General features: G+C 39.6%; 1 protein-coding gene and 2 long non-coding RNA genes across 3 annotated transcripts; 1 reads left to right on the forward strand and 2 right to left on the reverse strand.

The window, feature by feature from the left end:
• Positions 1-19,601: 19,601 nt before the first annotated feature.
• Positions 19,602-21,269, reverse strand: LOC129136817 (uncharacterized). The gene is made up of 3 exons (XR_008538774.2): positions 20,692-21,269; positions 20,473-20,590; positions 19,602-20,337 (listed from the first exon to the last, which is right to left on the reverse strand). It is a non-coding gene; the product is annotated as an uncharacterized LOC129136817 (long non-coding RNA).
• Positions 21,270-29,085: 7,816 nt separating this feature from the next.
• On the forward strand, positions 29,086-52,851 carry SERTM1 (serine rich and transmembrane domain containing 1). The gene is made up of 2 exons (XM_003314129.5): positions 29,086-29,250; positions 49,936-52,851. Exon 2 carries the CDS (start codon positions 50,109-50,111, stop codon positions 50,430-50,432), a length of 324 nt encoding a protein of 107 aa, XP_003314177.1. The 5' UTR covers positions 29,086-29,250; positions 49,936-50,108; the 3' UTR covers positions 50,433-52,851.
• A 3,250-nt stretch (positions 52,852-56,101) lies between these two features.
• LOC134808121 (uncharacterized) lies at positions 56,102-59,258 on the reverse strand. The gene is made up of 2 exons (XR_010150436.1): positions 56,955-59,258; positions 56,102-56,616 (listed from the first exon to the last, which is right to left on the reverse strand). It is a non-coding gene; the product is annotated as an uncharacterized LOC134808121 (long non-coding RNA).
• Between the last annotated feature and the right edge of the window lie 12,831 nt (positions 59,259-72,089).

Genomic DNA, 72,089 nt, shown 5'->3' on the forward strand with positions numbered 1-72,089 from the left:
ATTTTCTCCATACTGAGTGTGGGTTGGGACTTTAGGTCATTTTATACAAATGGTGTGCTGTTGACAGTGTCTAGGACAAGTAAGCCCAGTTTCTAGTGGAGGTAGCAAACCTTTTCCTGGACTCAGGGTTTTTAAAGGTAATTATGAAATTGGAATGTCTAAAGAAAAATGTACATAATAAATAGGATGAAGGGGATTGGAAATTAACTCTTTAACTTCATTTCACATGGCTGGAAACTTATGTAAAGTATTAGCTTCCCAATTTAAGATTCAGAATTTTGAGATAGAAGGAAATAAAAAGACCATAGTCCAGTGCCTAAAATTACAGATGGAAACTGAGGCCTAGAAGGGACCTGGCCAAGGCCACAGAGTAGGAGGAATGAAAAGTAGAAGTCTGAATCCTGAACCCCTAAGAGAGTCTCTGCCACCCTTAGGCCACATGGCTCACAAGTGAGGCAGAGAACTTGGAGAGCATCAGAAAAGGCTGAGGGCTGGACAACAGGGTGTGGAGTGAAAGGTCAGAAGATTTGGGATTGTTTGACTTGGAAAAGAGAAGACTGAAGGGATCTTAATAATTTCCCAAGACAAAAGGGAAACTATGTCTCCTAATAAAACGGATAATAAAAGTTTCTCTACCCTCTTGCCTAGGTTGTTCTTTCCAGGCAAAAAGTTGCTTTCCTTTTCCCTCCACCTACCCAAATGTAATCCCCCTTCAGTGTCATTAGACACATCCCAGATCTTCCTAAACCTCCTCAGATGAGTCCCCCTTGAACATGGAACTTCATCTTCTCAGGTCTCTCCCTTTAGCACTTATGGCTGGAACCACAGAGGCAAACAACACATTGTCACAATGCCTCATCGTTTCACTGTGGTGTGTCTTTCTTCTTCAGAGAGATCTATCTCAACCCTTCATTTGTAGCGCCCCTGACTTCTGTTATGGCCTAGCATAGGATTGACGTAAATAGCAGACACGCAATAAATACTTGTAGAATTTATTTAAACCATGGCATAAAGATTTATGTTAAATACGAAACAAATTTTTCTAATGGTGAATATTATAGTTGTTAAGTAGCATGCAAAATCTCCTCTAAACTTATTTAAAAATGGATATATTACCTATCTAAAAAATTTAAGGTGTGATATTGTCTGAAGATGCAAGGAAACAGGGATGAACACTAATTTATTTTTGAGTCTGAGCCTCTTGATTCTGTCATAATCTACATTTAATTAGAAAGTATGTATATCTCAGATACACTGCATTAAGAGGTCACTGTGGAGGTTTCAGCTACATCTAATGTTGATTCAAGCCATTGCAGAGTCAAACTGGCTAGCTGATGAGATATTTGTAATGATCTTTCACTGCATCTAAATAAAATAAAGAACTGAATGGTTGCCTTGATAATCACATGACTGAAATCTCATAGTTCTATCCTTATAATGAGAAACACATGCTAAAAACCATCATATTACTTCAATGTCAAAAAATCTGATGGATTATAGATGCATTCATTCTTTATGAATGGTTAATTTATCACCTCTAGTATTTACAAGATGTAATTTTTTCACAAATTTTTCTGTATGCCTTTTTCTAATCTTCTTATTTCTATTCATGAATTTCCTAATTTACTGAAACAAGTGATACACTAGAGATAAGAGTATATCACTAAATAACTTTGGCAGATGAAAAGAAGAAAATCACTCAGCAGAAAGCTCACGACTTGCTGCGTATTTTAAAATACCATCCTTAAGGACCTTTACTACTGTTTTAATTAAAACCATTGTACTCTCAGACTCAACAGGAGTTTTTCTTTCACTATAAAACCTGTCTATGGACAGGGACTTGCTTTCTTATTAGCATGTAAGTTTCTAAATATAATAAATATGATATTGGGAATCATGAATTGCCTGCTACCCAGTAGAGCTCATTAAAATGTTGACTCTTGAATCACCTTCTTGAGAGGCAGGCCTCTTTTGAAAAACTAATGTGAGCCATGACTTGAGTTTGTGAAATTTGTAGCTTCTCCTTTTAGTAATGACTGTAACTTGCTTACAGATAAAGATGAGACTTGTGCCCTCTGGGATATTTCCATGTCTAATAATGTTTAAATATAATATAATTTTAGAATAAGAAGGGCTGTTAAATGTCATTTTATAAGTTTTATGAAAGGAAAGAATCAAAGTGTCTGTCACTTCAACAAACATCAGGCTTCTATTTAGCATGATTTAGGGTCACTTGAAAACAGTCATGCTGTCCGGCAGGCTTTGAGATGTGGCCTTGTCTAGAACAGAGAGTTCTCCCAAGGCAGGGATAGATTCACCGTGAAGGTAATGAAGGTGACTCTTCAGGGCCCCCCTCCCTTGCCCACTCACTATGAGTGCTCTAAGCATTGGGTCATAGAGCGTCCCAAGAGGAGAGATGCTGGGTTCTCACCTGAAGCATTTCTACGTACTCGTCTCCACTGAGTTGCCTAAAGAGATCATTGAATTTTCAAGGCTTGCATAATTTGTTGTGATTTATTTTCTCATTTTAACTAAGATCATTGTGTAATTTTCTATCTTTTTTCATATAGAGCAGGAGTCCCAATCTTTTTGGCACCAGGGACCTGTTTCTTGGAAGACAATTTTTCTGCAGACGGGGATGGGGTGGCGGTTGTTTGGGGGATGATTCAAGTGCATTGCATTTATTGTGCACTTTATTTCTATTATTATTACATTGTAATATATAATGAAACAATTATACAACTTGCTATAATGTGGAATCAGTGGGAGCCCTGAGCTTGTTTTCCTGCAACTAGACAGTCCCATTCTGGGGGATGGGAGACAGTGACAGATCATCAGGCATTAGATTCTCATAAGCAGCGAGCAACTTAGATCCCTCGCATGCGCATTTCACAATAAGGTTTGTGCTCCTAAGAGAATCTAATGCCACTGCTGATCTGACAGGAGGCAGAGCTCAGGCAGTCATGTGAGTGATGGGGAGCAGCTGTAAGTAGAGATGAAGCTTTGCTCGCTCACCTACTGCTGTGTGGCCCAGTTCCTGCTGTGTGGCCCAGTTCCTGGTCCATGGCCCAGGGGTTTGGGGCCCTTGATATCGAGGAATCTCAAAATCATATAAATTTCAGGCCCTACAAAACCTAGATCTGCCACTGCCCAACAGCAAGAAGGGTTCCTTTCCAAGGAAAATCTGTTTCAAAGAATCTTTTCAATTGAGAAGTTCTGAGTTTCATTAGCTTCACAAAAGCCCCTCGGTGTAATTTGTGTATTTGTGTATTTGTGGGCAAACGATCTGCATAAATCGTCATTTGGATATTAGGGGTTAATGAAGCGAACACTAAGCTTTAGAGGCAAATGAGGGCCAGAATTTAGACACAGCATCATGGACCCTCATAACAACAGGTGGATCATTGCAACAAAAATGGCCAAACAGATGTGAATTCCAGTTTAATTACTTGGCAGTCTCCTCCTACCAAGTCTGCATGAGGTTTTGAAGCATCAAGTAAAAGTCAGGGCAAAAGGCATGATCTACCCCCAAATCTCTCAGCAAAAGCTGTGTTCAGCATCTCTGAGAAAATTTGGCAGCCAGCGCACAGCATGATGAATAATATGGCACAAAGATTCAAACTAGTTTGAGAAAAAAAATCAAAGGATTGCAGGGACCTCTGAACATCAGGTCTCCTACTGACTCCATTCTGTCGAGTTAATGTTTCACAACTTTAACATAGACCTGGTTCTGATTCACTGAAACTTGTAAAACAAACAAACAAACAAAAACCTTGGAAGGGGGGGCAATTAGAACAAAAGCATTTCTTTCACTTTTAATTTCATGACTTATTAACATGCCCTGTACTGTAGAAAATTTACCAATTTTAATAACAAGGGCACAGCAGTACACCAATGTTGTTAAATTGGAGTATGTTGTTCTTAAAAATTATTTTAAAGTAAGTTCTATCATCTGCATGAATTATATTTAAATACTTTAAGTAAATCTTTTTATAAAGTTATCTACATAACTTAGTAAGTCAGGAGACAATCTCTTCTTGAAAAAGAAGGAAACCCAGCTACATGCTACAAGATAGATGAACCTGGAGGACATTATGACAAGTGAAATTAGCCAGTCCCAGGAGGACAAATACTACTCCATTATTCCACTTACATAAGGTTTCAAAAGTAGTCAAACTCATAGAAACAAAGAATAGAATCTTAGTTGCCAGGGACTGCAGGAAGGGAAATAGAGTTGCTCATAAGACGTATAAAATTTCAGTTACACAAGATGATTACATTCTAGAGACTAGCTGTCTCACATTGTACTTATAGGTAATGACACTGTAGGCTGGGCACAGTGGCTCATGCCTGTAATCCCAGCACTTTGGGAGGCCAAGGAGAGTGGATCACGAGGTCAGGAGATGGAGACCAGCCTGGCTAACACAGTGAAACCCCATCTCTACTAAAAATACAAAAAGTTAGCTGGGCGTGGTGGCACGCACCTGTAGTCCCAGCTACCCGGGAGGCTGAGGCAGGAGAATCGCTTGAATCTGGGAGGCAGAAGTTGCGGTGAGCTGAGATTGTGCCACTGCACACCAGCCTGGGCGACATAGAGAGACTCCATCTCAAAAAAAAAACCAAAAAGATAACGATACTGTAGTGTACATTTAAAATCTGCTGGCCGGGCGTGGTGGCTCACGCCTGTAATCCCAGCACTTTGGGAGGCCAAGGTGGGTGGATCACAAGGTCAGGAGATCGAGATCATCCTGGCTGACACAGTGAAACCCTGTCTCTACTAAAAATACAAAAAATTAGTCAGGTGTGGTGGCAGCCAACTGTAGTCCCAGCTACTCCCTAGGCTGAGGCAGGAGAATGTCATGAACCCAGGAGGCGGAGTTTGCAGTGAGCCAAGATGGCACCACTGCACTCTGGCCTGGGCAACAGAGTGAGACTCCATCTCAAAAAAAAAAAAAAAAAAAAAAAATTCTGCTAAGAGGGCAGATCTCATCCTAAATGTTCTTACCACAGTAAAGCAAAATAAAATAAAATAAAATAAAGTAAAATAAAATAAAATAAAATAAAGAAGGAGCAGAAGAGGAGGAGAAGGAGGAGGAGGAGGGGTAGGAGGAGTTGGCAATGGCAATCTCTTCCAAGAAAAAGAGTACAATTAATTGCTCAGCCTGATGAATAGAAGCATTGGTGGTTAGTGGAGGGCAGATAGAGGCTGGAGGGTGATGAAGACAAAGATCAGTGTTAAAGCTCGTGAGAGACTAATTGACTTTCTCAGGAGAAATTGGCTGTGAGCCAATACCTTAGGACAGTGGTGCTCCAAGTATGGGCCATGAATCTCTGCAGGTCCCTGAGACACTATCAGGTTATTCAAACTCAAAAGTATTTTCTTAATAATGCTAAGACATTATTTGCCTTTTTCATTGTGTTGACATTTGAATTGACAGTGCAAAAAAATGGTAGGGAAAACCCTTGGTGGTTCAGCACATTTCAAAGCAGAGGTCCCCAACTATACTAGTGACCAGCATCCTAGTACAATGAATATTGCACTTCACTGCCACTCACTTGCAGAGGGGGAAAAGCCAGGGAAGAGTTGCACTTTAGAATGTCCTTGATGAAGCAATATAAATGATTGATTTTGTAAACTATCAGCTCTTGCGTATACATCTTTTTAATATTTTGTTTGGCAAAATTGGAACTATGCAAAAAAGCACTTCTACCTCAAACTCAAGTATGGTGGTTATCTCAAGGAAAAGCGCTTGTAAGATTGAGTTGTGAGCTGAACCAGCCATTTTATTCAGAGAATAACACTTTTCCTTGAATCAATGAAGAACCATCTTTATTTAGACTAGGGGATTTGGCAGACATTTTTTCCACAATGAACCAAGTGAGACTGACTATCACTTCAAGGAAAACAACTGACAGTACTTGCTGCCAATGATAAAATTCAAGCCTTCAAGTGAAAATTCAAATTTTAGAAAAATTGTATCTGCCCCTGTAAGCTTGATAGCTATCCAATACTCAAAAATTTTCTGATGAAATTAGTAGTAGCATTATTATTAACAAATATAATATTTTGTATTATATAATGAAATATGCCAACATTTAGAACATCTACACAATTCAGTAACTCAATATTCCAAGTGACCAATACATGATGTTGTGAAATCAGACATGGGTGAAACATCCATTCAAAGTACAAGACAGGCTAACAAATTTTAACGTAAATGAATTTGAAAAGTTCATTGATACGGTTTCAGATTTCACAATGCAACTCACCTTTTAAAAACCACCATTTGGTATAGTTCCTAAAAAATACCCACACTTTTCTGAAAAGGCTATTAAGATACTCCCCTTTCCAATAGTGTGAGGCTGGTATTTCTTAATGTATGTCAATCAAAACAACATGTCACAGAAGATTGGTGGCTTTAAAATATGCCCACAGATTCTTTGATAGTCCTCAAAAGGTAGAACCCAATTTCTTGACTTTGAGTGCAGGCCAAAATTAATGACTCACGTCCAGTGAATAGAATGTGGTAGAAGTGACCATGTGTGACTTAAAAATAGGTCATAAAAGGCACTGTGACTTTCTTCTTGTGCTCCTTCTCTTGGAGAGCTCTGGAGAAAACCAGCTGCCATGTTACGGGAGAGAGTTGAGAACCATAGCCTAAAGAGAAAGGTCAAAGGAGCAGGCCAAATGTCTGGATTCTGACAATGTGAGGTAAAGCTTCCCTTTTAGGTACCATCAAGATTCAACTACTGTCCAACCAACATCAGGCTTCTCAGGGGTTGTGGATGATGTATTACATCAGGAGTTGGCTAAATCTGGCCCATCATCTGCTTTTGTAAATAAAGTTTTATTGGAACAAAACCAGGTCCATCTGCTTACATATTGTTTATGGCTGCTTTTGACTATAATAGCAGTGTTGAAGAATTGTCACAGAAATTATATGGCATATGACTTCCAAAGCCTGAAGTGTATACTATCTGGCCATTTACAGATGAAGTTTGCTTACCCCTGTATTACATCAATGGTCTTCAATTTGCACTGTTTCTATTCATTTTTCTCAATAAAATTCCAAGGGATGACTTTTTTGTAGGGAGAAGACACTTTCCTTTTACTCCCTCTTATTTTCCCCCAATCAACACCATGTATAGGTAATCAGTGCCAGAAAGGCAGCTGGATAATATTTCGAGATATTAATTTAAATGGTTTTCCTTCCATTTTACCTCTTTACTCTTCTCCTTCTAGCAGGCATAAGCTCACGGCCTCGAGAGAGAAGTAATAAGGAGTATTGCAGAGGTACTTACAGGATTCTGTGTGCTAAATGCCTACCTACTTAGAGAAGAAACTTTCATAACCACTTGGAGAGGGAGAGAGGGAAAGGGAGTCGTTATCCAATCCTACACCTCTGCCTAGAGTAGAGTAATTATCTCATAACCTGTAGAGAGAGCTCTGTGCACAGAGCTGAACATAGTATCATAGACAAAGAGCAAATGTGCCCCAAGCACAGAAATGAAATAGCCCAAGAACCAGACCTGAAGGTGAGCAAGCAGAGATAATGGACATGTGGTGGGCATCCTATTAGGTTAAGTCATGAAGACCAGATGGGCATTCTTAGCACTATGTAAGACGTAGAAATCGTGTACAATCTCCAAGAAGTGGTGAAGAAGAGGGAAGAGAATCCCTAGAAAGACTAAAGTCAATTGATTGAAAGAGGACTCAGAGTCAGAAACTAAGTAGAATTATAAAAAATAAGAAAATTATTTTCTGCTTATTCCAGTTTGCAGTCTGAGATGTTGTTCATTATACAAGCATCACTGGCCAGCTGAAGGCATTCATTCATTTCTTTATCCATTCAGTGAATAATTATTGAGCATCTACTACATGCCAGGCACTAGAGATATAGACATGCTCCCTGTTCTCATGAAGTTTATAGCTGATATAGATAAGACAGTTTAAACAAATACAATATGAAGAACCAATCATGGTAAGTACTATTCTAAAACATATCTGAATATGTGTGCACACACACACACACACGCACACACAACTAGAGAGCTAACCAAGTTCTGAAGCTAGAAATTGTCCCAGGAATAGTCCCTGACAGCTGCCAGTTTCACTCTATGCAGAGACAAAGCAGGCTTTGGGTCTGTTGGAAGTGAAGAATCACAACTGAAACTCTAGTCATAAAGCTACACACCCAGTGAAAGGGCAGATCAGTAAAATTCTACCTGTGGCAAAAGAGAGACTGCAAGGAAATGTGTCTGTTTCCACTATGTCTCTGGGTGGGGAAAAGAAGAATCCCCCTCCTGAAAACTCCTAATTACAAAATTGCCCTTGCAGGTTTGGGGTAGGGGCCTACACAATCAGTTATAGTGCAGGAAACAATAATCTAAAAAGTCAGTTTAGAGTGACCCTAATCTGGAAGAAATAAAATCAAGTCCTCTCTGGAGGAATGAACTCTCAACCAAATCCTTTAGATTTCCCTAAAAGGAAATAAGCCTCTATGAGTAAAATTCAGCATGAATGAGAAACAGTTAAATTAGACCCTCAAGTAATTTAAATATTGAAATTATCTCATAAATGTGGAAAATAAGTATGTTTACAATGCTTACAGATTGCTATATGATGCAGCAATTCCATTTCTTGGCATATATCCAAAAGACTTGAAAGCTGAGACTTGAACAGGTATTTGTACACCCATGTTCATAGCAGCATTACCCACAACAGTCAAAACATGGAAGCAAACTGAGAGTCTACCAACAGACGAATGGATAAGCAAAACGTGTTATACACACACAGTGGAATATTATTCACGCTCAAAAAGAAAGGAAATTCTCACACATGCCATAACATGATGAACCTTGAGAACATTGCGCTAAGTGAAAGTAAGCAGTCACAAAAAGACGAATATTGTGTGATTCCATTTATATGAGGTAGTTAGAGTAGTCAAAATTACTCAGAAAATAGAATCATTGTGGCCAAAAGCTAAGGATGAGGGGGGAATGGAGCATTATTGTTTAATGTTTTCTGTTTGTAAAATTTAAAAAGTGGTAGACAGATGGTGGTGAGGGTAGCACAACAATGTGAATATATTTATTTTTAAAATTATTTTATTTTTGACACAACATTGTACATATTTATGGGGTAAAATGTGATGTTTTGACACATGTATGCATCGTATAATGATCATATCAGGGTAATTAGCATATCCATCACCTCAAACATTTATCATTTCTTTGTAGTGTGAACATCCAATATTCTCTCTTCCAGCTATTTTGAGATATATAATACCTTACTGTTAACTATAGTTACCCTGCTGTGTAATTGAATACCAGAACTCATTCTTCCTTTCTAATTGTAACTTTGTACCCACAACAATGTGGAAGAACTTGAAGGACCTTATGTTAAGTGAAATAAGCCAGACACAGAAAGTACTGCAAGTTCTCACTCACATGTGGAATCAGAATGTATTTAATACCACTGAACTGTACATTTAAAAATGGTTTAGGTGGTAAATGTTATGTGTATTTTAACACAAAAATAAGTTTTTTTATTATTATACTTTAAGTTCTGGGGTACATGTGCACAATGTGCAGGTTTGTTACATAGGTATACATGTGCCGTGTTGGTTTGCTGCCTCCATCAACTCGTCATTTACATTAGGTTTTTCTCCTAATGCTATCCCTCCCCAAGTCCCCCACACCCCAACAGGCCCCGGTATGTGATGTTCCCCTCCCTGTGTCCATGTGTTCTTGTTGTTCAACTCCCACTTATGAGTGAGAACATGCAGTGTTTGGTTTTCTCTTCTTGTTTTACTTTGCTGAGAATGATGGTTTCCAGTTTCACCCATGTCCCTGCAAAGGACATGAACTCATCCTTTTTATGGCTGCATAGTATTCCATGGTGTATACATGCCACATTTTCTTTATCCAGTCTATCATTGATGGGCATTTGGGTTGGTTCAAACACTTTGCTATTGTGAACAGTGCTGTAATAAACATACGTGTGCAAGTGTCTTTATAGAATGATTTATAATCCTTTAGGTATATACCCAGTAATGGGATTGCTGGATCAAATGATATTTCTAGTTCTAGATCCTTGAGGAATCGCCACACTGTCTTCTACAATGATTGAACTTATTTACACTCCCACCAACCATGTAAAAGCATTCCTATTTCTCCACATCCTCTCCAGCATCTGTTGTTTCTTGACTTTTTAATGATCGCCATTCTAACTGGTGTGAGATGGTATCTCATTGTGGTTTTGATTTGCATTTCTCTAATGACCAGTGATGATGAGTATTTTTTCATAAGTTTGTTGGCTGCATAAATGTCTTCTTTTGAGAAGTGTCTGTTCATATCCTTTGCCCACTTTTTGATGGGGTTGTTTTTTTCTTGTAAATTTGTTTAAGTTCTTGTTTAATATCCAGCAGAGTCTGGATATTAGCCTTTTGTCAGATGGATAGATTGCAAAAATTTTCTCCCAATCTGTAGGTTGCCTGGTCACTCTGATGATAGTTTCTTTTGCTGTGCAGAAGCTCTTTAGTTTAATTAGATCCCATTTGTCAATTTTGGCTTTTGTTGCCATTGCTTTTGGTGTTTTTGTCATGAAGTCTTTGCTCATGCCAATGCCCTGAATGGTATTCCCTAGGTTTTCTTCTAGGGTTTCTATGGTTTTATGTCTTACATTTAAGTCTTTAATCCATCTTGAGTTAATTTTAGTATAAGGTGTAAGGAAGGGATCCAGTTTCAGCTTTCTGCATATGGTTAGCCAGTTTTCCCAGCACCATTTATTAAATAGGGAATCCTTTCCCCATTGCTTGTTTTTCTCAAGTTTGTCAAAGATCAGATGGTTGTAGATGTGTGGTGTTAGTTCTGAGGCCTCTGCCCTGTTCCTTTGGTCTATATATCTGTTTTGGTACCAGTACCATGCTGTTTTGGTAATAGTACCATGCTGTTTTGGTTACTGTAGCCTTGTAGTACAGTTTGAAGTCAGGCAGCATGATGCCTCCAGCTTTGTTCTTTTTGCTTAGGATTGTCTTAGCTATGCTGGCTCTTTTTTGGCTCCATATGAAATTTAAAGTAATTAAAAAATAAGTTTAAAAAATGTTTACAGATTGAAAAAGAGAACAGAAAATATTTGCAAGGAACTGAGATCATCAAAAATGACTAAGCAGATTTAAAGAAGAAAAAATAGAATTTCTGTAAATGAACAAAAGAATGTGTGAAAATAAAAACTCAGTGGACAAGTTAAACATAATATTAGATACAGCTCAAGAGAGAATATGAACTGAAAGACAAATCTGAAGACATAATCCAGAATTATTTCTGAATAAGAAAGACTCAGAAATGTGCAAAACACCAAAAAAATAAAATAAAATAAAGACATTGAAAACATCCAAAGAAGAAAAGCAAAGTCATCTAAATGGCAATTAGATTCACAATGGCATTCTCAATAACCTCAATTAAAGGTACCAAACAGAAGAATAACATCTGCAAAATGCTGACAAAAGTAAGTGTCAACCTAGGATTATATGCCTGGCTACATACACACACACACACACACACACACACACACACACACACCGGTGGAAAAAATAAAACATTTAGAAAACAGAAAATTAAAAGTCTACCACTAATTGATCCTCACCAAAGACACTTCTAAAAGTTGTGCTTTATTATATTAGTTTCCTAGGGCTGCAGTAACAAAGTACCACAAACCAAGGTGGCTTGAAACAACAGACATTTATTCTCTCACACTTCAGAGAATTTATGTCCAAAATCAAGGTGTTGGCAGGGCCATGCTGTCTCTGAAGTCTTTGGGGAGAGTCTGTTCCATGCCTCAGCTTCTGGTGTTGCCAGCAATCCTTGGCATTCCTTGCCTCACAGGTATATCACTCCAACCTCTGCCTTCACCGTTGCATGGCATTCCTCCTGTCTCTTTCTCTGTGTTTCTTCTTATAGGATACCAGTCATACTGGATTAAAGGCTCACCCTACTCCACATGACCTAGTCTTAACTAATTGAATCTGCAAGAACCCTTTTTCCACATAAGGTCACATTCTGAGGTACTAGGGTTTGAACCTTCAATACATCTTTTTGGCAGATGCAATTCAACCCATAAAATTCATAAATTTATTTAAAAATGACTCTAAAAGGAAAAAGTGAAATGGAAGAAAAATATTGTAAGCAAAGAAATAGGTAAACATGTGAGTAAAACTAAACAAATATTGACTATATAGAACTATGAAGTAATGCCTAAATTGAGTGTAAAAAAGTTAAATAGAACAATAAAATATAAGATAGGGTAGAAATCAAAGCTCAAATTATCTAATATATTATTCAGGAAAAGAGCAAAGATATTGAAGAATTTTAGACCTTTGGTCAAGTGCATAGTTTAAAAATTTAGGAGTAATCATTGAAATAACAGAAATTGAGAGTAATATCATATCTTTCAAATAGTATTAGAGAAAAAAAGTCATTTAAAAAACTCATTCCAAAAGAAGTCAAGAAAGGAGAAAAAACAAGTAACATTAAGCATACACACGATAAAATAATAGAAATTATTCCAAATATACCAATAATCATGTTAAATGTAAATACATCAAACTCCCCAATTCAAAGGCAAAGACTGTCAACTAGACAAGGGGTGTTACAAGAGAAATACCTAAAACATAAGGATGCAAAGTAAAAGAATGGAAATAATTGTATTAAGCAAACAATAGTATAGATAAGAAAATAGACTTTAAGACAAAATCATTATTAGAAATAAAAGAGTAACTATACAATGATTAAAAGTGAAAATTCACTAAGGTGATAGCCAATTCTAAATTTACATGTACCTAACAGCATGGTCACAAATATACAAAAGCTAAATTTCCCAGACTTACCACAAGAAATTGACAATATACAATTATCATAGAGGATGACTCCTTTCTCAAAAACTCAAAAACTGATCAAGACAGATATTAGGAAGGGTATAGAATATCTAATTTTAAAATACAATTAACAAGCTTGCTTAAACTCATGGACATCCTACCAATGAGAACACATATTCTTCTTATCTATGAAACATTTTCAAAAATTGGCCAGTTATTAAGCCACAAAGAAGCTTACAATACATTCAAAGAATCAGTATCAAAAAGGCCATTTCTTTCCCCATAGTTTGGAAATCAATAATAACATAACTTTTTAAAAACTATTTATTTGGAAATTAAAAAAAAGGTCCTTCTAAAAAATAAAAGTTATCATATTGAATATTTTAATAGTTGGAGCTACACAATAGTAAGAATTAAAAGAGGACAATGTGGTAGAACCTCTTGACTTCTGCTTCCAGGAGGATGGTGTAGATGTGCTTTTCCCTACTTCTCCTGCTAAGTACAGTTAAAATTCCTCACCAGGGGGCCATGGCTCATGCCTGTAATCCCAGCACTTTGGGAGGCCAAGGCAGGTGGATCACCTGAGGTCACGAGTTCGAGACCAGCCTGACCAACATGGAGAAACCCTGTCTCTACTAAAAATACGAAATTAGCTGGGCATGGTCGCACATGCCTATAATCCCAGCTGTTTGGGAGGATGAGGCAGGAGAATCACTTGAACCTGGGAGGCCAAGGTTGTAGTGAGCCAAGATGGCGCCATTGCACTCCAGCCTGGGCAACAAGAGTGAAACTCCAACTCAAAAAAAAAAAAAAATATCCTGGACGATATGTATAAAACAACAGACATATGAAAAGACTGGGAGATAGAAAAAGGCGGACCAACTAGGGCATCTCAGAACTCAAGGAACGACATGCTCATGCATTCCCTGGATTTTCTTTTGCTTCATAAATCTCAAACTGTGTGCTGGAGAAGCCAACCACATGGAAATGCTGAGGGGCACATAAACAAATAAATAATTAAGACCTATTTTCTCTAGCCACAGGACTAGGAAAAGGGGCAATCCAGCAAGACAGAAACTTTTAGACAATAACCACTCTACCCCAACCAAACACCACAAGAACAACCTCTCTGTGTGATTTTTCAACTGATCAATCTATAGTTACTTTAAGATGAAAAGTTTTTTTTAAACGAGTGATGCGATAGTAAGTAGCTGAGTGGCTAGTTTATTTTAGAGGTCAGAGAAGCACTCTCTGAGAAGGTGACATTTTGGTTGAGACCTGAATATCAAAAATTGAAGCAGAGGAAACATCTAGAGAAAAGTCCCTAAGGTGGAAGTGAGTTTGGTGTGTTCTAGAAAAAGAAAAAGAAAAGTGAGTTTGGTGTGTTCTAGGTTGAAAAGTACAGGAAGAGTGGGGATGTGATACAAGACAAGTAGAGGTGTGAGAAAGCCCAAGACATAGAGTGATTTTTATATACCTAATTAAAAGCCATTTAAACAACTGAATTATATATTCTGATTTTAGTTATTAAGTTTGTAATAACTTAATTATGCAAATAACTTTAATCATGCAAATAACTTTAGTATTTTTAATCTTTAATCATGCAAATTACTTTAATATTTTTAATCATGCAAATTTTTATTGGAAAAGAATTGTTGTCCAGCCAAGCTGCAAGCAGAGGAACTAAGGAGTCCCATGAGTTGGTGAGAGATGGTGATAGCTTAACATATGAGGTAACCATGGAAAAATTATGAATATGTTTTGAAGATACAATAGACAGATTTTTTTTAAATGTATTAGATGTAAGAAATTTAAAAAAAAGAGCAGACAGAAGGGAAACTTCTCAGTTATGGTTTAAGAACAGGGTAGATGGTCATGCATTAACTGAGACTGTGGATATAGGACAGAATACAGGCATGCGGTTGGGGGTGAGCAATAGAAATTCAGAGTTCTATGTTGACAAAGTTAGATTTAAGATTGGATATGTAAATGAAGGTGCTAGGTGGGCCCTTCTGGGAAGAAGTCCTATTTGATATATAGATTAGAGACTTATTAGCATAAAAATGGTATCTCAATCACAGGATAACACCTCCCAAAGCAGATGTCTGTTGATAGAAAAGAAAGAGGAATTAAGACTGAGCCAGGGAGAATTCCAAACTTAGAGGTCAAGATGAGCAGAAGAAAGGCGAAGGAGATTGAGAAAAAGTGGCTAGCAAAGTGGAATAAAAACCAGAATATTGTAGTGTCACCTCTTCTAGAAGGAAGAGGTGATCAATGGGTCTTAGACAAGAACAGAGAAGCGGTCACTGTATTTGGCAATATGGAAGCTATTATTGTCCTTTATGAAAGAAGTCTCCATGGAGTGGTACAAAGGAAGTCTATTTGGAGTGGACTGGGTCAACAATGTAAGGTAAAGAAATAGAACCATGACTATAGAAAACCCATTTTTGAAGTTGAGCTATGAAGGAAAGAGGAGAAATGGGGAGGGCAAGATATGGAAATGGGATGAAGAATTTTTTTGAGATAGAATATACAAAAGCAGTTTAATTAAGCTAATGAGAATGATACTATATAAAGAGATATTGACGACGATCCAGGTAAGAGAGGATTACTGCAAGGAAAATGTTCTTAAGAAGCTGAGAGAGAATGGGACCCAGAGCATAAAAGGAAGTGTTGGACTTCAACCATAGTAACAAGAAGGAAGGGAGACTACGGGTGCAAGTGGAGGCTGCTAAAGGAAAGATGAGACAGTTCTTATTTTATCTCAACCATTTTCTCAAGGAAGTATGAGGTAAGGTTGTAAGTTACAAGTTAAGATGTGGAAGAAGTGGCATAGGAGTTTTGAGGGGGAGAAAAGAAGGTGTGAAATAGTTGTTTAGAAGTGAGAACTTGAACATGCCAGAGAAGACCAGAGGATTGCTAGGCAGTGTGGTGTGCCCTTCCAAGAGCTGTGATCATGGACCCAATGTGAAACCAGCCAGCCTGGCCTCCTGTTCCTCTCTAGCAATACTGAGCTGCTTGAGTGCAGGCATGTTGTTGGCAGGTATTTGGGTTTAAGTAGAGCTGGACGGATGAGTTGGTTGCCAGATGAGAGATGAGTGTGATGACAGAAGAGAAGAACGAAGGACTCAAAGGTGTTTGGAAGAGAGTGACTGCAGTGTTGCGTGGTCTTCAAACTCTTTTGCTTGCATAGCCCCTAAAAATAGTTTTGAAAAACTATGTACCCACACATTTTAAGATAACATCTAAATTTTTCATTGTAAGTCTAAATGTGATATATTTTTGACATACAGTACACTTTTATATCTCACTTTTTAAAAAATGTAACCAATGAATTTAAATACCATATAATTTTGGTACCTACCATCATCCATTTAAAAATACATTTAGAAGTGCTTCTTAAATTGAAATTGTACATCTTTTCTTTCTATTTGAACCTGTACTTTCAGTCTACTCCCTTCACACCCACCCCCACAACTAAATTCTACAATATATTTTTGTACTCATAAGATTTTTATTTATCATTCTCACACATTCCTCTGCAACAAAAATATGTATATAAACTAAAGTTCAATGTAATTTTTATATTTTCCATGAGTATAAGCCTCTAAGTGTTGAAAATTGTCTTCTAGACTAACTTACTATTGTGATTATGATTGATATACAAGTGACTAAAATAATTTTTATATATTCAGACTTTTATCAAAACAGAAATATATTAACATTTTTGATGAGTAACTATTAAACATAAAATTAAACATTTTATTGTAAGTTCTTCTCTTAATACAAACTAGAACAGTTTAGATAAATGAGGATACCTTTTTCCAGTTAATTATTTCATCCATGGGAAAAAGTTACTTATTTCTAGATTAAGTCATAGAAAATATAGACCATCATTATATATTTTTATTGTTATATATATGTGCTGAGAAACTTTTTTCTCATACCTATGTAGATAAGAATAGAAAAACATTTTATAGCAATGTCACTCAACCTTTTGAATTCCTTTTGATCTGAAAGCCAAAAAATATCATATAAGGATCTATCATCCTTATGTTATATGGAATATGTTAATAACCTATCAGCTGATAACTCAATTTATTGGCAGTAAAGAATTAGAAATCTCCTAACTTGCAAATGGACTTGTTATCCAGTTATTGGAATCATTTATTTTTCTGAAGGAACACATGCCAAAAAAGCTTTACTAAGGTTTATCTGAATGTAAATTATAACTTGCTACTCTTTCACTTAGAGGCACTTTGTTTAATTCAATATATTCAGATAGAAATTTGGAAAAGTAAATAATGTTAATTTGATTACGCCTTGGTCAATACAATATGTTTGATAAAATGCTTTAATTTAATCATATTTTGTTTTAATTAAACTTTTTTTAATTTTTAATTTTTGTGGGTACATAGTAGGTGTATATATTTATAGGATACATGAGATGTTTTGATACAGGCATGTAATGCATAATAAACACATTACGGAAAATGGAGTACGCACCGCTCAAGCATTTATCCTTTGTGTTACAGTCTAATTATATTCTTTTTGTTATTTTAAAGTGTACAATTAAATTATTATTGACTATAGTCACCCTGCTGTGCTAGTTCTTATTTATTTTTTCTGTTTTTTAATACCTGTTAAACTTCATATTTCGAGATAATTGTAGATTCACGTGCAGTTGTAAGAAACAATACGGGGAGATCTTGTGTACTCTTTATTTGGTTTCCCCCTCTCATCACATGTTCTTTGTATATTTTCTTTTTTGAGACAGGGTCTCGCTTTGTCACCCAGGCTGGAGTGCAGTGGAAGCGATTCAAGCGATCTCGGCTCACTGGAACTTCCACTTCCCGGATTCAAGCAATTCTCAAGCCTCAGCCTCTCGGGTAGCTGGGATTACAGGCACTCGCCACCATGACTGGCTAATTTTTCTATTTTTAGTAGAGACAGAGTTTTGCCATGTTGGCCAACCTAATCTCGAACTCCCAACCTCAGGTGATCCACCTGCCTTGTCCTCCCAAAGTGCTCGGATTACAGGCATGAGCCACCACGCCCAGCCAATACATTTTCATCAATACTTCAAAGCTGTAGACTTGGCTCTTTCAATATAAGGAAAACGCCCTCCATGCAATCTAACTGGCAAAGCCAATATCAGTGCCAAATCAGCAGCAATATCAGACTTTATTGCATTCAGAAAGCGGCTGACTTTTTACAATTGTATCTTCACATGTATTGTATGGATATTATTAAAATACTGAGATAGAAACTACCGAATATATTTTGCAAACTAGATTACTTGTTTCTGCAGCCAAGATTAAAATGATGTAGAATTCATATAATTATTTTGTATGTCTTTCAGCTATTATAAAAACAAGACCACAATAATACATTGTTTCTCAATAGTTATCTGGTATAATGCAATGTAATGTGCAATGAGATGGTAATTTTTTTATGAAATGAGAACTATTATGATAACATGAATGACCTTCCTCTGGTAAGTGAGTTGTATACATGAATCAAGTTTGTTTTTCATCCTTTTGCAATGAGTAAATAAGAATTAATATGAAATTAGAAATTTTCTTTTTTTTTTTTTCTCCTTTTATAGCTATGTTGCCAGAAGAGGTAAATAGAACATTTTTTTTAATTTTTAAAATTTTTTTAACTTTTATTTTAAGTTCAGGAGTACATGTGCAGGTTTGCTACATAGGTAAACTTGTGCCATGGGGGTTTGTTGTACAAATTATTAAGCCTAGTACCCATTTTCTATTAATTTTCTTAGATACAGTAGTCTTCAATAATAAATTTAGACTTTTCCTCTGAATTAAGGAAAAAGGCACGTATGCTAAAAACTCACTGGCCCAGCAGCCAACACATAGTATTATTTACTGTTAACAGGAGGCACAAATTATTAAACATTTTATAAGGTAAAATCTTAAATTTGTTAAAAGTAAATTTTAGCTATCTTATTGAATAATGAACATGAACTTAAAGTATTATTTTTTTACCTTATATATCTTGAAAAAATTGCTAATCTTGGAAAGCATTCCACTGATAGCTGCAAGAATCAGCATCATGAACCTATTCTACCTGGACAGTTCAAAGGTTCTTTTCATTTCACTTGATAAAATGTCCTGGGAATGGGGGAAAGAGTAACTCTATGGGAAAAAAATCTGCCAAACACTACCTCAGCCGGGTGATCAAGGCTAACATTAACAGTGATAAGTCATGTTGATAGTGTGTACCCCGGATATGATGTAAAGAAAATGGCACTTTACCTCTGAGATTTTTCTCCCAAAACCTAGAAGTCCAGTCTAATCATGAGAAAAACATCAGATGAATTCCAATTGAGGGACATTCTACAAAATACTTGGCCAGTATCCCTCAAAATTGTAAAGGTCATTAAAAGCAAGAAAGTCTGAGAAAGTATCACAGCAGAGAGTAGAATATAAGGAGATATGAGTGTAGTATTCTGAATGGGACACTGGCATAGAAAAAAGATATTAGGTAAAAAATAAGAGAAATAATATGGCCCTTAGTTAATAATAACATCATTATTGAAACATTAATTGCTTTATTAATTATGACAAATATACCATAATATTGTAAGATATTACTAATAGGGGGAGCTAAGTGTGCAGTAGATGGGAATTCTATCTTTGTCAATCTTTGTAATCTATCATTGTTCTAAAATTTTAAAATTTAATTTAAAAAATAGTCCTAAGGATAAGTATCTTGAATAAATAAAGTAAAACAAAAATTGTTCAGGTACGTTTTTTAACATGTTGTTTTTAATTCTCAGCATTTTCTGATGATATCTTCTTTGCTTTGCCTTCACAGGACTCTACTTTCAGAGCAGTAGTTTCCTTGGTAACAGACCAAAGATAAAAGAGTCAAAGTAATTAAACAAAAAAGATTATTATTCTTTCCATATCATTCTATCCCGTATCTGACTCCAGAACATTCCAACATGGGAAAGATACACACTGTTTATAGGACCAAATACATAGAAGACAGGAAAACCAGGAAAGTCCTAAGTGTTTCAATTAATCATTAAGAACATTTTCCTAAAACTAATACTTTGGCACATCACTTTATTTGGCACTCTGAAGGTTTTACGGCCCAGTTGCATACACGATAGTAAGATTCGGGATGGGTGAGGTATGTGTCTTTCTCATGTAGAGTAGGTGAAGGGGCTCCGTACACACCTGTGAGTTCTCAGGTGGACCTACTTAAGAAAAAGAATCTATATGATTGAGAGTTTCCTTAAAACTCTCTTTGCAAGGAAGTCCTCCCTTGGGAAGTCTTCCTGTACCTGATGGGCACCTAGTTTGCAGACCACTGGAGTGATGAATTATGGTGTCTAAGCTGGACAAGAAGGGAAGTGAGAACAGAGGGGGATGACCGACTGAGAAAAGCAGTGGGCACTGGTTTGGAGGGTCCCGTGAAGGTGGAGAAATACCTGGAGAAGTAGGAAAAGAAAAGAGAGAACAAGAGTAAGAAGAAGGGAAATGAGATTTCTTTAAAAAGAAATGGAAAAAAAAGCACAAGAAAAGGCAAGACTGGAGTGTGTGTGCTGTTGCGGGCAGGACAGTACCAGGACCAGCAGCATTTTCAGGCAGGCCTGTCTTCTCACACATCTTCATGGCAACCACCGCTGCCCGTGCTCAAGTCTGTCTTCTTCTCAACTGTGTCTCACAAACCCAGAACAGTTCCTGGCACAAGGGAGGTGCACAATAAATATTTGTCAAATACATGAAAGTATTTATGACATTTAAACTGCAAACACTGTTCAGGGAAAATTTTCTCTACCTACCTGCCTGCATATCAAAGCAAGAAGTAGAAATCCTATTGCTACTGGTTCTGTTTTTATGGCACCATTTCCCAAAACACTTTCATTACAGGTACTTTGCATGGAAATATCTCCTTGAGCTCCTTTGAAAAACATTTTTAACATATGAAAAAAATAGTTCAATATGTAACAGTAAGTCTGTTGAGTCTGCTGTTCTTTCCTGTCTCCCTCCGGCAGTGTCTGTGGAAGTGTCATACTTTCTTAGTCTACACACATAATACTCTGCTAATATTTACGGTACTGAAAGAATCAGGATCCATTTCTGTTTTCTTCTTTCATTGACTTGAGAGCACATTTGCTCAAGATGCACATTTTCCCAGGCTACCAATTGTTAATTCATTTTCACCTGAGTGTCCGGGGAGCAGCTGCCCGCACTCCAACTGTCCACTTGACAGTCAGTGCCATTCACATACCACACTTCTGATGAGGATCCCTTCGAGTAAAACTGCAAAATAAGGCAAAGGATATAGCAGATGAGTTTGGCTCAGCACTATCTCAATAACAATCTTCTATTTTCTTCAAGATCATCAATACTAGTATGGTTAAATAACATTGCTGGGTTTTTAACTCTTTTTCCACAAGAGAAAGCATATTTTAGTCATGCTGAAAGCTGTAAGCAGACTTTCCCCATATATTTGAGGGTTAAGCTGAGGAAAGGATGACAACGCTCTTGCCAGACAATGGAAGTTCCCAGTGCCAGACATTTTGGGCTCCAATATCTCAAACCTATTTAGCTCTTCTCCACTCCACTCCATATTTCTTATTAATTCCTTCAAAGTTAGTTTTCTGTCCTAACACCCCAAGTTGCCCTTTTGCTGTTATTAAATTGTAAACCACGTCAAGGAAAACTGATCTTTGAGAAGTACCTAAGTGGCACATTATGAACTGCAAAGCTCCCACAGAGCAATTTAAAATGATGAATATCCTTTTCAAACATCCTCTTCAAAATTGCACATGGACCTGAGCCAGTCACAAGACAGAGCTGTGGAGGATGCATGAAGCTCCCCGTCTGCTCTTCACGTTGCTCATCATTGATTTATAACACGCAGTGCGTCATCTGGCCACACAGACATTGATGGGGCTCGTACCCCATGAAAAGATGCATCCATGGCATTAACGTTTTTCTCCTACCTGCACCCTGATGTGACTCACTGCTATTCCAAGAGCATTTCCACCCACTATTCTGAAAAGGAAAAATAAAAACACAAAACAAAACAAGAAACCTGTGGTATATTTTAGACTTTGAAGGAATAAAGCTCTTTAGAGATAACTTGACTTCTGCTTTCTTTAAAGCAGCTTTGATATGTCTTCTCTCCCTTCAAACACAGCAGCATGAGTAAATCCACTCCTTCCTGCTTCAAGTCTCATAAACAGAATCACTTTTTTTTTTCCTGGAGTGTGTACCATTCACTGCCTGGGTGAGACATACAGATATTTCCTTTCAAACAAGCCGTGAGAGGGCACTGTATGTTGCAGGAGATAAAAATGAAGGCCACAGGCTGGACGCAGTGGCTCAGGCATGTAATCCCAGCAGTTTGGGAGGCCAAGTTGGGATGACTGCTTGAGCCCAGGAGTTTGAGACCAGCCTGGGCAACATAGTGAGACCCTCTCTTTACCAAAAATTTAAAAATTAGCCATGTATGGTGTGCATGCCTGTAGTCCCAACATCTAAGGAGGCTGAGGCAAGAGGATTGCCTGAGCCCAGGAGGTTGAGGCTGCAGTGACCTATGATCACGCCACTGCACTCCAGCCCGGGCCATAAAACAAGATCCTGTCTCAAAAACAAAACAAAACAAAACAACAACAACAGGAAGGTTGCAGATTCCTATAAGTAACCTAAAGGCACAACTGATGCTGGTGTAACTTCTGAGCAGAACCTCCAATGGGGCAGGTATGATGCCTGTCTTCCTCGGCTCACTTTAGCCTGGTCCCATCTCCTGGAGGAGCAGAAGGGTAAAGAAAATCGTGCAAACTCTCACTCTGCGGCTGGCGCAAGGCAGGCTGGGAATGGGGCTGTTTGGTGCTGGTGTCTACCTCATTAGAACAGCCACTATGCTGGCCCTGCTGCTCCCCAGCCCTCTCCTCACAGGGCAGCCCGCCAGGACCTTCCTTTTTGGAAACAGTCCATAACACATTCCCTTAGAATGTCCCGGGACCTCTCATTGCCATTTTCCATGATCTACTCTCCACTCTCCCCCTGCCCAATGCCCAATTCTTCTGCCCTCTAATTTGCTCATTCCCTGAGATCAGACTTCTGAGAGTTCGCTTTGAGGGTAAACTCATACAATCTGCTTGGGTGCTAATGGCTAGTGCACAGAGAAACACCCCTGGCTCTTCTTTCCCTTCAGGGAATAGAGCACGTCTTAAACAGAGGCCTCTTATAAAACATTAATTTTCCAGCCCAGAGGAGGAGGTCTCCTGCTGGGAATTTCAAGTAAGATAAGAAGAGAAAGGGACATCTTGGAAAAGGCGGATCAGTGACTTTTGAGTGACTCTATTTGACAGCTATTTACTGGGTCCTAGTCAAAACATCACTGCAATCCTTGGAATCTTTTGGTCACACAAAAAAATAGATTTTTGCCAGGTTACCTCAGATAATAGGGGAGCTTTGGTAAGGATACACATCAAAATAAGAGCAACTGGAATTTCAGGGGAACACATGAATAGCCAGGGTTATTCAACTTTATAGAAACTGAAATGTAGTTTAGAAATTGGAAAAGAGTTCAGGATTCAAGGCAGATCTAGTGAATATGTTAGCACGGAGTCCCCTGAAAAGAGGGGTTCATTCATTCCCTTGCCTTCGTGTTCCTCTTGGCTTCAACTTGCCTGCTGCTATCAGCCAACCACCACTCCCTCTCCTCTGCATGTATTTTGATTTCTGCTAGCTCATAACTTCTGCTTATTCATAACTTCTGCTTACTCATAATTTTAACCTACACATCTCTTCTCCTTTCTCTTAGTTTCTAGGTGTACGTTTTTTGCTTCTGTTATGGATTCTAATTGACCCATTCTAATATTCCAGTTCAAATGCCCTAGATGGAGAAGTTACCTGGATCAGTTAATTAGCATTCTTCTTGTTGAAGTACAGCCTTTATATCACGCCTCAGCCAAAGTATTCTTAGTTGTGAGCAATAAAAACTGTTTTGGCTGGTTTAAACAACAACAAAAAAGGAATTTATTGAAAGGATTGAAGAGATGCTCAGAAAATGAACAGAGTTATTTTCTCAGAGTTCCTTTACAGAACACAGGTCTCTGATATTGTGGCTGATGGAATAAGAGGCTTGCTTGAAAGAAAAGAGAGTGAGCATGAGAGAGAAGATAAAGTTTGGAAAGGCAACATCAAAAGGAAGCTGAGATGAAGGAATAAAGGAAAGTGAGAGACAAGTTAGTCCAGGCAGTAACCACGGTAGAACATTTAAAAAGTTTCCTGATAACCTAGAAGAAAATTAGTAAAAGTACTTCTGAATGTTGCTTTCAGAGCATGGCTGCAAGGAAGGAAAGATGGAGCTAGTATTTTTGAGCACTTACCAGATAGCAGACAACTGTTTGGAACTCTTGTGTGTGCATGTGTGTGTGTGCACGCACACATGTGCACACGTATGTAGCACTCAACAACCATTTAATAAAGCAGACACTATTTTCATTTTATAGATCAGGAAAATGAGGCTGAGAGGTTAAGTGATTGGCTTAATTCACACAGAGAGTAAATGATAGCATCAGAATGTAATGACTCTCCATCTGATTCCAAATTCCTCACCATTTTTTCACAACCCATTTCTCCCTGAATAAGACTGAAGGGGAGGAGAATCATTGTGTTCCCCAAAAGTTATGTCTCCAAACCTTGCCTGTAAATTCCCAGGCCTTTGAGTGGTAACTGTCCTACCTATGAAGACGTCCTATGTAAGTAAATTTGTCAAGTAAAATGTTCTAGATATCTTATATGTGAAATTTTTTAAAATAGAGAGAACAAAAGCTTTGTTTCCCATATCAAGCTAGCTTCCTAAATTCTTCAATGTACTTGGAGGCTGATATTGTTTGACTGTGTCCCCACCCAAATCTGACCTTGAATTGTAATAATCCCCATGTGTCAAGGCCAGGTGGAGATAATTCAATCATGAAGGTGGTTTCCCCCACACTGTTCTCTGGTAGTGAATAAGTTTCATAAGATCTGATGGTTTTATAAATGGGAGTTCCCCTGCACAAGCTCTCTCTTGCTTGCCACCATGTAAGACGTGACTTTGCACCTCCTTGCTTTCCACTATGATTGTGAGGTTTCCCCAGCCATGTGGAACTGTGAGTCAATTAAGCCTCTTTCCTTTATAAATTACCAAGTCTTGGGTGTGTCTTTACTAGCAGCATGAGAACAGACTAATACAGAGGCAATAAAGGAGTTTTGTACCAGATCAAACAGAGGATGTTATCAAGGCACCCTACCCTAAGCCAAAAAGATAAGGAGAAAGAAGAATTACAGAACCAATGAGTTTACAAAGTAAGAGCACAAAACACATTTACATGTTTTCCCTGTGTCATTTTTAAGTGGCCAGTATTTTTTTTTTTTTTTTTGAGAAGTGCAAAGTGGCCTTGTTGACTTTGGCAGCTACCCAAAAGCCTAAAATCACTAGAGTTCACCCAATGTCACCCTGAGGAGGTAGGACACCCTCACACAAAAGCAGAGGGGTTGGGCAATCACTGATACTAACTGTAGTGAGTTGAATGGTGCCTCCCCCAAAATATATGTACATCTAGAACCTGTCAATGTGACCTTATTTGGAAAAAACAGTCTTTGCAGATGTAATTTAATTGAGAGTCTCAAGATAAGATCATTCTGGATTATGGTGGGCCCTAAATCCAATGAAAGTGTCCTTAGAAAAGAAGGGAAGAAGAAACACATCAGAGAGATGATTTGAAGTCAGAAGCAGGGACTGCAGCAATGCATCTACCTACAAGCCAAGGAACACCAAACATTTCTGAATGCTGAGAAAAAGGCATGCCCGGTAGTCCCCCTTTTATCTGAGATTTCACTTTCCACAGTTTCAGTTAACAGGTCTGTGATCTGAAAATATTCAATGGAAAATCCCAGAAATAAACAATTCATAAGTTTTAAGTCGCTACCATTCTGAGTAGTGTAATGAAATCTCGCACTGTCCTGCTTCATCCCGCTCGAAATATGAATCATCTTTGTCCAGTATGGATACCTCCTGTGGATATAATGGTGTATGCACAGTGTCTAAGCTCCCCACCCATTAGCCACTTAGTAGTCATCTTGGTTATCAAATTGGCTGTCATGGAATCACACTGTTTGTCTTCAAGAAAAGTTTATTTGACTTTGTAATGGCCTCAAAACACAAGAGTAGTGATACTGGCAAGTCGGGTATGCCAAAGAAAAACTGTAAAGTGCTTCCTTAGAGTGAAAAGGTGAAAATTCTTAATAAGGAAAGAAAAAACACCCAGGCTGAGGTTGCTTAGATCTACAGTAAGAAGGAATCTTCTATTCGTGAAATTGTGAAGAAGGGAAAAGGAAGTTGTGCAGTTTTGCTGTCACACTTCAAACTGCAAAAGTTACAGCCTCTCTTATACAGCATGGGATAAGAGCTTAGTTAAGATGAAAAGGGCATTAAGCTTGCAGGTGGAAGACATGAACAGAAATGTGTTCTGATGAACAGAACTGGGCTCACTACTATCTGTGGTTCTAGGCATCCACTGGGGACCTTGGAACACATACCCCATGAACAAGGCGGGGACTTCTGTATTGGATTCTCTTAGAGCTTCCAGAAGGAATCAACCAACAATTTCATTTCTGGACTCCAGATCTGAGATAGAATACATTTCCATTATTTTAAGCCACCCAGTTTCTGGTCATTTGTTAACTCCAGGAAACTATGGGAACTAAGAAACTAGGAAACTTAGGAACTAAACTAGGAAACTAAGTTTAGGAAATGTCAAGAAAAGCTTTATAAAGCACTTAGTAAAATTTGCTAAGTGCATAATGGAGCAGACTGTAGATGGATGTAAGGTAACTCATGAGAGTGGCACATGAACAGGTGAAATTCAGGAAGCCAATCCAAGTGTGCCTGGAAGGAAGTGGTTCTCTGAATCCGCCCTCTTATAAAATAGACACTGAGGGAAAGAAAGCTTACCTTACCTTGTCACCAAAGGTAAGACAAGGAAAAGAAAACTGCTGTAACAGTCTAAATAAAAAGACTGCCCAGCAATCAACAGTTCTTTTCCCCTCTCTGACAATTGCAGGATGTTGGCAGGGTTTCTCAATGAACAAACTGTATTAGAATCATGTAGAGTATGAGCCGGGCACGGTGGCTCATGCCTATAATCCCAGCATTTTGGGAGGCCAAGGCATGCCAATCACCTTAGGTCAGGAGTTCAAGACCAGCCTGGCCAATATTGAGAAACCCCGTTTCTACTAAAAATACAAAAATTAGCTGGGCGTGATGGTGGGCACCTGTAATCCCAACTACTTGGGAGGCTGAAGCAGGATAATTGCTTGAACCAGGGAGGTGGAGATTACAGTGAGCTGAGATCATACCACTGCACTCCAGCCTGGGCGACAGAGCAAGACTCCTCACAGAAGGATCACATCAGGCACAGAAGGATCCACATAGAAAAGATTCACACCCACCCACAATTGCCCTGGAGAAGGAAGGGGAGAGACAAAACAAACAAACAAACATGTAGAGTATGAATGAACCAGACAATAGGGTTGGGGCCTAGGAATCTTATGCACAAAGAAATTTTGAGGACCACTGTTTTGAAGGTCAATAGTTCTAACTGCCCCCCCATACACCTTAGTGTTTCAAAAAGTGAGTTGTGAGAACAACCAGTGATATTCAGAATTATTTTAGCATGGAAGACTTATGCCTTTATTTCATTGTGCATTAAAATATTAAATACAACTGGTATCTCACAAACCAATAATTTCATAGATATTATTGCTTACGATGAAGCCAAGTAAAAATCTAAGGTAAAATTTACTAAGTGCATAATGGAGCAGACTGTAGATGGATGTAAGGTAACTCATGAGAATGGCACATGAACAGGTGAAATTCAGGAAGCCAATCCAAGTGTGCCCGGAGGGAAGTGGTTCTCTGAATCTGCCCTCTTGACAACACAGCTCATTCCATCCTCCTGCATTTTACATCAGGCACAGAAGGATCCACATAAGAGAGATTCACACCCACCCACAATTGCCCTAGAGAAGGAAGGGGAGAGACAGAGAGCCTTTACTTATGTACCACGGAGCTTCAGAGTTAAGCCAGGTGCCCCTGCCTATCTCTACGTGGAGAACAATTGAACATGGGTGGAAGTAGCAGGCTCCTAGGAGCCGGGCCCTGGTGGGTGGCAGTATACGTGCATGTATTGGTGGTCACTGAGACTTGGGTGGCCTGATTCTGTATTGTGCATGATTTGCTTTTCTGGCCACTAATAGGTCTCACGGTGAAGACAGCACCACCAGATGGAGTAGGGGCTCAAGGAACAGGTAGCCACACCAACACTTCCCAGGAGTTCAGCCCTTTACAGGCCACAGAGCAACAGGATTGTTGAATGTCAGAGTGAAACAGACCGCAGACACCAAGTGATCGAAGTCTCTCATTTTCCAGTTGAAAAACAGGAATACAGAGAGAGAGTCTTCTGGTCAAGGTAGCAGCACTGACTGGTAACTGAAGTTGGTCGGATCAGTTAAAGCCTCCTTTTCCGGAGTTCTGTTACGATATATGACTCTCTACGCCAGTTCCCTAGTAGGGACTCATGACTGACTGTCTCCCTGGCAATGACAGAAACTCCAATCCTATTCGACTCATTTAATGATTTGGTATAGGATTCAGAGGGGCACGCGGCGAAGGCTGAGCAAGGGCTGTCTGTGGTTAAGCTCATCACAGGATGAGGCCATGCCCCACGCAACTCAGTCAGAGCTGGGCTTGCGATGATGCACCCAGAGTAGTTGTTTTGGGTGGGGGCTGCGAGGAACTCATAAAAGATGTAAGAGGAGGAGAAAGTTGGCAAGAAGTGGATGCTTTCATCTGCAGAGAAAGGCCCCTGAGCCCTAAAAAAACTGCCCTCCTCCCCACTCCCCCCCTCCCCCCCCACACACAAAAAAGTTCACCCACTACACCTGCCTTCCCCAGATGGGGCTCCCTGCGCAACGCCTCCTCGTCCTCCGAGATTTTCCAATGGTGGCGCAAGCTCCTCCCTCGCCCGAGCTGGGCGCCGTCCTAGAGCCAAGCGCCCGCTAGAGCCGAGACTAGGGGGCGGCGAGGAGTGGGACCCGCTCGCGGCCATTGGTTGTGCGGCCAGGAGGGGCGGAGGGACGACGCGCGGGCTGTGCGGGGCCGGCAGCCCGGATCCACTCCCGCTGCGCCTGCTGTCCGCCGTGCGCCCAGACTGCGCGCCGCGCCGCTGCGCCCAACATTCCCGAGGACGGCTTCGCGGGCGCGTATCGTCCAGACCGGAGCACCGCCCCACCGCTAGCGCAGGAGACCTGCCGGGGAAGTCGCGTGTCCTGACCTGCAGGTCAGTGAGGGAAACTTGCAGGGTCCTGAGCTCTGGGGGTGAACTTGCCCTACGCGGAGAGCGCCCCACTCCTTGCCTGGGGCGGCCTCGGGTCCTGGAGGCGAGCCGCCTCCCAGACTCTCCCCTGAGATCTGGGCTCCCGGAGATCTGGCTCCTTTCTGAGAAACACCCCCAAATCTATCCCTTTTGAGGTGTCCTTACTGTCCCGAGAAGCAATCGCAGCCCGGCTCTCCGAGTCTCGGGGTGACTCCACGGGCTGTAGGAGGAGCCGCGAGGGGCCCTGAGTGCAATGTCCTTGGCCCCGTGTTGACCTGCCTCGGTCCCAGACACTGGGAACCGGGAAGGTCTACCCTCGCTCTGCAAGGTGGATTCCTCCATGCAAGTGTAGACAGTTCTACACTTTGCAGAGTGTGTCTAGGTGCCTTCTGTTTGCTTTTGCCTTTGTGGTGTGTGGAGGTTCATTCTTGGGTTTGTTTTGCTCCTGTCTGATTTTCTAGGGTCATTTGCGTCCCTTCTCGGGAACGGGGACTCGCCATGCGCACACTGACAGCTGGCTTTGCACCTGCTAAGGCGCTGGAGAGTCTTTTCGCCCGACTTAGGGTGGCCCTAAATCCGGGGAAGTTTTATGTGGCGCTGAACACTTGCGTTTTCCAGGGGCGTTTTCCCTAGCTCCAGGAAACCCAGTAGGTAACTGCGCCAGCGACCCTTCCCCTCTTCCCGGGTCTGATGAGACACTGGAATCCTGCCTTTCCCTGTCGAGGTGTGCGAATGATGGGCAAATTGCTTCAGTTCTGATTTAGGAAAGGGATATGTAATGTGCCCTCCTCCAGGGAGCAGAAGGATTCATTCACAGAAATATCTTGTTGAGGACCAGGACTGGGGCTATGCCTGCCCGCTTTCCTCCACCAGATGCCCGGGCTCCATCGGACTTGGGTTTGATCTCAGACTCTAGAGATGGGGTCTGTTTGTTAGTGTCCTTCATTTCCTCTCCCTGTTATTTTTTCTTCGGAAAATGTTCTGTTAAAGTAAGTACTTCAGTGGTTCTTTGTGGTAAATGATGGGCTCCGATGTCTAGAGGACGTCTCAAAGCCATCGCATTTGGTACGGTCTGCACTACAGGTGCAAAGGGCGGGGAAACTGACAGCGTTACTGTCCTGGGGCGGACCCGCGGGACTACTCCCTAAGACGTTTCTCCTAGGTGCCTTCTCCTAGGTGCTTCCAGGATTCATTGTTCAGACAACAGCCTGTCAACAAGAAAAGAGGCACAAGTGACAGTCTTTTCTTAAAGGGTTTGTCTCTTAATGCAGTCTTGCGGAGCCCCATGCACCCTCTGAAAAAAACAATATTTAATTTGCTGAATTATACAACTAGTCTGGGTGTCTCAGCTTATTTGTGATCATGCCCATAGAGGTTCTTAAATATCTTTTTGTAACTAAATTCTCTTCATTTTACTAAGTAGAGTAGTGTCTTTTCCCCCGCCACCACCACACTCAGAACACCGTTTTTAGTTGATCTGTAAAGCAAATTGCCTTTTGGAGGGCTTGTGAGTGAGGCTGCCTGGTCTCAGAGCCTCCCTCAGCCCATGCCCTAGTCACCTTTAAATGCTGGACATCGTAGGGCCGCCGAAGCCTCTGCCAACCTCAGAAGTAATCTGGAAATATTGAGATCCAGCACGTGGGTGGGATATTCCATTTTTGTGTTTTGGCTTTGAGGGGCTTATTATTTTTGATTCCTCTATATAAGGCAAAGTGCTTTGAAGAGCTGAACGCACACATTTATTGTTCTCATTAAAGAAACCTGTTGTAAGGTAAGATTGAGTCCATTCTCCCTTGCTGTTAGTTCGTTCAGTTCAACAGATTTTACTAGATGTCTACGATTTGGACAAGCACATCAGGGGTTAAGATATAAATAACTGTGTGATTGCATGTGGCATCAAATCCATGAGAGAGTTTATTTGCAGGTTTCCTGGGTTTCTTTTTCTTTTTTCTTGTTCTTTTTTAGTGAGGGCAGATGAAGAATGACAGAGCTGATTTGTAAGAATGACCAACCATACTAACCTTTAAGCAAACTTGGAGTTATACGTTCATTATAAAAAAGAAAGACTAACTCATCACAGGCAAAATTCTGATTCAGCCTCTATACTAGATAAAGTCTGAGCTCATTTGATGATCGTTCTTCTCTGGCTTACTCTTCTCCCTATACTTATATTACAACATTTTTGGGGGGTCCTTTTTTTGTTTAAAGTTTGTACAGTTTGTACGAGCATTTTTATACTTAATTAGTTATAATGAAGAAGTGAAAAATAAAATTATGGCTGAATTTTTGTGTTTTGTTCATCTGAGTTTTTAAAGTAGTAATTTAAGAATCTGAAAAAATACATTTCTGAATGGCCCTGGATGCCAGGCACTGTGTAGGTCCCACTTGCCTGGCTCATGGTACCCATAAGCCATTCAGTAAATATTTGTTAAATGAAACTAAAAGCCAAAAAGTAGTGCCACAGAAGAATGTTGTTTTCTTCAAATATCTACTTGTGGAGGCTATTATATTATATTAGTATATTAATACAAAGTATTATAGACCTAATTTTTATAGATTTCATGATTGTTTATAATGAGAGCTAAAAATAATAATAATAAAGCCTTTAAATTAGTTAATGGAATAGGGAAGCCAACAAGGAAGAAGTTCAAGCTTTAAGCCCACGAGTTGGCAGGATTCCTTTTAGCCAACATGTGTGCCCTTGGTATGCATATGTGGCCCAGCCTTTGATTTAGAATTCAGGAAGTCCATCTGTGCATTCACGGGCCATTTCAGGAGCCGGGCAACAGTCTACTGGGCCAAATTCTGTGGTCCCTTCTGTTCTGATTCTGATTTGTGGCAGATGTATCCCTAGGATACAACGTCTTCATGCTCAGTCTCATGACATAAAATGCGTCCTTCACGAGTTCCTTATGGATATAGGAAATAGTCATTATTTAGCCTTTACTAACTTTGGAAATTTTTTTGGAAAAAGAAAAAAAAGATAAAGATGTCTGAGCCGTCAAACAGCCGTACACACTTTAACATATCTCTAAGCATGAAGTAGCGTAATCCAGCCAAAACAGTGCCAATGACAAACCTCCACATTTCCATCAGAAATGAGGTACATCACTAATATTTTCTGAGTTCCTAACTTTTAAATTCCCATCTATTAAGCTATATTAAGACAGGAAATTAGTCAGTCTAGGTCTACAATTTGTACTTTGATTCTTGATGTTGATATTGTTAATCTGGAAGGGTTTGGAAAATGTGAGCCTCTAACAATTGTTAAAAGGGTCACTTAAGAAGGTAACAGACCTGAATCCAACTTCTGATGGGAAGCAGAAGGATAGGTGGCTATAAGAATCAGTTTCAAATTAAGAGAAACTGGAAGATGACTGAAACCACAGTTAAAACACTAACTAACTTCATTCAAGGAACATTCAACATATAGATTCACTTCCCAGGGCAGGCCAATATAGCAGCTTTCCTGGTTAACTTGCTAGGGTAGTCTGGTGCTGATTAGAAGTACCTGGTAATCTATCAACTGTTGCCAGTTAAACTGGCTTGGTCCTTATTCACCTTCAATTTCCTTGTGACCAGGATTATATCAGAGGGATATACTATTCTCATTTCTTAAGCAGAACATTGACAACATCCTGTAAAATGCAATGCTACCTCCAAGTACATTTAACCCCTATTAGGAAGATTGACTTTCTGGCATCAGCCTGAGAGTCAAACTTTGAAAAAAAATGGTAGAAATGAACCATTTCAAAGGTTTAAGTATAGACAGTACAGAAAAAGAGGGGAGAAGGAGGAGCAGGAAGAGAAAAGACAAGTCCTGGGCTTAAAAACCAGCAGTACTTTCATGGCATATGCTATAATCAAATTTTATTTCTATTTCTTAATGAAAATACCTTTATTATTTTTTCTGATGACAATACACATTCTTTTTGTCAAAATATAGATACAGAAATGCACAAAATAGAATGTTAACATGCCCCCATAATACTACCCTCTAACAAAAACATATGTTAACAGCTTGGTATATAACCTCTTGTTTTGTTTTGTTGTTTTTGCATCTAAAATATATGTGTGTATAATAGTAGTAGCAGTAGTAGTTGTTGTTTTACAAAAAATGGAATCATAGTATACACTATCATGAAGGTTACTTTCTTGACTTAGTCATAGATGTTCAGCATCTTTTCATGTTAGAAAATACGGTCCTTTTTCACAGGGAGGGGAACAACACACACTGGGGCCTGTTGGGGTGGGTGGTGGGAGGGAGCATCAGGAAAAATTAGCTAATGCATGCTGGGCTTAATACTTACGTGATGGGATGATAGGTGCAACCAACCACCATGGCACATGTTTACTTATGTAACAAACCTACACGTCCTGCACATGTATCCTGGAACTTAAAATAAAATAAAATTTAAATATATATATATATATATATATAATATAGTCCTTTTTAATATAAGAGGATCAAGAGACTCCACTGTGTGGCTCTTCTGTCATTTATTTAACTAATCTTTGACTCACGGACATTTTAGTAGCTTCAATGTTTAGCTACAGAATACATCTTTGTGCATGTACTTTTAAACTTGTCTGATTTTTTTCTCCATTGGATAAATTCTTAAAATGTATCATTTACACTGTTATCCTATAATGCTACCTGGTTTGTGTGAAAAGAGAAGCATTCAAATAGTTCGTGCAACAAGCAGTAGACCTTCCTCACTGTGACCCATTCTTCCCTATGCCTGGCACATAATACTCTTTTCCTCAAAAGAATTTTATTAGCAGTTAACATTCATATAGAAAAGTACACAGATCATAAAGACATATCATAAGATACCATAAAGACATAATTTATGTGTTCAATTTGACACACCCATATAAATGGTGCCAGGCTCAAAAAAAAAATTTACTAATGCATGTTGAGCATCCCTAATCCAAAAATCCAAAGTCTGAAATGTCCCAAAATCTAAACTTTTTGAGCATTGGCATGATGCCACAGTGCACAGTACCCTTTTCATCAAAAGGCAGCACAGCAGGTTGAGACTGAAAGCCTGCTGTTTGTTGTTGGTGTTGTTGAACAGCTGATACAAGTATTCTTGAGATGCAACTGTACTGCTTAGTCAATTTTTTTGTTTGTTTGTTTGTTTTGTTTTGTTTTTGTTTGTTTTTTGTTTTTGAGATGGAGTCTTGCTCTGTCACCCAGGCTGGACAGTGCAGTGGCGCAATCTCGGCTCACTGCAACACCTGTCTCCCGCGTTCAAGCGATTCTCCTGTCTCAGCCTCCTGAGTAGCTGGAATCACAGGTGCCTGCCACCACACCTGGCTAATTTTTGTATTTTTAGTAGAGATGGGGTTTCACCATGCTGGCCAGGCTGGTCTTGAACTCCTGACTTCAAGTGGTCCACCCGCCTCGGCCTCCCAAAGTGCTGGGATTACAGGTGTGACCCACTGCACCTGACCTGCTTAGTTACCCTTGAACACATTTTTTTCTGTGTATTAATGATGTCATATCTTTTAGTGTTAAGTATTTGTGTGCGAATGAGTATAAGAAAATAATTCCTATGAGTAGCATATAAATTCAGTCAGGAATTATGGTGATACCAAATAACCACAAATTGTTCACACGGGTGGCTAAGATAGTGACACTTTTGCTTTCTGAGGGTTCAATGCACACAACTTTGTTTCATGCAAAAAAAAATATTAAACATATTGTATAAAATTACCTTCAGCCTATGTGTATAAGGTGTATATGAAACATAAATGAATTTTGTGTTTAGGCTTGAGTCCCATCCCCAAGATATCTCACGTATATTCAAATATTCCAAAATCCAAAAAAAAATTCAAAATCGGAAACACTGATTCCAGAGCATTTTGGATAAGGGATAAGGGATACTCAATCTGTACCCTCTGCCATTCTCCTCAAGGCAAAACTGTCGTTCTAACAACTACTCATGGGAAAGTCTTTGGTGAGCTTGGATGCTAGTCTCAGACCTTCAGAAAGACTCCTCGCCAACAAAATGGGTCTAGTTGAATGGAATGAGTTTCTAAGATCCTTCAGTCTGTTCAAGTGTCGCCTTATTATCCCTGTCGGTTTTGGCCTTACATTTTTCCACTGAACTCCCTGCTTGGCACATATTTTGATTCATATGATGAAAAGCCTCTGGATTAAAAAAAATTAACTTCTTTTTTGTCTGCCTTCCTCTTGTTAGCCACTCAGCTCAGCTCTGAGTATAGAGTGGATTTAGGGTTGGAAAGAGTGTGCTAGGCCCTCAATTTGTGGTCTCTTTCACTAGCTGGAGTTCCTACTACATATCCTTTTTCAAAAACAAGTGACATATAAACAATGACCTTCAAACTTCACTTAACTTTTGGGGGTGTCATTTTCCTGATTGCTAAAGACTTGTAGCTCTCTGATTCTATGAAAATTTTTTTCTTTTGTTGTTATTGCTGCTTGTGTGGTTTTTAGTTTTCGATGGTTTTACTTTGTTGTTGTTGTTGTTTTGTTTGTTTGTTTCTGGTTTTGAGATGGAGTCTCGCTCTGTTGCCAGGCTGGAGTGCAGTGGTGCGATCTCTGCTCACTACAACCTCCGCCTCCCGGGTTCAAGCAATTCTGTTTTTTAATAGGGGAAAGTTAAGATTGAGAGGGACTATAAAGGAAAACAAAAGAATAAATCAGGTACCTAGTACCTGATATATATTTGCAGTTAGTTGTACGATGAATGAAAAAAGAGAATATTTGCTTCTCTTGTGCTCATCTGTTTTCACTCCTCTTATTATTTTCCTAAGAAGCTGAGGTTTTTGGATTAGTTCCCTGGCATAGTGCTGGTAAGGAGATTGCTGCTCACATCACCATGGCTATGATCTGTGTCAAGTACTACTCGAAGCACAGTCCATGCACCAGCGCCCATTTGAATTATTACTTATTCGTCATGAGATACAGAACTCATGCCAGAATATAAATCAAATAAGGTACTAGGCATACTTTTTAGTTTAACTATTTCCTTTCTTTCTTTTTCTTCTTTTGTAGCAAGACTTTCTTGATGAAGGAAGCACTGTATTTGTTGCAGTTTCCTCATCTCACAGGGACCTGTAACCAACATGCCACTGAGGGAGCCAGGTGGCTACTTTGAGTAGCCCAGATCTCCAAAGTAGCACTTTGTAGTCAAATTGAACATTTTATAAAAATGTAAACATTTTCTTTTTCTGTGCTGATTTGCTATTGAATTTTTCAAGCTGTTTTTGTTTCATTTTGGTTTGGTTTGGTTTAGCATTGAGATGGAGTAGCTAACAATCCTATGGTATGTGATATTCCTGAATGTAGTGACTTATAATAAGCTTCCCCTACAATGATCATGAAGTGGGGATTTTCCTTGACCCTTTTTATTTCCACAGATGAGCACAGTGTCATAGGTTGTGATGATAAAGGATTTGTGATTTTCAAAGGATGGAATTATCATGGAGTTTAAGAAATTCTTTTAAAAATGCATGCTGGGTCATATTCAGCCAGAGCTTCATAGTCTCACTATGGTAAACTCTCTTGATTTTTATTGTGCCCTTCAGAATACATTTGTTACAACCCTCCAGCTTGTTCACAAGAATGTATTTCAGTATTTCCAGCACACTCCTCCATCCTTTCCTCAATTATCCTGGTGAACAGTTGACCAAATAAAATCTTAGCTTTCTTAGACATTGCTGAAAGACACAATTGGTTGATTTTTAAAAGTATGGGCAGAGTTTGCCCTGGAACCAGAAACTATTAATTTTATTGCCATAATTGAAACACTTCTAAAATTTAGAGAGCGTTCATCATCATTATTCTAAGCATCTTTGATGCTTACCCCCTTTGAGTAATCTTTATGATTTTACACAAGATCATTTATTCATTTGTTAAATAAACATTCTTTTGCCTGTAAAGACAGAATAAACATGAGCTATCTCTCCAAGAAGCTTCAAGTTTCTTTATTCCCTTATTCTTTCATTCATGCAGCCATCTAACAAATGCTGATTGATCATCTTTATGCCACATTCTGTACTAGTCTGTGGATATAAGATAGGTGAATTGTTATTTCTTTATTCTAGGACTTCCCAGTTTGTTAAAGCAGATAGGTAAATAAATGTAGTAAGTATAATAAAATGTGAGAAATGCTAGTGTAGAAAGGTACAGAAAGTATGCTGAGAATGCAGAGGAGGGAGCCAGAAATTTGCATAGAGAAAGTAGGTAGGGATTTCTATTAGGTGAATAATAAGCAGATGAGACAGAGGATGGATGGCTTGAGTAGAGACCTGCAGTGAATAAATTGGATTTGGGTTCAAGTTAGGGAGAGGTATGTACACACATAAGGATTGAACATAAGTATTTTTTTAACTGGAGAATTGAAAACAGCATGTTATGCCTGGAACGCGAATCTTAGGTACAATGGTAAAAACGAGACCGGAAAAGTAACCTGTGGCCAGATCATAAGGGACAGACCATATAAGAGAAGTCTTAGATTTCTCACTGTAGCTGGCAACTATACAAATTATAGATGCATTAGACTCATGCACATAATGATAATATTCTACCCCTTCCTGTACATTGTTAAGAAATATTTGTTCAATATATGATTGAATGCAGCAAATACTATAGTTTTTCTTTTTCTTCTTTCTTTATTTATTTGTTGAGATGGAGTCTCACACTGTCGCCCAGGCTGGAGTGCAATGGCGTGATCTCTGCTCACTGCAATCTCTGCCTCCTGGGTTCAAATGATTCTCCTGCCTCAGCCTCCCAAGTAGCTAGTTTTTCTTAACCAAAAACAATACCACTGACCCTTGTACGATGAGGTTTTTTTTCCACTAGGAGTCATGAGTTAGTCTTAATATTCTTATTGCCTCTCACCGGTTCCCATTTGAAACCATTTGGCCTGTTTAAGTGACAGCTGGTCAGGATTATCCTTATACAGTAGCAGCTCATCATATTTGAGCTTGTTAAGGAACATGTCTTTGACACTACCAGTAGCTAAATCTCATGCCCTTAAACCTAACACTTCTATGAAATTAAAGCTAACCAAAACAGCCTTGAAAACCTTCTTTCTCACCAGTGCCAAAAGAGAGTTTTAATATATTACATACACAATTCATACAACTCTCAATTATTCATAATTTGACTTATTTATGGTCAAATTCTTACAGACCCATAATAAACTCAGCCATCAAAGTATAGTGAGACCTTATGTTAGTTAGTAGAAGGAGAATGATGCTACAGTAACAAATAAGCCCCAAATCTCAGTGGCTTAAAACAACAAAAGTTTATTAATGTTGACATAAGTGTCAATGGGGCCAGCAAGGGGTGAAGATACTCACTGTGGTCACTCAAGGATGCAGACTGATAGACATTGGCAGGTACTTACACCATTACACAATAACTGCAGCAGAGGGAAGGGGTGTGGCAAATCTCACACTAGGTCTTACATTTTCTATCCAGAAGGGACATGTCACCTTTCATACATTTCATTGGTCACAATAAGTCATACAGTCACCCTAAATTCAGAGGGAGTGGGAACATGAAATCCTACGACAGGCCTACGAGAAGGGACATCAGAAATATTTCGTGAACAGCACTAGTGACTACAAGTCTCAAATACATTCCTCCTCAACCCACAGTCTCCCCAGAGAGAAGGAATGGAATGAACATACAATTTGGAGACGGAGAGATGTAGTTTGAATTCCAGCCCTGCCTCTAAGTGGTTGGGTGAGCTTGGACAAGCCTTTAAATTCTCTGAGCTTGCGGGGCGCAGTGGCTTACGCCTGTAATCCCAGCACTTTGGGAGGCTGAGGCAGACATATTTCCTGAGCTCAGGAGTTTGAGACCACCCTGGGCAACATGGTGAAACCCCGTCTCTACTAAAATACAAAAATTAGCCGGACGTGGTGGTGGGTGCCTCTACTCCCAGATACTGGGGAGGCTGAGGCATGAGAATCGCTTGAACCCAGGAGGCAGATGTTGCGGTGAGCTGAGATCGCACCACTGCACTCCAGCCTGGGCGACAGAGCGAGACTCTGTCAAAAAAAAAAAATTCTCTGAGCTTTAATTTTCTCATTTGCTAAAAAAGATGATGGGAGATAATACTAACTGACTTAATGAGTTGTGGTGATTAAAGAAAACACACATACATATACAGACACACATCCAAAATTGGTACATGCTTTTATTTGATAAATACTAGCAGCCATCATTTATCTTACTCTGGTTCTTTTTTCTCAAACTGATTTGTCTGCACATTCTTTCTCCTCCACGAGCATCCTGGGTTTGCCTTCCTCTGCCAATCATGCTCTGAAGACAGACTGCTACTCCTCAATGACTTGGGGATGCCCTCACTACCTCTTTCCTCTCTCCTGTACCTCTCATCACTCTTCTGCCGTGATGTGTCCCTGCATCCCAGCTGAAACCATTGAAACAAAAGAGAACTGATACTAAATGTAAGAATAGTGAATAATGGGTGAAAGTGTAGGCTATTTCTACAAATGAATTAAAAATGCAGAGCTCACATCATCTAAAAGTAAGGTGAAGAGCTCAGCCTTGATAAAGGACTGTCAAAGTCAGTTAAATCTTGTACTAAAGATTATCCATAATTTCCTTGAGTGAAAACGTATTTATTTATATTTTTAAAAGAATGTGTAACTATCTTCTATAGGTCACTACTTTGGCAGTCTGTTTTCCACAAATAATTCCTAATTATTTTTCAGTTTCACCTTCTTACATTTTCAAATTGAAATACGCTCTGGGAGAATTTGAGCCTACACTTGTCTATTGCTTCCATATTGTCTTTGACAGGCTCTGGTCTTGAATCGTTATCTAAAATGACAACAGGCTGCTGAAGACTTGATTTCCACCCACACTTGATAGCCTGCCATATCATTTTGTTCCATGTTATGAGGAACATGTAGACATTTTCTTTATTAACCAGACTTTTGAGTTCGCTGTGCCGCCTGTGAGAGAAACAGAGAGCACTGGCAGGCTCGGCCGCTGTGTTCACACTGAGGATTAGCAGGACCACGGGAAACCCACATGGGAAGGTGCTTTCCTAATGAAGGACACAACGTCCTCTTTCTGTTTTCTCCCTTCCCAGGTGTCCTTGGAAATCCAGGTAGATGAGTAATTTTGCAGCCATGAGAGAGCACTTAGTCTCCTTGTATAGATCGTGTTTTATGTAACCTCTGTCTAATATCAGATTGATCTGGCACTGACAATTTCAGGTCCCTACCTGTATCCTCAGTCATATGATTGGTGATGACTGGGGAAAAGTACTATTCATATCAATGTTTCCTATTTTTTAAAATTGCAGCTGCATTTTGCCATGACTAGCTTCAATTTCTGAACTGTTCATTGGCCCCTATGACAAAAGACTCTGCCCTGGACTGTAAGTGAGTTCATGGGATGAAGTTTAGACTCTTGCTACACTAGAGAACTCACCCAAACCAAGGTGATTAAGGAGGTGGTTGCTAGTTATAAGAGTTGTAAGGAGTGTGAGCTTTTTTATCTGTGGAACTTGCTACTTGCAGCCTCTTTCACTTAGCTGCCCAAGTGAAGTCTCTGCTTCTGTTTAGTTTATCTGCTGCTTCTGTTTCCTGAAGTCCCTACTTTGAACCTGGACCACGCTGGCTCTTGTGGGTTCTCCCTGATCTTCTCACAGATCACCTACTCATTGGTCCTCATTAGAAAACTGCTAGTCCCAAGCTTTGACTGGGTGTTTAAACTGCAGGAGAGATATCCTTGGCTGCCTCTGAAGATGACTGATGATGTAAGATGCACATAACAGGATTACTTGCTCCTGGAGGCCCAGATGAGATTCAGTCCAGTGGGTGGTGGCAGGAGTAGAATTGTGAATAAGGCTTACTAGTGAGTCACCATTCTTGGTCTTCAGGCAGCCTCTCCCACCACCACAGGCACAGTTTCCTGGTCATATTCAGCTCCCTCTAGTTCATCCTCTGATGCTTCACTGCAAGTGTTTGTGGCTTACTGGGCATCATGAGCTGATGGTAGCAGCAAGTAGTTGAGCTTTTCTAATGCCCACAGAAGAATCTGGCTTCTATCATTGTATTTCCTTAGAAGCTTCTAACATTTTGGCTGACTTAGCGCATATTTTTCCAAGCATATTTTCTTAAGTTCCTTGGGACAAATTATTTTCTTCCTCAACTTGCACGTTGCAAATTTCTAAAACTGTTGAAAACTTGCAAGAATAATAACAATAAATACCTATATATCTGTCAACTAGATTAACCAGTTAACATTTTGACACACTTGTTTTATGTATGTATGCATGTATATGCGTATGTGTGCGTACTTTTTTTGCTATTTTGGCTGAACCACTTGAGGGTTAGTTGTTGATAATATGAAGCTTTATGGCTAGATACTTCAATATGCATTTCCTAAGAGCAAGAACATTCTCCTATGTTACAACTAGGAAATTTAATATTGGTATGATTATCTAATGTACAGTCTATATTCAAATTTCCCCAGTGGTCCTAATAATGTGCTTTATAACAAAGCTGGTTTTTTTAATTGATCCAAGATCCACCAAGGATCTTACATTGAGGATCCTTGTAAGGGAAGAAATCTTGAAGTCTGAATCCTACTTTTTTTCTCTGAGTATTCAGCTGACTACTAAACAATATAATATGGCCAAAACTGGATGTATCCAAAACTTAGCCTGCCTAAGCTGCCAATTAATAGGCATTATTCTTTTTAAATAGCCATTTTACTCTTGAAAGCATTATCATACTTTGACTGTCAGCCACAGAGGACTGGAAGAATGAGATAATTTATTTGGCAAAATTCATATGTATATGTTATGCCAAACACTTGGCTAATATCTGGATGAGATGGGCAATTTACAGACTATGTAATCAACTAGGGTTCTATCTGTAGTTGTGTTATGAGAAACAATGGTTCATTAATTCAAGGAAATGTGAATTAAAAATGTCATTAAGTGAAAGACTCTGTTAGCTTGAATTCCTATTGGGATATGCAAGACACATAACATTTATGCATATTTGTGATGTTCTAATCCATTTTTAGGGAATAGGATATTATATAAAGCACCCTAGTTTAAACAAATACATGACTACGGTTGTCAATAGAGATAGATATAAATAGTGACCTATGTAATTATTTTGCTAATGCTGAAATTTTTTTCAGCAAGTGGATCCAAAATCTACCAATGATCTTGCATTACATTAAGGGGAAAAGTATCTCCTTAATGGGGAATCTTTACTTTTTTTTTTTCCAAATTGTGCCTATACACATGATCTTATGGATAGATAATGGTTGTTACTCCTTGTTGTATTCTTATGTGCAAAAATAGAGAACTTGATACATTGGTTAGTTTACATTGCTCTCTTTCTATGCATCAAGCTTCAACTATCAAGATATTCTAAGTGGCAAAGAAGTTTGGGGTCTGTGTTATAGAGTGAATAAAATATTTACTGCACATCCATTCTTATAAATTAAAAATACACACACACACATGCACACAACAACAACAACAACGTAATAAGACATTTACAGGAACAGAGACCAACAAAAAGGTTCTCATTAAACTCGTTAGCCTGGATGCCTGTGAGAGATGGAGTTTCAAGTTCTTCCCTGCTCTCTTAGGACAGTTTTAGAGGCCCACAAAGGCCCCTGAGACCTGAGGATACCTAGTAGTTTACATGCAAAGGATTAAAAACAAAAAAAAAAGCTCTGGCTGACTTATTCCCAGGGATTTGTGACAATCACAAATTTATTTTACAAGCACAAAATCTTTCCAAATATCACTCTCTATATGGAGACTGTTATGAACATTTTCTGGTTGGACAAAAAATATATATTGGATACAAATTATTTTACTATAGAGACAAAATGAGACACAAAAGAAAAGGAACAGGCACCATTCCATTGTCCTAGCACGGCATGGTTTTATGAGAATTCTATTTTATTTCATGTATTTTTTTTTTTTTTAGACAGGGTCTCACTCTGTCACCCTGGCTGGAATGCAGTGGCACGATCATGGCTCACTGTAGCCTTGACCTCCCAGGCTCAAGCAATGCTCCCACCTCAGCCTCCAAGTAACTGGGACTACAGGCACATGCCATCATGCCTGCATAATTTTTGTATTTTTTGTGGAGATAGGTTTTCTTCATGTTGCCCAGGCTGGTCTTGAACTCCTGGGCTCAAGCGATCCTCCTGCCTCAGCCTCCCAAAGTGCTGGGATTACAGGCATAAGTCACCATGCCCAGCCTGAGAATTTTCTGAAAGGTTGTCTAGTTTTGCTAAAAATAAGCAAGACTTTTTACTTTACTAATGCCATGATTTAACCAATTTTAGCTGCTCTGAGATTAAAAGATGTTTTTCTTAATATACTTCTAAAATATTGGAAATGATCAGAGCAGGATGGGGGGAAAGAATTGATCCCAAAAGCTCTCATTTAAAATGCTGTAACATCTTGAAAAGCCAATCTTTTTTTTACCTTCTTTCTTCCCATTGATTCATTATGATCTTGCTTATGATCTTCAAGTCATTATTTCTCTGGCTGTTGGCTTTTTCTGTCAATCAAGTGTATAGCCAATGACCTTTTCTCCTGCTCTCTAAAAGTGGCTTTCATCATTCTGCTGCTTCTTAACCAGTTAGTGTTTTCTTCAACCCACAGGTTACTCCTTTTCTTGTTTTGATGTAGGCCAATTATGTTAGCCAAGATGGGTCCAGTCTCCCTGAAGTGCAGGAATTCTACTCCTTGGTCTTTTGTAAACACCATAAAAGAATCATGAAAATGCTATGCCTGGACCTGGTTTTGTACTTGACCGTTTTATCTAGAAAATTACCCATTTAGCTATACATTTTATTCTAAGAGAGTATCTTTTTAAATAGTTATTCTTGCTAAGGCAGTGATTTGGATATAAAATCCTCCCATGGATGTAAACATACTAAAAAATTTATTAAGAATAATAGTTACATCCAGGCGTGGTGGCTCATGCCTGTAATCCCAGCAGTTTGGGAGGCCGAGATGGGCAGATCACCTGAGGTCAGGAGTTCGAGACTAGCCTGGCCAACATGACGAAACCCCATCTCTACTAAAATACAAAAATTAGCGGGGCATGGTGGCAGGTGCCTGTAATCCCCGCTACTAGGGAGGCTGAGGCGGGAGCATCGCTTAAACCCGGGAGGCAGAGGTTGCAGTGAGCCGAGATCATGCCACTGCACTCCAGCCTGGGAGACAGAGTGAGACTCTGTCTCAAAATAATAATAATAATAATAATAATAATAATAATAGTTTTTTCCCCCAGAAAAACAAAGCTAAATAAATGCAAGGGACTTATACCTATAATTACTTTTGAGACTGTATGAGGTAGATGGTCAAAACAGTTAAGTTCATATCCTTTTTTGAAAGATTCTCCTGTGGTTTTTTTTTTAGCTTCCCTCAATCAACTCTGTTTTATATATCAAGAAAGATATATTGTGAATATTCTGAGAATTATACCTTACGTAGATAACTAATTTTTAAAGAATTAGTGCAAAATAAGTTCTCTAAAGTAAAAATATTCTGAGTATAATTTATATTTATTTTTATTTTTGCTGAGGAAATATTTTACAAAGCCTAAGAGTAATCCAGGTAGACAAAAACCATCACTAAGGGAGAGATGGAGAGACTGGGCCGAACCCAAAGCAACCTAATGGCCTGCGCTGGAATTGATTCTTAAAATAAAGCACTGATACCAAGCTATTAATTTGTCATTTCTATAATTTTTATCCACCAAAGTACTATGGAAAAATTCTGAGTGTATTTTCTGATCATTCATTTAGATTAAAAAGTAAATTTAAAAGATTGTTCGTTTTTATCTTTTGTCTCACATCACCCAATGGACGATTCAGAATCTCCATCTCCCCACCTTTCTTCGCATAACATGGCCCTCTAATTCAGTGTTCTCAATGTGCGATAGCAGATAGATGCAGTTTATTTCCTTAACGTGGCTTTGGTTTTTATCATGCCAATTGAAGGACTCATAATGAGAGTTCACACAAAACTCTACTCTCCCAAAGCATTGTACTGGTAAGTAAAGGCGGTTCTCAAATAGGCAACTCTATGGATGGCTGAGTCAGCTTTGAGTAAGGGTAGCACGTAAGATAGTAAACTTTATTTCTATTACTGCAAGGCCCAGGGGTAAATGTTTGCCTTTGAATGCAAGTGAAGATTTACATTTAGAGAAGGGTGGTGGGAAGTGTGTATTGTCAGCAGTAATCTTCTCTCAGCTAGCATGACCTAAAAGGCCACTAAGGAGAGAGAAAGCATTAAAAGAGAAGATAATCATGCAAAGGGTAAAGGAATGGCTGCAAGGTCTTATATAAAACATGCATTTTCTAAATAGAATGAAAAACAGCTTTGCTCAGATATGATAAGTTCCCTTCTGGATTCTGGAAATATTCATTTTTAGGTGTTCTACAGAGGAAAAGATCTAATACATCATCTAAAACCATTAATTCCATTCGACTATCAAATCTTCCTTTTGTGTACTGGAAAAAGCATTTTATTATGTTGTGTTAATACTTTGTGGCCACTTTCCTCATGGTTTTGAGAGGATCACCTTTTGGAGTATGACAGCAGAACCTGATAATGATGGAACATTGATATGGCATCTAACAGCCAGGCCACTCTTTAAATATAAAGTCCGCAAGGGAACAAAGCAGCTTGTCCCAGTTTTCCACAACAACAACAAAAACCTTTCAAATAGTCATTATTCACATAGAAATGTATTTGAATAAAGGTCATGAAATTTAAAATTGCTGTGCCATATTTGAGGCTGACTGGTAGCCTGAGTTTTACAAACTATTGTGTCGTAGAAGTCAAGGATGTGGCACAGGCTGGGCCCATGCGCTGACTGCCATGGGTCCTGCAATGCTTATGTGAGAGCACTCAGAGATGAGAGCTGGTCAACTCTTCTTCATTTATGGAGAATGAAGGTACGTGCTAGAGAGTATGTTTTTCTTCTTCCCAAACATTATAGTCCTCATAATCCTTCCGTGGGAAGGAAGTTCTTTAAAAGGGGTCCCAGGGCTGTGGTGCTAAATGACTGGGAACCAGAGACCCCAGGTGTGCGCTGTCTTACGTTGTCTCTCTGTTTCCCCACCCCACTGGGCACATGGTGAGAGACTGCACATCCCTCCTTCCTCACTTCACTAGGGGACTGCTTTTTTGTAGATTTCTTCCCAGCCCAGGCTTTTATTACAAGAGACAAAGGGAAAGCTGGTTGACCATGAGCTAAAACATTTCCACAGGTCTTCCTTTATAATGTTGTGATCCAACTGTCTCATTTTCCTTTCTCAAAAATCACCTTCTGAGGACAGTGATTCTGAGCGGAAAAAAAGCATCAAAATCCCCATGTGGCTTTAGGTGTCACCTGAAATGAGAGTCTGCTGGCGCTGCCCCGAGACAGGTCAAGGCTATGCATTTAAGATGAAGTCTCTCTTCTTTTCCTCAAACCTTATCTGTTTGGGAGCAACAGCCCAAGAAGCATCATCTTGAAACACACTCATTTGATTTCATTTCCGCAGTGCAACCTCCAGCCTGTTTCCACAGTGTCACAATGCCTAAACACATACAGGCTGGGTCACCCTGAGCATTATACAGCTACTGTTAAATAAAACCAGAGAGAAAGAAGATATTCCAGTTTTTAAAACTTCAATAAGGAAACGAGAATTAACATCCAAATTAAAATTCTTTCTAACAGTGCACATACTCTGTTGTTTCAGAGTATGAAATGAAATTTGTGTAGCTGTGATTTTAAATTAAGAAGTACCCCGGAAATGGTATTAAATCAATAATATTTGGGGAGAATACTTAAGGAAGAAGATATTTAGTTGTGAAATGTCAAATAAGGACACAAGGTTTCATTTCCTTGTTTTCTCCTGTTCTTCCAAGGCCACTTAAAAGATCAGATGCTTTGACCAAACCTTCTGAGCCTCATTTCCTATAAACTCTCCTGTCAACAGTTGAGGCTCATGGTGGGGTTTTGGTCTGAAAGAAGGCAATCTTCTGGAAGTAAAAACCTACTCTTAGAATATTTACCCTGTAAAATGATATTAACAAGAGGTCTGGTAGCCAGCTGTAAGCTTTACCAACTGAATTGCTGATACCAGAGTGACATTGCCTGTGCCTCCAGCCCCATCCCTAGAAAATGATACAGACTTGGGTAGCAGAGAAGGTAACTTTAGAAAAATCAGCCAACTTCAGCTACACCTGTCAAAACTGTAGGACTAAGAGAGACCTTGAAAGTTCCTCTAGACTTTCTAGAAGGAACCCTCTATCTACTGGTACTTTACTTGGGATGGCCTTTTATGATTTTCTAAGTATGATTATGGAAAATGTTATCACATCTTAACTCAAGACCTCCTGGAGAAGTAGGAAAGGTAGGCATCACTGTTGTGCAAATGAGAAAAATAAAAGATCGGGACTAAACTGTGGGCTTGCCCAAAGTAAGTGGCAGATAGGAAGTAATTATCCAAAGCATAATTTTTCTCTTCCTACCACAGTTGAGAAAACCAAGAACACAGTTCAGGCATGGATTCTAGTCACTTTTCTGTCACTGTCTAGCTATGTACCCTGAGTAAATCGCGATGTGTTTGCATGTCAGTTTTCTCATCTCCAAAATGGGAATAATTCCTGCTTTACCTGCCCTGCAAAGTAGTCATGAGGAACACACAAGATGCATAGTCTTTGCCTTATCTGCCCATGCAGAAAAGAAATTATGTTTACATTTGATCCTTCCCACCAAAACCTTAGAGAAATTGAGACCAGATGTTATAGGGGGTGAGGGTAGGGAGAAGCCAAAAGCCCTTGCTTGTCTTCTAATTAGACATGTGACTTTTGTCAAATCAATTAGCTTCTTTATTTCTCTATTTCCTCTGCTACACTTAGGAGGTTGTACTTGAACATTTTAAATAGTTTTTCCCATCCAATCTGTGAGGCTTCTATCCCAGTTTTCTTTTCTATGCTACCTCTGCGACTCTTTGCTATATTCCCCAAAGATGAACGGCTGGAACATTTATGTGCTATAAAAAAGCTAGGTATTGCCAAAACAGTGTAACACATTTGCAGTCCCACTGCGATTCTTCTTCTTCTTCTTTTTTTTTTTTTTTTTTTTTTTCCTTAAGGTTGGTTAGGAACCTGTAGCAGCCTAATGGAATTAAAATCACCAGGCAATGCAAAATGAGGAGTAGGAGTCAAATTATTTTAGGAACTACTAAGACACCATCCCTAGCCTACTCAAGAACTCACTAGGACTCATTAGACTGCCTGTCACCCAACAGGGACAGCCCTCTCTGAAGTGTCCCCAACTTAACAAGGATCATTAGTGCTGTTCAGCTCCAGCCACAGTGGCAAATGTCAACCCCTCCAAGAATCAGCTGCTTAATTAGATTTGGAGAATAGAAGGAAAAGGCAAGTTCTCCAGGTAAAATGCAGGGCAGAGTTTAGGAAGAGAAAGCTAGAGGCAGAGTGAGTGTTTTCCTGTTAGTTTTGCACCACAATGGAAGCAAGATTTAGAAATGTACAGCAAAATTATCTAGAGCCATACAGAGCTAGGAAGAGCATCTTTTCTGGACTAGAAGAAAGACTTATCTATCACGAGGGATCCTCTTGTCTCACAACCTGAACACAGTGAAGAGCTTTTCTTTGCACCTGGCTAAGAAGAAATGGTCCCCCCTCCACACTCCTTAAAACACAATACCCTACACCGACCCATCCACCAAGTCCCATTATCTCCCACCACACACTAAAGTCATTTTTTTCTCCAATGCTTTACAGTTCAGCATACTTCCATGTCTATTATGTTGGTCAGTGCATAACACTGTGGGAAGATGAAGCAGGTGTTGGACCATTTTACAAATAAGAAAAGTGATGCTCAGAAAACGTAGGTAATTTGCCCAGTTTCCCAAAGATAATGGAGAACTCAGACCTCAAACCTAAGTCTCTTGACAGCCAACCTGATACTCTCTCTACCATTCGGAGAGAATCTAACCTTTGTTCTTCTAAATGAATCTAAAGTTTTTAAATTAAATGCCTAAAGCATGTAAAACAAAGTACCTGGGTACATTTAAGGAAAAGAGTTACATAGAAATGGCACCTGATTTCAAGGAGGTAGAATTTTCATAAACAAATCAGCATCTTACAAACATTCGATAAAAAGCAAACTCACATGTGCAGTGATTTTCCAAAGTGTGCTAGAGGGATTTACTGGTCAGGAATTATGCTAATGAGCTGGTGAATGTATGGAATTAATTTTCTGGGGGAGGGAGGTTTGGAACTAACTTTCTGTGTTCTCATCTCAGAGTGTATACTTGGAGCATCTATTGAAATCACAGCAGATGGAGCACATCATAAATGTATTTTCCCTTTTATTTTATATTCAGCTCCTTGTAGAAACATAGCACCTAGGGTACTGTAGACAGAAAATAAACGTTCATTTTTATATCATCATTTGTAATATAAAGACATAAACATGACCGATTCCTAGGGGAGTTATATCATCTTGTTTCCTCCATGCTGAGTTTTCTAACTAATCCTTACTGAAATAAAACCTAAAAATGGAATTTAAATGTGATTTTTCTGAAGAATGCACTGACTTGCTTTTTTTTTTCAGTCTCAATGCACATCTGATACCTGCTGCCTTTGAGAAACAAGTTTTGTTGTGCTGATTTAACAGCCTGTGAATTCTGCAAGCACGATCGTGAAAAAATGCCAATCTGTCCTGTGTAAGCCCTGTGTGAAGTTTTGACTTTAATCTACCAGATCACTCCTTCACCCTCCATAAAGATGTCTGAACCTGACACTTCCTCAGGATTTTCGGGAAGTGTGGAGAATGGAACTTTTCTTGAGCTGTTTCCCACATCCCTGTCCACGTCAGTGGACCCATCCTCAGGCCACCTGTCAAACGTCTACATCTATGTGTCCATATTCCTCAGCCTTTTAGCGTTTCTGCTTCTGCTTTTAATCATTGCCCTCCAGAGGCTCAAAAATATCATCTCCTCCAGTTCCTCCTACCCAGAGTATCCAAGCGACGCTGGAAGTTCTTTCACCAATTTGGAAGTCTGCAGCATTTCCTCTCAGAGGTCCACTTTTTCAAACCTTTCATCCTGAGGAAAATGGAAGAGTCCTTGAGTGTGGCAGCAGTTTTGACATCCCCTTACGGAAGTGTCCCATGAGGCATTGCCTCATGAAAGAAATGATCCTTTTGGTGTAGACCTGCTTCTCCTTCTCCTTTCTCTCTGATTTCTTTTCTGTTCATGATGCTTTTCATTTGGGGATGGAGACACCGATGTTGGTGGAAATGTGTGCAAACCCCAAGGTGCAGAATTTCACACAAATGGCTTGATGAATCTAGACTGGGCTTCTTCAGGTAGGTCAGTTCATTCTTTGTTGGACGCCGTAGACTCATCTGAGGTGGCCTCTCCGTGGATGCTGGACATGGACTCGCACTTCATTTCTTTTACAAAACCGTGAAATCAACTGAGCCTGCAGAACCTGGCAAAATCAAGTCTGACCTATGTAGAAGTTATTTTCCATATTTAAAAGATAAAGTGGAGACACCAAACTTAAAAAGGAAGAGAGTCAATTTAGATTTAATGTATGACATTTCTAAAACTGAGGGTAAATATATGCTATATATTTTCTTTAACTTCACTTTAACAAGTAAAAATCACACTTATTGATGAATGTAAGTCATTTGGGAAAGTTTTGGAAGAGTTTACATTTTAATAGCAAGACAAACATGTATTATGATGGAGCTTGTGATGTATTTCTGCCTCCTGGAGTTTTATTTTGTTTTTCTGCTTATGTTTTAGTCATAATGCCACAAAGTTGTGGAATTTTTGTGATTAATTGCTGTTACTAGTACTAAGAGAAGCACCAGAAGAGATGCCAAGAAGTTTTTATATGAATAATTTCTATCAGTGAGAATTAAGCATATGGAAAATATTCATTTAGTTGTATTTTATACAGTAATAATTCTTAGCTGTCGTGTAAGTTCCTTTATTCGGTTTCATACTCTTTATAATTTTAGTGCAGAATTATATTAAGCCTCCAAGATGTCTGATATTTGTTCACTCACATTAGGTTGCAAAACTTAGAAACTAAATTGCAAATATATGTGTTATTATATACTCCACGAATGTTGCGTCTCTGATAATTAGTTGTTGTATGTTAACATAATACTCTACATTAGGATTTCAGGATGTGAGTTTGTATTAAAAATTGTAGGCACTCAAGTTGTGTAGCTGCTGGGAGCTTTAGGGATCCTAGGAGCTGCCGTGCTGCAGGCAGCAGAGTATGTCTGAACTCGGCGGGCGGGTGGCAGGGGCTGTCTGTGAAATTAGGCACACATGTGAGCTCAGACATGGAATGTGGAGGAACTCAAGCTGCCCCTAAAAACAAAACAATCAAACTGCAGCTCCTTAAGAGTAAGAATTTTAATTTAATTTTGAAAATAAATGGCCCACAGGGTAAACACTGAACTTATTCAACCTACAGGAGGCCACTGCATCAACATGCCACGGTCTTCCCATGGCAACTGAATCATTCCTTGTTCAAAACATTTAATCATCTTAAGCAGTGGGGCTTCAACACACCGTTTGGTTAGATTGTGCAGTCAGCACTCTCCAGTGATTAGAATGGGGGAAAGAATCCACTATTTGTACAGGGTTTATCTTTATCATACTAAAATGCTGAGTGAGTGGAGGTCTGGGAATGAAAATCAGAAGTCTTCTTCTTCTTTTAATTCATAAGCCTCACTTAAATCAGACCACATTTAACTATTTATATATCAAAAACGTCCCCAAACACCATAAGACCAGCACAGAGTTGCTGCCCTAAAATGTATAATTAGTGAAAAATTTACCTCTGCTTCCATTTAAAGCATGGCAGTGGGTTGGGTGTCATTATGTAGTATAAAAACTGGACTAGATAAACTGCTATTTTAGAGCATTATTAGCATTCTCTGAATATATGTATATATACATATATATATACGCACACACACACACACATAAATATATATATATATATATACTCACATACTCCCAATTAAAAGTCATGTGAAAGCTACACAGGATTACAGAGGCATCTATATTATCACTTTTGCTCTTTGACTAATCCTATGCTGTTTTGGTTATAGAGAGAAACAAGGACATGGGTGAAGTGATTTTTTTTTAAATAAAAGGACAAATTTGCCACACAACAGAACAATCTGAGTATGATCTGTCCTCAGAGTATCTTTATATCCTTTCCTTGTGAAAGAGATATAAAGAATTCTGACAGCAAAACTACTTTAAAAATCAAATCAAATCAAATCCACAAGCACACTCCCATTCCTCCCCTGCCGCAATGGTTCTTGCTCTCAATGTTTAGTAGAGAAATTAAGAGCCACATTCAAAGATGGAAAATAAGATTTGTCATTAGAAGCTTGCCAAGGTAACAGATTGTACAACTTGAGATGAATTCATGTTGTTTAAGAAGTTCAGAAAGGTTGGAAGATGGTTTATAAATAAAGAAGTGGAGTCCATTGAAAGCCTGGTTCTTTGATTCTTTTCCAGTGAGGTGATTTATAATCTCTTCTAGAGAAGAAGCTTTTCCTAGGAGTTTTAAGCATACACCACACACACACAGAGATGTATAGACATATATTTACATATAAATATATCACTCCTTTTCTGTACGTTCTGTCTGAAGCAGGGTCAGTAATGTGTGACCCAAATGTCAGCCTCTCCCCAGCCCTGCAAGGATCACCTGCTTCTGCGACAGTGAGTCCCACATTTCCCAGATGAGAAGAATGATCTGGGTGCTTCGACAATATAGAGGATCCCATGCCACACCCCAGACCTTCAGGAGTGGAGCCAGAGTATTTCTGGATATTTTTAACAAGGACTTCAGGTGATGCTGATGATCAGCGGGGAAACTGGCAGAGGAAGGATCACATATATTGTGCTTATGTATTTGCAGAGGACAGGGGTCTTACCTCTCGGCCACTGCCCTTGTAACTGCAGTTGCTCCCAGCTGAGCATCCCCCGCACAGCTCAAAATCCCCACTGGGACCTACTTTCCTGCTCCAGTCTGAATCCAGCCACCCTTCTCCTCAATGGAAAGCTGCTGCTGCTGCTATTGTAATAAACTTGGTGGAAGAGGGAAGTGCAAAAAGTCACATGTCTTTCTTGTCCTGTCTCTTAATTCCCCACAAGATGATATGCATATAACAGACTAGGTTAGAGGACTGGGGGTAGCTGACAGGATTTATAAGATGAGAGAAAATATTTTACATTGAGTACTAAGTAAGACTATTCCCACAGTCCAAAGGAAAACAACAGCATAACTAGGAAAACATTATCTAGGAGAAGCACCAGTTTCTATCCTTGCTCCCCTGTCTTGAAGTCAGCCTCCCATCCGTCTGAGAGAGGCTGCCACTTCAATCTAATGCCAGGTCCCACTCTCCGACTCTCTGTTAGAAAGTCCCCTGGGATACGTTCCTATCAGTCCAACACCCTGGACCTAAGACTTCAGAGAGCCTGAGTTATTCAAGAGAGAATACTCCCAGGCTGTGTGTGGATGGGTGTGGTATGGATGGAGTCCTGGAGGGAGGTCTGTAGCAGAGGAGTTCACGGTAGGCTCTGGATCTCCCAGGACCAGCTCTCTGCAGTATCTCTCCATCAGTGAGAGGACAACTGTGCTTCTCTTGCTTCCTGGTTATCCAGCCAGCCCAAGCATGCATTTGTGTGCATGAACACACATACACACACACACATTAACTCAGACATACGCTCTCCTTCACCCACACATACACCATCCAAGAACAAACCATCATCCCCAGTGTTCAAAGACAGCACCTCAGTTTTCAAAGTCCACTTACTTCAATTTCCCCCTGCCTTCAGTGATGAGCTGAGCACAGTAACTCCCTCTCACTCAACCTTCTCATTCAAAACCATGCCTAAACATCTACCACTTAGTAAGAAACATTTCCTACTAATACTGCTTTTCATAGCAACAGCGCTCACTAGCCCCTGTAGTCACTTCTGACTATGCAGAGACCTCATCAAACCATTGCAAGTATAGCTTTTCTTTATGTTGGATTGGGTCCACTCTGGGTTAGGGTGTTTGCCACCCTGGACACTGTAATAAGACATTATTATCAATGGGAATTTATTAAATAAATGAATAGAAGTGGTGTTTGGTTTTCTGTTCCTGTGTTAGTTTGCTGAGGATAATGGCTTCCAGCTCCATCCATGTCCCGGCAAAGGACACGATCTCATTCCTTTTTATAGCTGCATAGTATTCCATGGTGTATACGTACCACATTTTCTTTATCCAGTCTATTATTGATGGGCATTTGGGTTGATTCCTTGCCTATCTAACAAACCTGCACATCCTGCACGTGTACCTCAGAATTTAAAATAAGAATTAAAATTAAAATAATAAAATAAAATAAATAAATACATCCTTTGGCACTAGATAAAACAGACAGATATAGTTCCTGCCCTCACGGAGCTTATAATCTAGTAAGGAAGATATAAAAACAAATGAACAAACAATACGTATAATTGCAATTGCCATTAGCACTATGAAGAGAATAAAACTGTGAAATAATAAGCAACAAGGGAAACTCACCAGGCATAGGTGGTCAGGGAGGGCCTTCCTGATGAGATCATAGTATTTGAAGGGTGTTGAGGAGAGTCTTCTCCACAAAGGGATAGCGTCTACAAAGGCCCTGTGGCAGAGAATGGCTAGGCTTGTGAACAGAAAAGTCAGAGTACTGGGATCCAGAGCATGAGTCTGGAGAGGTGGGCAGGATAGGCTATGTAGGAACTGGTAGGTTAAAGTAGTAACTTGGATTTTATTCGGAGGGTGACAAGAATCCATTGAAGGATTTTAAACAGGTAAGTTATATAATTGAATTTTTGTTTCAGAAAGATGACTGTAGATGCTTTGTAGAAAATAAACCAGAGACGGACAAAAAGTCCTATTCAGATCCACCCTGGGTGGGGTATGGGAGTGGGTGGTGAGTTGTTCTCCCAGCTACAAATATCTGCTCATCTTCTAGCCATGGAAACGGCCTGAGCTGAGAATGAGTGTTGCCACACACACCCCTCCCTCCTCCTCCCGTTTCTACCACGCTCTCACCTCCCTCTCTCCCTCTCCTGGTCTCTCTGTCTCTGTCTGTCTGTCTCTCTTTCTCTCTCTCTCATACACACACGCACGCACACACACACACACACACGCCTTCTCAGATTCTTCTCTCCTCACCTAATGTGTCCCCATTTGGCCCTTGTTTAAAGTATTTCAATCATGTTTCAGTCCATGTAACTATTACTCCAGTACTTTTAACATGATATGTGACTAATATTGTAATGAAACTCTAATACTGCAGCAAAGTTGAAGCATTTAAAATTGTTGCTCCTTTTAAAATTTTTTAAAATTCCATTCTCAAAACAGCTATTATTCTTGATGCACTATATGGCTCATTCCTATGATTCCAGGCTCTTGTGGAGAGTTAACATTTTTGGGTGGTTTCTCCTTGGTTATCTATCTGCCCTGTTTAGCTAACACTACATGCCATAAGACATGGAATTTGGATTCAGACCAAGACCTAAATGTTAACTCTACAACCTTAGGCAACCTTCTGAGACTCCAGATATTGGTAACTAGAAGAGAATAATAACCTCCTTACAATGTTGTGAGAATTAAGAAACTATTTGTGTTAACAGTGGAGGGTGTCCAGGTTCTTGGAGTCTTGAACAAAGAATTGGACAAAATGCACAAACAAAGCAAGGAAGAAATGGAGGGTTTTATTGTAAAGGAAAGTACACTCCATAGTGTGGGAGCGGGCCTGAGCATAGGGGCTCAAAGTCCGCACTATTTAGAATTTTGGGGAGTTTCAATATCCTCTAGAGGATTGGGACACATGCTACATAAATGAAGAGGATGAAGTAAAGTTGCAAAGTCATTTACTTGGCCTATGCCCTATGGAGAGGATATTTCCTGTCATAGCTGAAGTGTGAATTGTCCTTATGTTTCCTGCCTCCAGACCGTATTTTCCTGCCTCATCTCCTCCCTGAGAGATGTGATACCATAAATCCTTATGGGAGGCAGAGGGACCGATGATCTTTTTTGGTAACTGCTTCATGCTGGCTTGGGGCATAGTCCTTACCTATTGGGGATCACAGAACTCTCCCTGCTCTATCTAGTGGAGGCAGGGTAGCTTCTTGATGTCCAAGGGTGGTGTCTTCACCTGGAACTGGCTGAAACCTTTGTTGCATCATCATCTGAAGCTTGATGGTCTCTAGGTGAGAGGAAATGAATTTGGTTAAAAGATTTAATGGGAACTTCAGGGGGTGGATACCTATGTTGTCAGAAATGTTTGTTATAGAGATTTGCAGAAGAAAAAAACAAAAGCTAGTCTGTTGTAGAATCCATGCGTTTCCTTAAAGTCTTAGCACAAATGACTCCATCTGTGTTTGGTTTAGTCTGTTGGGGCCCAGGGCATGAGTGCATGAGCTTAGTCCAAAACAATGGCCTCACAGAGTTTTGTTTTAAAAATCCCCACTTTTTGGTCAGGTTCTCACTAGGTGAGTGTGCAACCAAAACTTAGGGCCTTAGTGCCACTTCTCAGTTACCAACATTTTGGGTTTCCAGTCTCAGCACATCATTTATAGGTATGGTGTCCTCATGGTTGAACATTTCTTTCAGCTGTTGTCATTCCAGTCGAAGAGAGACCATTTGATGTTCTAGAGATGGCTGCATGCAAGCATTTAAAACCTTTGAGAGAATACAGTGCACCAGGGAGACTATTATTATCACTACTGGAAGGAAAATACCCAGAGTTCAGAGTATGCTCCTTAACCAGGGTCCCTAGAAACCAAACCACCTACACTTAAATAGTTTAAAGAATGAGCTAGATGAAGAGTCTACTCACTTGACTAAGTGGTCTTTTCATTAATCCCCTACACTGAATTTTTATAATCTGCATTTGACCTGTTTCTCCATAGGCCGCAAGTGTCAGCAGCTGCAGAAGAACTTCTTTGTTTAGCCAATTCTATTTAGCATAACTTTCAAAGAGAATTTAAAATCTGTTGTGTAACGATAGCCTTTAAAGTAGATTTGCTATAGAGCCTATCATGAGGGATACATTTCTAATCATTGCTTCCTTTACTTTAAGCCATGGAAAAAGGACTTAACAAATGATGCCCTTCTAGGAGAGTGAAGACCCCCTGGCAATGTTCTCTTTAACCCATGATGTGGGTTAAGAGGGATGAACCAATATTTTGTTTTTGAGTGATTATGGGGCAACATATGTACCACTAAAGTTTCTTACCTGCATTGGGCCTTCATCTCTATCAAAGTAGAAGGTTATCCATGTATAAGGCTGGCTGCAAACTTCTTCACAAATAAAAGTATACCCCATAAGTGCACATAACAGACCCTTTTCCCACTTCTATTGTTAGTAGAGATATAAGCAAGAAAAAATATTCAAAGATAAGAGTTTCATGATAGTAGAAGTCTTACTCTGTGAACTTGGGAAAAGCTGTTCACTTCAAGGATGCCATCTTCTTCTTCTTGGGAGAAATTTCTCTGGTTAGCTTTACCTCAAGGGTTCCAATGGGTGCACAATTCCAAAAGTGTGGAGGGAACCTTTTCAGTTGCGAGACCATGAACCCAAAGCCCAGGGTCCCGAAGTTTAGTTGCAGTGAGGATGGTACGGAGAGTCTTTCTCTGGTGTTCTCAGAAGATTCAAACCATAAAAAGCTTTTTTACCTGGTGCAAATACACTGTAGCATAATAATCTACTGTGATAACATCAGCCCTCTCACATGGGAAAGCTTTTATACAACCATAAAGCATGCATTGGAAATAACAATTGAATGAAATCCCTTTATAAAATGTTTAAATGGCCCACAAGGTGACCAAATGTACATGAAGCTTTAATTTTCTTCCCAGGAATATGGGACCAAGCATTGGTTATAAACTATTTTAAAAATTTCAGTATCAGCTGGTTTAACATGAAAGTCTGACAAAGTATTTTATTGGCATTTAATTAATTTTTGTTCTACTTGGGTTAGTAGCTTTATACAAGGAAATTTGGTTATTTGTGTGGTTTACAATAACTTAACATAATAACCATAATTATAATTGATAGCATGTGCTATTTTAGGAATCCCATACAATTTTGGAACATATATTAGTATTATTCACAAAAAAAAACTTAAAGAAGACTGAACATCATTTTGGCAATCCCATGTACCTAAACACATCAAATAATCCTGTTTACCTCCTTTCTGGATGTTTTCAGGGGCCCTCTGATCCATCCAGAAAGCCAGGCATTAGGAAAGACAATTTTGAAACTGAAGTTTGATTTTGGAATTCCAGATTATTTATTTTGCCAAAATAATGACTCAGAAATTTTAAAGAAGTAAAAACCTTTTACAAAACACACACAGAGACATACATTCTACTGTTCTTACACACCGTGCATGTAAAACCGTTTCTAGTAGTCTTAATTGCATGTTACAATGGTGACTCTTAGCAATTTTAACTTTAATGTAAAACCTGGTAAGTTATGTTCTGAAAAGGTTTGACTGTTTGCAGCATAGCTAGGGGCATGGCCAACTCCACATGTTCCCAGGCCTTACCTAGCTGGAAAGCAGGCAAGTTAAACAATTTTCGAAAGCCAAATAAGCAGTTTATGACCTTAAAGCATTTAGCAAACCTAATATTGGAACATAATTTAGACCACATGTTTCCATTTTAAAGACATTGTATTTTACCAATAATCTTTAAAACCCTCTTTATTTCCCAAAAATTGCTAAAGTCACGTGAAGTAAAAGGCATTAAGCTTTCTACTTTCCTGATGAAATATTTGATTTAAGCTCCTATTATTATTAAACCAATTAATTTAAAACTTTACAGAGGAGATTAGCCAGTTTGCACAGAGAGAAAGAGGCCAGAGACTGGCTAGTAAGAAATTCTTACCCTTTAGCTGGTATGCTAGGTTTCAGGATTCTCTCTCTCTGAGCGGCCCTAGCAACTACGCCCTATGGAGAAGATATTTTCTGTCATAGCTGAAGTGTGAATTGGCCTTATGTTCCCTGCCTCCAGACCCTATTTTCCTGCCTTGTATGTAAACTGTCTAGTTCACATACTTGGGGAGTAGTATCATATATGCAAATGTTAAGCAAACATCATTAAATTTTGACTTCTGAAGATTCACATTTTCCCATTATTTCTGCCCACCACCTACTTTCTCTGCCTTCATGCATCCAATTCCTCTTCCATTCTCCCTTCTTCACACACCTGCCCTAGTCTCTCATTGCTGAGCCCTTACTGCTCTGCTGTCATCTTCCTGCTTTTGCCTACCCTCCATCTATGTCTCGCCATGACCTCAGCAAGGATGCGTGGGGGGAGACCTCATTGAAATTGTTTCTTTCAACAGCAATATCTACTTATTTCAGCCTATCCCCTTCCCAAGGCCTGAGGGTGTTGGGAACAGAGTCATGTGCCATAATACAAGTAACAGTGGTGGAGAAACAGATCAGAAACAAGGACTGCCAGCAAGCGCCCTGTGGCTTATGAGGGATAATGAAGGTGCTGAGGGATTTGGGGTTATGATCAAACTTGAAGTGATCCTAGGAAAGTCGGACTGGGATGCAATAGTGCCTGGAGAAGTCAGACATCATGCCCTCTGTCTATATGTTCAAATTCTCCAGAGCTGGCCCAATTCACCAGCACCACTGTGCCTCTAGTTCAGCTGCACAGCACATTGCTGATTGTCAAACTGGCCTTATTTTCTTAATTTGGAGTAGTCATCACACTACTCATCCCTAGCATTCAACAGCACTTCTTGAAAGAAATTTGCACATTGTTACTTAAGGATTACCAAATTTCAAAAAAAAAAAAAGTTTCTTTGTAATAATATTCACTCACCCCCAAAGATACAGTAACTGATGATTCAGAAGCTCATTCAAGATCTTTCAGTGCCTCAAACTTATTATTATATACATCATTTTTTGCTCCGTATGCATAGATGCCTGTCTAGAGGGAATTCTGCTTAATAAAATTCCAGATTAGTCTACTATAATACAAATTATAATAACATTAAAAGTATTTAAGCATGCTTATTGCTAGTAGTAAAAACAAAGTGGTTTAGCTCAAAGTGATTATTCAAGCAGGAATAATAATAATAAATAATATTAACTGCTAGTACTTATATAGTCATTCCTGGGTGTCACACATTTTTTATATTTACTCTTGACATCCCATGAGGTAGGTACTATTATTATTTCCATTTTACAGATTGGGAAACTGAGGAAGATCACAAAACTAATGAATGGTAAAATCAAAGATCCAACCCAAAAAATTCAGGCTCTAAGTTCTGCAAATTAACTACCAGGCTTCACTCCTCCTCTTTCTTTCATTCAAACATTGTCACTTTTAAAATAGATATGTTTTAGAAAATGTTTATTCACAAAAGTAGCTGAGAAATAAATGTATAACCAAACATTAAACTTTATAGTAGATCCCAGGCCAGTGTAAACACACACTTGCTGAAAATGAAAGGGGCACTAGGCTATATGCTTTCTTACGTAAATATGGACACAGATCCCACACATCCTCCTTACTCACTGACATGCCCAAGGCCAAAGAAACACGAACAAGGGTCCTGCTTCCCAGGTGTGGGCACAAAGATGACTCAGCTCTACAGCAGCCTGGGGACATAGAGATGTCTACACACAAGCTGCACCCGGGAGCCCCTTCTTGGGGAAGATTCATTTCTCATAAAATGAAGAGGTGTTCATCCATTTAGCAAATGTTTCTTGAACACTAACTCTATGCTAGGTATTCTTCTTTGCTTTTGGGATTCAACAGTGAGAAAAACAGACAAAAATCCTGCAAGAAGTTTATGTTTTAGTGGAGAAAACAGACAATAACAGACAAATATAAAATATATAGTAAATTGGATAATTATAGGTGCATAGGAAAAAATGTAAAGCAAGGAAAGGAAATAGAGTTGAACGCAGTTGTAAGTTAAGACACAAGTGAAAATAGAGACCTTTCTCAGAAGATGCTATTTGAGTTACAAAAAGCATCTTCTTGCTCCTCCTTATCATGAAATTACAACCCAAAGGATGAACTTCTGAAGATTACACTGTGAAAATGGTTGTTGGACCTCCACTATTTCAACCATTTGGAATCAGCCAACATAAAACACAAAACATGTAAAACAAATAATTTAAAAAGAATCAAAATAGAGCTTTCACAAATTTACCTGTCTGGGGGTTGGGGCAGGGGAAAGAAAAGCTCTTTCATACATTGAACCGACATGTTATTTGCTCTGTCTTCCATTGCTGATGTGGTCTATGTGGGCAATTCCAAGTCCAAAGGTTCAGATGAGTTTTTTTCACCTAATTGGAATGAATAAATACTTTAATGTCCTGCCAACTCAGCCTCAGCTAAATGGCTAGAAGCAAAATAAACTGCTATTAGAATTTTCTAGTCGGAAAACTAGCTCTACTGGAAGTAAGTATGAGGTATGGCAGAGACAGAGGAAGAAGTTTGCTCCTAAGTTGGGGATGCTTGAGCCAGCTCTTGACCATATAGATGAGTGCCAAAGAAAGCATTCCAGTAGCAATAGCAAGCCCAAAGGCATGCAGGCTGAGAATGCTTAGGATGTGCAAGGAATCACTGGGCATTCCATATTCTCAGCACGCAATGCAAAAGCAGGGAAACAGATCAGTGCAGAATCACCTTCAAAGTGCCCCACCTTTCACTCCTAGTGCAGCATCTTAATTCCCAGTGTTCTGGTGGTTGAACAGAATCTCAAAGCTTGTAGCTAGATACTGTATGCAGCACTTTAAGGGGGTGGGGAGGGGGAACTGAAAACCCAGGATGAAGGACAGCAGCCCTGCCTGAGAAGGCCGCACTTCCATCTCTGCAGATCTGAGGGTGTGTTTCCTGCTGATGACCCCAGGATGACAAAACACTCATTAGGGCACTTCCAGGCAGTGGTGGCAGCCAGGGTGAGCCAGGACTCAGCCATCCAGGACTCCCTTTTAGGCCACATTAGATTTGAGCGTTATCGTGTGGCTGGGGGTTGCTGCTGAGCCCTCCTAAACAAGGGAATGACATGATCTTCTGCTTCACAAGTTTATTTATTTATTTTTTATTATACTTTAAGTTTTAGGGTACATGTGCACAACGTGCAGGTTTGTTACATATGTATACGTGTGCCATGTTGGTGTGCTGCACCCATTAACTCATCATTTAACATTAGGTATATCTCCTAATGCTATCCCTCCCCCCTCCCCCCACTCCACAACAGGCCCCAGTGTGTGATGTTCCCCTTCCTGTGTCCATGTGTTCTCATTGTTCATTCCCACCTATGAGTGAGAACACGCGGTGTTTGGTTTTTTGTCCTTGCAAAAGAAACTACCATCAGAGTGAACAGGCAACCTACAGAATGGGAGAAAATTTTTGCAATCTACTCATCTGACAAAGGGCTAGTATCCAGAATCTACAATGAACTCAAACAAATTTACAAGAAAAAAACAAACAACCCCATCAAAAAGTGGGCGAAGGATATGAACAGACACTTCTCAAAAGAAGATATTTATGCCGGCAACAGACACATGAAAAAATGCTCATCATCACTGGCCATCAGAGAAATGCACATCAAAACCACAGTGAGATACCATCTCACACCAGTTAGAATGGCAATCATTAAAAAGTCAGGAAACAACAGGTGCTGGAGAGGATGTGGAGAAATAGGAACACTTTTACACAGTTGGTGGGACTGTAAACTAGTTCAACCATTGTGGAAGTCAGTGTGGCAATTCCTCAGGGATCTAGAAGTAGAAATACCATTTGACCCAGCCATCCCATTACTGGGTATATACCCAAAGGATTATAAATCATGCTGCTATAAAGACACATGCACACGTATGTTTATTGTGGCACTGTTCACAATAGCAAAGACTTGGAACCAACCCAAATGTCCAACAATGATAGACTGGATTAAGAAAATGTGGCACATATACACCATGGAATACTATGAAGCCATAAAAAATAATGAGTTCATGTCCTTTGTAGGGACACGGATGAAGCTGGAAACCATCATTCTCAACAAGTTTATTTTAAAGTAGAGGGCATAATATTTATTAGTATCATTATTATTATTATTTAAATCTCAACAGCTTTAGTGGTACAAGTGGCTTTTGTTTCCATGGATGAATTGTTTAGTGGTGAAGTCTGGGCTTTGGGTGTACCCTTTGCCCAAGTAGTGTACATTGTATCCAATAGGTGATGTTTCATCCCTCACCTCCCATCTTTCCCCCTTCTGAGTCTCCAGTGTGCATTACTGCTCTCTGTATGACTTTGCATACCCATATCTTAGCTCCCATTTGTAAGTGAAGACATGTGGTATTTGGTTTTCCATTCCTGAGTTACTTTACTTAGATTAATGGCCCCCAGTTCCAAGCAAGTTACTGCAAAAGACATTATTTTATTCTTCTTTATGGCTGAGAAGCATTATTACATGGTTTATATACACCACATTTTCTTTATCAGCTCATCAATTGATGGACATTTAGGTTGACTCCACATCTTTGCATTTGTAAATTGTGCTGCAATAAACATACAAGCACAGTTGTCTTTTTTGTATAATGATGTCTTTTCCTTTGGGTAGATACCCAGTAGTGGGATTGCTAGATGGAATGGTAGATCTACTTTTAGTTCTTTGAGAAATCTCCTTAGAGTTTTCCATAAAGGTTGTACTAAATTGCATTCCCACCAGCAGCATATAAGTGGTCCCTTTGAAGTACTGCTTTTCCAGTTTTTGAAACATATGATGGCTTTGTGATGTTTGTAGGATGAATGAGGGAGTACAAGACAGACCAAGCAGGAAGAAACAAATTCCTTCCACTCCCTGAGAAGGACAGCATTCGAATCCTTAAACCTGAGAGGAGAACTGACTCACAGTGATTTTACTGGCACCATCTGAAAAATCAATACAAGCAACTTGACTTTCTGAGGATCATCTGAGGAGTTTTCCATGTGTCTGTTGCATCATGCCAGCTATAGCAAATATTCTTTTGCTTAGAAAAGTCAGTGGAAAGAAGTGAGACTGCAAGACATGTAACAAATTGGGTCACTGAGTTTTTGAATTGAGTAGTTGTTTAGTAAAGCAGGGCATACTATATACTATATGCCATGAAAATATTCATGAGGACATGAGGAAAGTGGTAATAAGCCAAAGAACACACACAAAAAATGCTGAACAGGAAAAAGGATCTTATTTGCTTCAGTGAACTCAGCCTCTTTGAAACTTTAAACCTCTCTCTGACTATGCTCTTGCAGCTCTCAATCAACTGTTCTATATAAATATGGAAGTATTTCAAGCTTGTTTGTACTCTCTGCTTCAGTGACCCTGCAGACAATTTATCCCACACTGTTTACAAGGCTGTATGAAATCCACAGTTCTGTCTGAATTCTTTTTTTCCCCTTTAAAGGTTTGGCTGCCTCCTGGTTTGGGCTCCCTTTGACTTGTGAGAATAATTTGTTGCACTCTACCCCTTCCTTCTGATGTTATGCTTCATTAGCCCCAAAGTCCCAAAGTTCCTCTTCTCCAAAATTTCCCCTGGTCTCTTCAACTTTTCTTCCAGGAACAAGCTCTAGGCTGTGTTCAGAGTCAGCAATGCCTGCTGGCTTATTCTTCTGCACCCTGGCTACTTCAAACTGTCTTGACCAGTAATCCCAGCAAAGCTAAGGTCTTAGAGACATTCATACTCCAATCTATAAAAGTCTTTCCATAGGATTTGATTTTCAATTACATTGTCATGAGAAAGTGCTGAAGGAGGAAATTCATTTGTGAAATCAATATGCATGTTGAAATGATTTGTGACAGAGCTAACTATCAGATATAAATTTTTCAAAATCATTTAGAATGATCAGTTTTGCATTGGTGATGGAATAGCTTTTTCTTACTACCCCTGTTCCAAAATATAACTACAATATGTGGGATTATTTTACTGTAATCTTGACACTGTTCTTTTTTCCTATATGAATGCCACATTTAGTATCTCAAATTTGATGCAATAATTTAGATGGGTAATGTGGTCATTGTGTATGAAGAATAGCATTTTTATTTTGTTTTGAAACTGAGTCTCACTCTGTCGCTCAGGCTGAAGTGCAGTGATGTGATCACAGCTCGCTGAGCCGAAACCTTCTGGGCTCAAGCAATCCTCCTGCCTCAGCCTCCCAAGTAGCTGAGATCACAGGCATGTGTTACCACACACAGCTAATTTTGCATTTTTTATAGAGATGGGATCTCATTATGTTGCCAGGCTGGTTTTGAACTCCTGGGCTCAAGCAATCCTCCCACCTTGGCCTCCCAAAGTGCTTTGATTACAGGCATGAGCCACTGCACCCGGCAAAGGATAGCATTTTTACAGGTGTTTATTTCCTTATAATACACTTTTTTCTCTACATAAACCTCCATGGTTCTAACTTGAGCTGGGGGACAGAGAGCAAGTAGGGAGACTGTCAAGACCTTAGGAACAGGGTTCAGGAATTGGGGAGAGACCAAGGTCACCAAAAACAGCCAGAGCAGTTACGGGGGGAAATAGTCTGGTTTATAAAGGCGGGTCTTTAGGAAGGCACTTGAGTGAGCCAATGCCAATGTCCAAAGCAGCGGGGACCTCAGCCATCACTCTCTCCTTTCTTGTCATGTCGATTTTCTGAATAAGTTGCCTACACTTCCTCAGTCTGTGTTTGCTCCTTTACTTACTGCAGTCTGGTTTCTGCTATGCACACACACACAAACACATACTCACACACACACAACTGCGACTGAAATTGCTGTGTTCTTTGAAGGACGTCGCTTCTGTCCTTTCCTTGTCTGAACTCCCTGCAGCACTTAACACACTGTTGAATATTCCCTCATCAAAACGTGCTCTTCCCCTAGCTTTCAAAGATCTCATACTTCTCTGGTATTCCTCTGGCCATTCCTTTCCAATACCTTTCTCTGCATCTTTTTTCTCAACTCTTCTCTTATTATTATTATTATTTTCTGAGATGGAGTCTTTCTCTGTCGCCCAGGCTGGCGTGCAGAGGCATGAAATTGGCTCACTGCAATCTCCAACTCCCAGGTTCAAGCGATTCTCCTGTCTCAGCCTCCTGAGTAGCTTGGATTACAGGTGCCCGCCACCATGCCCAGCTAACTTTTTTTTTTTTTTTTGTATTTTTGTAAAGACGGGGTTTCACCATGTTGGCCAGGCTGATCTTGAACTCCTGACCTCAGGTGATCCACCCACCTCGGGCTCCCAAAGTGCTGGGATTATAGGCCTAAGCCTCTACGCCTGGCCTACAATTCTTCTTTTAAATGTCCGTGTTACCCAGATACTTGTCCTTGGCTATCTTTTTTTTCACTTCACATAATCATGTCCACTCCCATGGCCTCATTTCCATCCACATGCTGTTGACTCTCTGCCGACTTACAATCTAACTACCTTCTGCCCCAAACTCAGCACATCCGAAACTAAGTTCCTCATCTTCCTGCCATGATGCCCCCAACCTTCTCCTTCTCTTGCTGACTCTGCTGACACTTGCCTCCACCGACTGCCTCACCTCCATTCAAACAACCACAACATCCTCACCTTCAGGCCTCCCTAGAGTTCGTGAATTCACACACCTCTCCCTAATATCACTGCCCTGTTTTGGGCCACATAGCTAGGATCCTTAACTGGTTTTCTGGCTTCTAAGCTCATCTTCCTGCAATCCAATCTCCAATCTACAGCCAAAGACATTTTTCTAAAAAGAAAATCTGACCCATCATGTGCCATCCTTCAGTGGCTTTCCATTGAGCTAAGAATAAAGATAAAATTTCTCCAGTGGGTCCAAGGCCTTGGGGCACCACCCCTCAATACTTCATATCTTACCACTCTCCTAACTTCCTTCAACGCACCCACACCCATCTTTATACACGCTGCTCTCTTTGTCTGGGACACCAATTCCTCCCTCATCCCTAATGCCTGGCTAGATCATACACATCCATGCTTTTCACTGAGACATCAATTTCTCCAGGGAATCATCTGTGATATTTCCAGGCAGGGTATCTCCTACAGGTTTCCTATCACCTGCTGTTAATGGAACATGCAGCACTCATCCCTGGAGTGATTCCTCTGTCTCCCCTCCCGCATGGTACTCTGAGCTCCTGCAGGCAAGGCTGCAGGCTATCTCGCAGCCCAGTGTGAAGCACATGAAACCCCCTCAATAAAGAGTCCACATATGAATGAGTGATAACCTAAGAAAAATAGAAGTAAAATTTCCTCATGTGCATCAGTGTTTCCATAAGGAATCCATTTAAATTAATAAAAGAATTTTCACTTTTAAATGTTTGTCTATAAGCTACACAATGTCCCATAAAACAAATGAAAACTGAAAAAAAAATCTTAGTTTAAATGTTTTTTCCAAGTCATGTACTGCGTAAAGCTCAGCACAGCCTCTTTCAGTGTTTGCAGGTCCCAGTCTCTGGCTGCCCCAGGCTTTGGACCCGTTCCTTTCAGCTTCTTGTGAGGCAGGAGTGGGAGTACTGTGCTCTACACCCCATGCCCTTGCTGTGGACTCTGCAGCCCCCAGCTGTTACTAATTCTCTTCTGGAACCACTCTCTCCTTGTTGAAGGAGCCCCTATGACTCAGCAGCTTGTAAATGAGTTAGACCTTTTTGCTCAAAGCAGACTGAACACAGTGAACCACCGCATACTACGTGGCAATTAAATTAGAGAAACATTGAACAGATCTCTGCATAATCAGAAGGTACCTGCTTATAAACTGCAAGTAGCTAGAATCTTTTTTTTTCAAGGCAAGATCACAATTCAACCATGCTCAGCCACGTTGTCATAGTGAATGCTAAACTACAAGTAATTTCTAGTGAAGGAAGCATGTTATTAGTCCTCGGTGCTCCAGTTTCCCCCCCACAGAATAAAGATGTATTTTATCAAAAATAACTTATACCTTGGCATCCAGTGTAATGCAAATTTGATAAAAATATAAAACTCTGTTAAAATTAGAGACGTGAGGACACCAAAACTTATTCTTCCTGTTTAACTGTAACTTTGTACCCATTGACCAAACTCTTCTGGTTCCCTCCCTCCACCCTCCCCAGCCTCTGTTAACCACTATAGCAAATAACAATACAGTGAATATTTTAAGATAGCTAGAAGAAATGAGAAATGTTTAAAGTGGCGGATATGGTAATTACCCCAATTTGATCATTATATTATGCATACACACGTCAAAATATCACATTGTATCCTGTAAATATGTACAATTATTGTATCTATTATACATTTTTAAAATTAAGCAAAAGTAAAAAAACCAAGAACATGAAATCCTGTAGCTCACACAATATGCAGACTGAGAACTTTGGTGAATTTTAGAAGTGCAGGTTTCAGATTGTGCCCTGAATGTGCTAATACAGGGTGTATACATGATCTGTTCCTAATGTGTATGAAGATGGACTTTTTGTAAATAGCTTAATGAATATTTATTGTAGTCACAGTATAGAGTTTACCCTAAATTTTTACTTCTTTGCACCTCCTTAGAGACTGAATACAGAAACTGAAAGATTAGCAGCCTCAAAGAATTTTAAATACATATCTGGAATGTCTGCTATTATAGGTCCTGTAGTTCTATAGGTTCTGTGATTCACTAAACAATTACTCAGCACTGAGTATTAGGAAAGCACAGACTCTGTCCTCAGGTTACTCACAGTCTGGTTGGGGGCAGAAGGAGAAGTAGAAAAGAAAAAGAAGAAGAAACAAACATGTGCTGGATGTCTGCTGTGTGTCAGGCACTATATGAGATGATATATACATTTCACTGAATCTCCATGAAAATCCCATGTGGTTTGGATTATTATCTCTCTCTTCCAGAGAAAGAAACAGAGGTTCAGAGAGATACATTCCCCAAGATCACACAGCTTGTAACTTGCTGCAGAGCAATGCGATAAGAGCTGCACTAGCCAGAGAAGGAGGTTGCCCATGTGATAAGTACAGTGAGAACAAATAGGAAAGTGAGAAAGGGCTTTGCTTTGTTGGACAGCATGAGTTTAAAGATTCTGGTTTTGACATCTAAGTTATTCCTGAGAAGATGTGCTTTAGACAGCTGGATAAATGGGTCTGGAGGTCAGAAGAGAGCCAAAGCTGAAGGCACGAATGAGATCCTTTGGGATTATGTACAAATCCAAAAGAAAAAAGGCTGAGGATTGAACTTTGTGGCTTTTAAGAAAACAGTACTTAAGCGGTACATAGGCTGGACATGATGGCTCACACCTGTAATCCCTGCATTTTGGAAGGCCAAGGCAGGAGGATCACTTCAGGCCAGGAATTGGATACCAGCCTGGGGGCAACATTGCAAGACGTCTTTACAGAAAAATACAAAAATTAGACAGGCAGGGAGGTGTGTGCATGTAGTCCCAGCCACCTTGAGAGGATGAGATGGAAGGATAGCTTGAGCCTAGGAAGTTGAGGCTGTAGGGAGCCAAGATCATGCCTCTGCACTCCAGCCTGTGTGACAGAATGAGACCCTGTCTCAAAAAAAATAAAATAAAATAAAGAAGAGGAATCCACCAAAAAGACTAATAAGAAGCAGGAGAACATAGCATCAGGGAGTAAAAGCTGCAAAAGAGGAGCAGGTGTCAGAGGAGGCCTGCATTGAATTATTGAATTTTGCTGTTAATATGGGAAGGCCTGGGTTGTGTTATGACCTAGGAGGTAGCCCATGGCATGCAGAGGCAAGAGATGAACAGGAAGGGGGCCATCTTCTCCCTCTAGATGGCAAGCTCCACCTAGCACATCAGGCCAGCCTTGTCTTTTCACCCTTTACTTCTAGATCTAGAATAGGGCTATCCATAGTCTCAGAAATGCTTGTTGAATGACTGAATGAATGATTTAATCAACTAATGCTTAAAGATGTGAGGTCCTAGAGAAGAGGGGAGGAAATAAAATCCAGAGCGAGGATGGTGACCTCAGCGCTGGACAAGAGGAGGTTCACCTCTTCCTTTGAAACTAGAGTCACCAACACCAAGCATTCTGCTCAGAATAGAGGAGACACTCATGTTTGTGAACCAAATCAATGAATTCTGCTCAGAGCATTATAACTCATCCATGTTCCTTAATTTCATGGTTAGAAGGTTTTATTGAAAAACTTAAGTCCAGTAAACTAAGTTGGACTTTGGTCACCAACAATGATTCAATGATTTTTAGTAGACACACTAAAATGGCCTTCTCTTGATTTTTAATTATGAATGGCATAAGCCCTTTGCTGTTGATAGTTTAATATTACATTTGACAAAGGAAACTGGTTATTGAGCATTGTGGAAATTAGGTTATTTTCAAATCTGATGAAGATTCTCATGCTAATATAGGATTTATCCATGAATATTCATGGATAAATAAAATATGAGATGCATACAAATAAGAATGAAGTCTAGAAATTTGCCTTTCTAACTTGGTACTAATCCAACAGATGAGCAAAGAGACCATAGGAGAAAAAGAGGTAAAATGTTAAGAAATTCTTTTAAAAAGATAATCAGACAAGCCTAGAATCTCATAGGCTATGTCAAAAGAAATGTAAATGCGTGGAGAATTGAGAAATGGCTCAGGAGGGTTTATCTTTTCCATTTGTGTTCTCCAAATGCCATCCGAGGCAGCACTGTGACCCTGGCTCCCAGATAAGAGCAGAGCCTGTGCCAGAGTCGGTGACCTCTGTCACAGAAATGCTGACTGTCTCAGTTCCCTCTGCATTTGCATTTTCTTCCCTGACTTGGAAAGTCTGCATTTCCACATGCAGGCTTCCATACTCCAGTTGAACGATCATGTGGCTGCCTGTCTAGCCCTCCACTGACAGGAATACAAAGCCAGCCATTTTCAAATGATCTGACTGCCCCTATGGGTTATGGAACACTGGAGAATCATGGCAGCTTCTCCCATTGTTCAATGGGTAAACTTGTGTAGCTCTTGTCCTAGATTCCTAAGGGGACACCAGTTTTCTCCAAACTCCTCCCAACCCCAATGTTTTCCTCAAGGAATGAAGTTTGGATAATAAAACATTATAAAGTAATTTCCTTTCCTTTCCTCCCCATTCCCATTGTTGCCACATGGACAACTGGGATTGAATGACTGAAACAACTTGGAAAACTGCTACAATCTCCACATTGCTGTCTCCCATATGTGATCCATGCTGAGCCACGCTGGCAGATACGTCTTCTGAGCACATAAGTGATTTTCCATTTTGAAGCCAAGTTCAAGAACATGCAATGGCTCCTGTTGCCTTCCAGGTCAAGTCTCCCTTCAGGCAGCTTTGAAGACCTTCAGAATGTGGCTCCATTCCTACTTGTTCACACTCCTGCCCTCTAAGTCACCCTCCTCCTGGATAGAACCACCTCCTTTCTGCACAGGGCCATTCTCATCTCTGCCCCACTGCCTACCCTGGCCTGTCTCCATTCCTCCACCAGTGGGAGTGCCTCCCCACACCACCCCTTTCCCAACTCTTTGCCTGTCTCTCCAGGGCCAGGTTAAGCCCCACTCTCTGGGGAGTTCCCTGCTGGTGACACTGGCAGAAAGAGAGGAATCTTTCTGCCTGAGGCAGACAGTCCAAACAAGGATACACTTAATTGTATTTTGTTTGTGGGGGCTCCCTTGGAAATATATCTTAGACTTATTTCTACATTCCCTCTATAACTAGGGAAAGGCAAAGCCAATAGTA

Source organism: Pan troglodytes, chromosome 14 (assembly GCF_028858775.2).
Source record: "Pan troglodytes isolate AG18354 chromosome 14, NHGRI_mPanTro3-v2.0_pri, whole genome shotgun sequence".
NCBI lineage: Eukaryota > Metazoa > Chordata > Mammalia > Primates > Hominidae > Pan > Pan troglodytes.

Coding starts and splice junctions, on each gene's coding strand:
- SERTM1 (XM_003314129.5), top strand. CDS start 50,109: ATGTCTGAACCTGACACTTCCTCAGGATTTTCGGGAAGTGTGGAGAAT.